The sequence below is a fragment of the Schistocerca serialis genome, chromosome 12 (genome assembly GCF_023864345.2).
Source record: "Schistocerca serialis cubense isolate TAMUIC-IGC-003099 chromosome 12, iqSchSeri2.2, whole genome shotgun sequence".
Classification (NCBI taxonomy): Eukaryota; Metazoa; Arthropoda; class Insecta; order Orthoptera; family Acrididae; genus Schistocerca; species Schistocerca serialis.
Genome location: NC_064649.1, coordinates 32882678 through 32954766, shown reverse-complemented (window position 1 = coordinate 32954766; position 72089 = coordinate 32882678). Strand labels below are relative to the sequence as shown.

The 72089-nt window shown below is 38.8% G+C and overlaps 1 protein-coding gene across 1 annotated transcript; it reads left to right on the top strand.

Annotated features, from left to right (window-relative positions):
• Positions 1-20960: 20960 nt before the first annotated feature.
• On the top strand, positions 20961-69736 carry LOC126428422 (uncharacterized). Its single transcript, XM_050090349.1, has 6 exons — positions 20961-21040; positions 21180-21266; positions 32789-32899; positions 41894-42019; positions 56620-56751; positions 69491-69736. Exons 2-6 carry the CDS (start codon positions 21180-21182, stop codon positions 69560-69562), a joined length of 528 nt encoding a protein of 175 aa, XP_049946306.1. The 5' UTR covers positions 20961-21040; the 3' UTR covers positions 69563-69736.
• Positions 69737-72089: the final 2353 nt, after the last annotated feature.

Sequence of the window (72089 nt, the reverse complement as noted above, 5' to 3'; positions counted from 1 at the left end):
TGGCAGATCCAGATTTGGGCTAGTGCCTAGCCATCATCAGTGCACTATTTTCTAGTCTCAATGCATATCAGTTCCCAGGGAACTCTTTTTAATATGTGGTGTATTTTGAGATTTTAAGTAAATCTAGAAACACTCGGCACTCTAAACATTTATTAAAACTGAAACTTTGGGGCTTATTTATTAGATGAACCATTCTTTTGACAACTTAATTAGACATCCAGTAGCAGCCCATACTTTTGGAATTAGATAATTATATATATTATATATATAATAAACAATTTTACACACCTCACCTGATGTAATTTTATCCCCATGAAACAAGAGCCCTTCAGACAGCAGAGAACCAAGCAGATCCCTTGCAGATGTGTCTGTGGCCTTAATTTCGTCTCCAGATTCTCTCACTGATGTGACAAAGTAGTCATTCAGTTCTCCTTGAACAAGCAAGTCTGACATACGAGGCTGGAAGAATTAGCTTCTCAAATAACTTCCCATGCCAGCTTACACTTGTTTGGATCACCATCAATATGGTTCTGTATGCCGCTTTTTTGGCTTGTAGGAACTAGCTGTGTAAAACGTTTTACATCTTAGTTAAGCATTGTAAATCATATATCTCCACTCATGCCCATCATTATCCTCACTTTTGTATCTATATGCTCCTGGTAGGTGAGTGCTCAGCACGACAGAATGTCAATCCTAAGGGCCTGGGTTCGATTCCCGGCTGGGTCGGAATTTTCTCTGTTCAGGGACTGGGTGTCGTGTTGTCCTAATCATCATCGTTTCATCCCCATTGACGCGAAAGTAGCTGAAATGGCGTCAAATCGGAAGACTTGCATCCGTCGAACGATCTACCCAACTGGAGGCCCGAGTCACACAACATTTACATTTTACTTTCATATATTCAATACAGTATGAGCACGTTTCTCTAATTTCTACCAATTTTCTTGTATACCAGTAATTTTTTTATTTTTCCATTTATCTGAAACGTTCACTGTTATTATTGGGCAACAAGATTATTGTAAGTCTATATTTAAAAAAAAATAGTCCAAATAATTTTCAAGTCCAGTTTTTTTCTGTTTGATACTCATATATAGAGACCAAATCTGCGTTCTTTAGCCGGCCACAATGGCCGAGCGGTTCTAGGCACTTCAGTCAGGAACCGCGCGACTGCTACGGTCGCAGGTTCGAATCCTGCCTCGGGCATGGATGTGTGTGATGTCCTTAGGTAAGTTAGGTTTAAGTAGTTCTAAGTTGTAGGGGACTGATGACCTAAGATGTTAAGTCCCATACTGCTCAGAGCCATTTGAACCATTTTGCGTTCTTTAACTTGTCAATAAATAACATAGCGCTCCTCTCTCTGAGCTCTTACCCATGCCACTTTAAATTCGATGCAGTAAGTTGGTTACTTATGACAAACTGTTACAAACATTTGACATTATCTGCAAAAAACTCCACCAGCAAGATTAGGCACAAAATAATCTGCATGCAAATTAGAAATAATATTATAGATGTGCACCATTATGAGGAGGGCACTTGTTTATCCAAAGCAAGTTTAAGGATCTTAAAATATTAGAAAACGTTCTCGAGTCTTGTTGCTCTGAATATCCTATTTCAGACAACAACCTTTGTTTTAAACTTAAAAACTTTCTCACCCAGTAATTGAAACTAATCAAAAGATACATTTATAACTCCATTTGCAGGCTAATACAGGCTAACATTATTATTTTTTCTTCAATCATACACAGCTAAACTCAACGTTTATTTCTGGACAATATCGTGTCACGTCTAATGTTGAAAATTACAGACCGTGTGTGAGGTAAATTCCAACCCCACCATTTCTTCTGTTTTTCCTACACTTTATGTCAACTACAACAAATCCTTGAGGAATAAAAATGTCTACATGATTTTCTGTTAGCCAGTATCAGACCTACATCCTCAATGCTACATAAATGTTCCCATCCCAACAGTCTCTTTCTTATACAGAAAATATTGCCCTGCAGCAACGAAAATATTTCACCCTGTTTTTTTTTTCTAAAGCAAGCACTCACCTGCATGTGGCATATCCAAATTACACGCACTGTGGTTGTCTAAGCTGATACTGACAAAATGTTTACTTACCCTAAAAAAACATTTTCGTCATTGCTCTTGGTCTTGGTAGCATTTCATCACATTGCTAAATTCTGAAAACACATCACTTTAGTCATTCAGCTTGCTTAGTACCTCCATGCATGCTTGATTGCGTGCAAACTATATCTGAATATTAAGGGTAACAAATGCTTTTCCGAATCTGTTGAAATGAAAACCGCATGCTGTAAGAAATTGTTTCTCTAGTGTGCTTATAAATCTACATCTACATTATATGTACTCTGCAAACCACCGTATGGCGCATGGTGCAGGGTACCTTGTACTGACGGTAGTCACTTCCTTTCCTCTTCCACTAACATGACAGAGAGAGCATAGAACAACTGTCTGTATGTCTCCATATAAGCCCTAATGTCTTTTATCTTATCTTCACGGTCTTTACACAAAATATACATTAGCAGCAGTAGAATCGTTCTACAGTCTGCTGCAGATGGCAGTTCTCTACATTTTCTCAGCCGTGTTCCTCAGAGAGAATGTCGCCTTCCCTCCAGGAATTTTCATTTGATTTCCAAAAGCATCTCTGTAATACTTGTGTGATGATCGAATCTACCAGTAACAGATCTAGGAGCTCTCCTCTGGACTGCTTCGATGTCTTCCCTTAATCCGACCTGGTGGGGATCACAAACACGCAAGCAGTACTCAAGAATAGTTTGCACAAGTTTTGTGTATTTGGTGTCATTTACACATGACCCATACTTCCCTAAAATTCTTCCAATAAACCAGAGTTGATTATTCGCCTTCCCTACTACTGTCCTTACACGCTTGGTCCATTTCGTGCAATTTACAGCATTACAGCTAGGTATTTAATCGACATGACTATGTCAAGTAGCATGTTACTAATAATGAATTCGAACATTATGGGATTTTGTTTTCCTATTCATCTGCATTAACTCAGATTTTTCTACATTTAGAGCTAGTTGTCATTTACCACACCAACTAGAAATTTTGTGTAACAGTAAGTCATCTTGTATTGTACTACAGTCAATCAATGACGATACCTTCCTGTACACTACAGCATCATGGGCTAACAGCCACAGATTGCTGCTCACCCTATACGCCCGATCGTTTAAGTATATAGAAAATAATAGCAGTCCTATCGTAATGCACTGTGGCGCTTTTGACTATGTCCTTGTCTCTGATGAACACTCGTCATTGAGGATAACATACTGCACTCTATTACTCAAATGTTACTAACATATCTGGGAAACTATTCGGTATGCTCATATCTTTGTTAACACTCTGCAATATGGCACCATGTCAAATGTGTTGTAACCGTGACCACATGATCTCCGGTTGCGGGCTTGCCATGAAGGATAGCACGGCGGGACCCACGGAGAAGCCCGCACACAACACAAATGGGAGAGGACGGATACAAACAATGAAGGACAACCAAGCGAGACCTTACGAACCACAACAACCAAGAAACAACAGTCACAAGAAAACCTCGCAAATCAACCACGTCCACTCGTACACGAAACAAAGTAAGGTAATTCGGCTGTCTGAGGCAAGACGTGAATAGACTGATTGACTGAGCGAGAGACAAGCACTTAAATACATAATCGAGGACGCCGCTATTGGCCGCTGGAACCATGTGTTCCACTGTGGTGCCCTCACATTAAACGTGGGCCTGGAGGCACACGCCGCCACGGCTTACAGTGCGATGGTGCAGAGACCTCTAGGGTTCTTCGACGTCCATGCCGTCTGGCGTGGATTCAAAATCCGCGGGGCGCGGTACCAGATCCCTCCCCCCTGAAACTTGCATGTAGGGGTGGAAATGCCCCAGACGGTGCCGAGGTGGGTGGCAGTGGAAGAAGAGCCGGGCTCATCACCTGCCATTGGCAGGGAGGAAGGGATGCCTGAGGTATCCATGATGGCTGACCCAGAGTCCAGCGCAGTGGAGGGAGCTGCCGATCCCCCCAGGGGCAGGGAGGGCCGGCGGCAGGCCCGCGGGGTGACGGAAACCGGGAGCAGTGGTGGTGACTCGGGGATCACGTCCATACCCGAAGCAGGACTCGGTGGCGCAAGACCTGCGGGGCACATGGGTAGAGCTGATTATGATGGCGCTGCTCCAACCCTTTCGATGTCTGCACTGATGGCATATGTCACCCATGGGCCGCGACGACATTGGTGGGCATCCACCCACCTTGTGCCTGTACTCGCAGGCGCACATGGCCACGCCGGGGGTGTAACACCGAGAGGGCTGCGAGTGGGGGCGGGAAGGGGATGGCATCAACAAATGGAGCAGGGACCATGGCTGTCGCCCATGAAGGAGCTCCGCCAGACTATGTCCGTCAGTTGGCGTAGTGTGACAGGTGCTCAAAACAGGGTGAGGGTCAACATGGTTGGAGATGTGTTGACCACCTTTGTCAACGTTGTTTAAAAGTGCGGACAAGCCTCTCTGCCGTACCATTGGATGAAGGGTGGAAAGGTGGGCTACATATATGTTTGATCCCATTGACCTGACAGAAGTTGTAGAAGGAGGATGCCATGAATTGGGTGCCATTATTGGAGACCAATTTGTGTGGCAGGTCCTCAATGGCGAGAACCTGGGCCAGGGCCGTGAGTGTAGCCTCCGTGGTGGTGGACGCCATGTGGACGACATATGGGTACTTGGAGTGGGCATCAACGGTAAGTAACCACATGGACCCCAAAACGTCCCTGCAAATCGATATGGATGCCATCCCAGGGCCGGCAAGGCACAGACCAGGATGCAAACGACTGAGGGGGGCTTGCCTGGTGATGTGTACACAGAGTCTGCCCACAGATCAGGTGGTCAATATTGCCATTGATGTTGGGCTAATACATGTGCCGGCAAGACAAAAGTTTCATATGGGACATACCCCAATGCCCATGGTGTAACAAACTGAGGACCAGAAGCCGCAATTCTGGAGGGATAACCACCTGATGGGCATCCGGCTCTGTGGCCAATAGAAGGACATCATAGACCACAGATAGCCTGTGGGACAGGTGGCGCCAGGGGGTGAAATCAGACTGCATCCAACGAGCAACATAGGAGGGCCACCCATGGACCACATAGTGGAGAACCTGCCGCCAGATAGGGTCGTGGCGGGTAGCTGTGGCAATGTGAGCAGCCATAAGAGGCAGACTATCAAGTGCAACCCAGTGGATGGAATCAATGTGAAAGCAGTGGTCCTCCTGTTGATCAAAGATAGGATCAGGTCCTGCTGGGAGACGTGACAAAGCATCCTTGTTAGCATGGTGGGCAGTAGGCTTATACCAGATGGTCTAAGCATAATTTCGTAAAAATAAAGCCCAGTGTTGGAGACGTTGAGCTGTCAGCTCTGGAAGGTGAGAGTGGGGTCTGAAAAGCGTAACCAAGGGCTTATGGTCCATCAGGAGGGTGAACTTTGACCCAAAGAGATAGGTGTGAAGTTTTTGAACCGCGAACACAATCGCCAGGGCCTTCTATTCAACCTGAGAGTAGTTCCGTTGTGCTGGGGTCAATGTCTTAGAGGCATAAGCGATGGGCTGTTTGGAGCCATCAGCATCCTGGTGTGCGAGGATGGCCCCAGTGCTGTATGTTGATGCATCAGCTACCACAACCAAAGGGCGGTCCAGAGAGAAGGGAGTAAGGCAAGGGGCAGACTTCAGCATCGCCTTAAAATGGAGAAAAGCTTGGCCACAGGCAGGAGTCCAATCAAAAGGTACCCCTTTGCGACGCAAGTGAGTGATGGGTTGAGCAACGGAGGCAGCCTGGGGCAAGAACTTTAAGTAATAAGTAACCTTGCCCAAAAACACCTGGAGTTCAGATAAGTCCTTGGGATGAGGAAGGGCCTCAATGGCCGCGACATTGCCACCGAAAGTGCGAATGCCATCCTTGCTAAGCCAGTGGCCTAAGTATTCCACTTCTGGCTGAAAGAAACAACACTTGTCCAGCTGACAGGACAAAGCTGCATAGTGTGAAATAAGGCACTGAGGTTTTGCAAATGTTCCTGGCGTGAACGCCCAGTGACCAAGATGTCATCCAGATAATTCACGCAGGCAGAGATAGGCTGTGTAGGCTGCTCCAGGAACTGCTGGAAAATGGCCAGCGCCGAAGAGACACCAAAGGGAAGGCACTTGTATAACCCGAAAGGCATGTTGATAACCATGATGTTCTGGGACTCGGCATCCAAGGGTAACTGGTGGTATGCTTTAGCCAGGTCAATCTTGGAAAAGTACTCGCCCCCGGCAAGCTTAGCGAGATCTTCCTATCGAGGAATGGGGTAAGTGTCGATGAGGGTCTGACCATTGACAGTAGCGCTGAAGTCCCCACACAGCTGAAGGGACCCATTGGGTTTCCGTATGACCACCAATGGTGTTGCCCAGGCACCGTATGTCACAACTCCAGAACGCCAGTGGTCTGGAGCCGATCAAGTTCCTGCTTGACTGTCGGCCGCAAGGCCACCATGTAAAACGTGTATATTTCTATTGTCTATTGTCAAATCACAATTTATGAAAGATGTTTATATTTTATTAATAGGATTAAGTAGGAATAATTAATATTTGTCATGTTGGAAATAATTGTGGTAGCAGGGAATGTCTACACCAAAGTATTGTTGACAAGAGAGACCGCAAATTGATGTCATTTTAAAAAGGGCGGGAGACACCGCGTATGGATACATTTAAAGAAAAGGGCGGGAAAGACTGCGCATTGATACATTTTGTAATGGTAGCAGGGATTGTCTGCACCAGAAAGCATTGTTGGCAGGAGAGACCGCATGCAGGCAGAGATAGGCTGTGTAGGAGCGAGTAGTAAGCGAGATGTGAAGCGAGTCGGTAGCAGGTCTGAAGCGAGAAGTTGAGAGGAGCTGTGTGCCTGCCAGCCACCAGCTATGATTTACAAGAGACATCAACTAACTATTATCATAAGAGGAACTAATATTATTGAATTATTTTCTTTGCGAAACTCAAGACTACTGAAGGTATGTTTGCACAATGCTAGTTGTAAGATTATTGTAAAAAGTAAGTCCCATTTGAACGTTTGTAAAATCATTTCATTCAGAATATAATTAACTTTTGCTAGCAAAATTATAATCCACCCCAAAAACCATCAACGTAAAACTTTGCAAAATTTTATTGTTGTCAAGAAAACGTTTAACTATGAATTACGTAACTTTAGTCAAATTAATTAAAGAATAACGTCAGCTTTGCTATTAAAGAATAACGCCAGCTTTGGTAATAAATACAGCCACTTATTATGAAAGCCCACCAGCAGCTAATAGAGTATAATAAAACAGAGTAAGTATATTCATATTGCAGTTCGATGTAGCAGTCAGATGGCGATCCAGTAACAGTGAAAAAGGTAAGGAACAGTTTTTGGTTATTGCGGATAACGACTGAGGGGCACACGACGACGACACATTCTATGTTTCGTCGAAATAATCCGAAAATCACTTTTAAAAAGCAGCAATTAAATTTGTATGCGAAGATTGAGAAAGAGAATAAATTTCAAAGGGAAGATTTCATTTATTATTACTAAGCGAGAGATAGAAATCCTAAGGGGAGGTTACATAGGTTATTGTAAAAGGGAAGGTTATCATTAACAAAAGAGGTATAGAGGAGACGGGAAGGTTTCAACCGAAAGGGGCCAGGTCCCAGAAAAGCGAGGCTGCGCACCTGGCCGAAGTGTGATGTGTGCCGGAAAACCGGAAGCACAGCAGAGATCTGCAGCAAACAACTACGCAAAAGCGGAGCACAGATCGTCCAAGTCCTGAAAAGGAACAGCTGTGGAAACGACCTTAACTTCATCGGAAATTCAAAAGCCAAATAGTTGAAACGCATCCCAGCCAAAAATATTCGAAACCGACGGATGATCAACAACAAATAAGGTAAGAAGCTGGGGTACACATTTGTACGTCGTCTGGATGACGAACTGCCCAAGAAGGGGAATGGAACCATCTCCATAGGCCACCAAACACCGAGAGGGAGGTGACAACTCAGGAGAGACCAGGCTGGGATATATCGCCATATTAATCAGGGAGACGGTGGCCCCAGTGTCGACCTGAAAGCTGACATCCTCAGTGAAAAGGCGGAGAGAGAGGAAAAGCTTCCGCACTGATGGGTCATCCTGTGGGACTACCGATTGCAGAGCATGGATGGAATCTAGAGGCCCAGGATGGGCAGGACTAGAGTGAGTCGAGCGACTACAAGAAACCAATTGGATGTGACCCTCCTTGTTACACAGCGTGCACGTTCTCCAGCGGTGGGGACTATCAGCTCGAGAATGTGCGGTAAAGTGCTGTGGGCAAGTTGGAAGTGGACCGGGCGACTGGCAACGAGGGCCATAGAGACGTCGGACAAAGAGGAATCCCGACGGCGCTGGCCTCTGTCGGCAGGACCACGTCGACGTCGCGAGGACGGAACCCGCCGAGATGGAGCGATCGCCACCACTTGGGCCGCGCCATAAGACGCTCATTAGCCGCCTGAGCGATTTCAAAGGAGTGTGCAATGAGGAGAATCTCTTCCAAGGAGGGGTTATCGAGTTTCAATGACGCAGTGCGGACCTCAGGATCGGGAGCCTGATGAACCACCACATCCCAGATCAGAAAGTGCGCATACGAAGCCTTACACTGCTGATTGGTGCACCAAAATCGCATCGACGGCTGAGACCCTGCAAGTCTGTGACCTGGGAACGATATAATTGACCAGGCTGTTTATGGTACTGGTGGAACTCCAGCCGAGAGGAGACCACATGGTAGCGTTCGGAATAATAGTTCGTCAGCAAAAGGCAAATCTGCTGGAAAGAGAGAGCCACAGGTTCGGACAACGGTGCCAACTTGCGGAGAAGAAAGAACATGTCTGGGGAGGCGCAAGACAAAAACAGCGACCGCTGCAAGGAGTCATTGGTGACTTGAAAAGCTGTGATATGCTGTTTCAGCTGATGTAAGTATGTGTCCCAGTCTTTTTCAGCGTCATTAAATGGTGGGAATGACGGCAGACGTGAGCAAGCAACGGACACCCGAGGACTTGGAAGCTATTGTGGTAATGCATCACGGGCATCGACTTTGTCCGTTAGCAACCGCAGCGACTGTTGTAAGATGTCTAACTGGAGGTGCTGCTGGTACATGAGCTGCCGCTGTTGCAGACAGACCAACTTCGCCTCCATGCCAACAACGACTACCATTTACCTCGTCGGCAAAAATGTTGCCGAGAAGGAAAGTGCGGAGCGACCCACGGAGCAGCCCGCAAACAACACAAACAGGAGAGGACGGACACAAACAATGAAGGACAACCAAGCAAGACCTTACGAACCACAACAAGCAAGAAACAACAGAGTCACAAGGAAACCCCACGAATCAACCACATCCACTCGTACATGGAACAAAGTAACGTAAATACGTTGTCTGAGGCTAGATGTCAATAGAAGCACACAAAGATTAGACTGACTGAGCAAGAGGCAGGCGCTTAAATACATTATCGGGGACGCCACTATTGGCCGCTGGGACCACGTGTTCCACTGCGGTGCCCTCACATTAAACGTGAGCCAGGAGGCGCGCCACTGTGGCTTACGGTGCGATAGTGCAGAAACCTCTAGGGGTCTTCCACGTCCATGCCGTCTGGCGCAGATTCAAAATCCTCAGGGTGCGTTACCAGAAAATACTTTTTGGAAATCTAGGAATATGGAATATGCCTATTGCCTTTCACCTATGGTTCACAGCATATCATGTGAGAAAAGGGCAAGCTGAGTTTTCCACAGGCAATGGTTTCTAAATCTGTGCTGATCTGTGAACAAAAGCCTTCCCATCTCAATTTAATTTTTTTATATCTGCACTAAGAATATATTCAAGAATTCTGCGGCAAACCGATGTTGATGATACTGGTCTATAATTCTGCAGGTCTGTTCTTTTGCCCTTCTTATGTACAGGAATCACCTGTGCCCTTTTCCATTTGCTCTGGATGTGGTGGTGGGTGAGAGTTTTGTGATAAATGTAATTTAAGTAAGGAACCAATGCTGTAGAAAACTCTTTGTAAAACTGAATTGGGCTTCCATCTGACTTAGGTGGCTTATTTTTTTTCAGCTCTTTCAGTTGCGTCTCTACACCAAGTGCACCTATTTCTATGTCCTCCACACAGGTGTCAGTGCAATGGTCAAATGACAGTGTGTTTATATCGACTTATGTTGCATTTTTAAATTACCTGCATACACCTTGCATAGCTTTGTTCATCTTTTCTACTTTGTTATTCATACGGGACTGGTTATGAACATCTTGATGATGTGATACAGAAAAAACAAAAGTTGAGCTCTGAGGGACTTCCAATTAGCTGCACATCTGCAGTCATGCATCCACTGAACAAGATGGGACACAGGTCAGTCTTTAACAACTACAGAGAAATCTTTATCCTTTAAATAACCTACATGATCTTGTCCAAAGAATTACACATAAGAGTGGAGGATAAAGTAGATTCCTGCTGAGTTTACCAAGCTGGATTCAGAAAGTAAAGATCATATGCAGATAGGTGGCCTCTACTGCACCTCAAAACCATCATGGTACAGAGGAACATAACAACTTTACCTTAAAGCTAATTCGCACTGGCATCATATCATGTCCCATGAAGCCATTCTGCAATGCTTTTCAAATGGCAGCACCTGCATTGGCCATCCTGTACTGTCACACCATGCATGACACTGTCGAAGTGTCTTGGAAAAAAGTTCTGACGGTTGATGTAATCTGTTCATTGTTGATCATGTGAATGCCAAGCTCGTTTCTTCCTGAGACCCAGACATGCACCTATCTCTATATTTCGTTTCATCATGGTTTCCATGGTTGATATTGGTTATTTATTGCTCATTGTTCTTTTCGTTTTGTTATTCCTTTTTTAAAAGTTTATAATTAATGAGACAGCAGTCTGAATTGTACAACACGAGTGAACTAAATTATTTGCCCTCTACTATATTTATAAAGTAGATTTTTATACATACTGGTACCCCATTTAATATTTTACAATGAAATAGATTGCAATATGGCTGCAACCTGAAGCGAAAAAAGTTCTGTGGGCAGAATCAGATTGATTAGTAGGTGGAATTTAGTTTAATGTGATCATGCATTTGTAGTGTTTCATAAAGAAATGGACTGAGACCTTCAGACACTGCAAGTTGTTTGTTTAAATATGTGTTTATGGCAGGCTTACTTATAGTTAAATATTTCTCTGAATTGTGTGTGAAAGTTTTGCAGGCATCAGTGGTCAGTATTTATGTGGTTTCACTAGCTAACCCCAGTACAAATAATGTAATTGAACTATTAAAAGCCAAAAACAAGATGTAAAGATAACGTAAAATTTGAAGGGAAAGGTACTGAGGGAAAAGCGAATATCGCAAAAAAAAAAAAAAAAAAAAAAAAAAAAATGCGCTATGCCATCAACTAAACTTGGCCTTAAACAACCAGGTTTACACAGGATGTGACGACAGCTCATAACATCATATTCCTTCTAGTAATTCTAGGTGCAGTTTGATGTAACAAATGAAAAAACCGATGTTTCAACTTTCTAAAATATAAAATACAGATTCCTCTTCCCTGAGCTCTTTATATGGAGTGTGAAATTCTCCTTCTGTACTACTTAATGGCAATGGAAATACACCTTGTCATGATGGTGCCATGACGTGACAGTGCCGTGATGGTTGAGTGTGAGTTTGCCTTTACATAGGAATGTATGTGAACCAGTAAATTCCTAAAATGTGGTAAATTAAAACTTCAATTAAAACTTACTCATCCAGACACTAATCTGTGTGGGCCCAGACAAGAAGACCGTTAACCTTGTGATAGTCACATTTGCCACCAAGCTGCCTGAAGTAAAATCATGGAAGAACTATAAGGAACTTCGAATTCACTACTGGTGAAGGACAAGAACGTGATCTATTTTCAATCCTCTTCTACTGCCTGTAATAGAAATATGAGTCATGCCTGCAAAATAAGTGCAGTTTTGGAATAAAATTCATAAAAATCTCTTTTTTCAATCAAACATTTATTTTTAAAAGAAAGAGCATTCTTAAACTATCTTTCTACAGAGCTGACTAGTTGCTATAATTGTTCAGACAATTGTCGTAGCGGGAAACCAACTTTTGTATGCCTTTTTCATAGAATGACGCCGCCAGTGAAGACATCCACTACTGAATACCATTTTTGAGTCATTGTCGCTGTCGATGTGCCTTCCTCCAAGATCACACTTTAAGTTCAAGGACAAGCTGTAGTCAGATAGTCTGAGATTGGGACTGTACGCTAAGTGATTGAACAGCCCCCAGTCCAACGGCTGACTAAGGTTCTGACAGGCACTAGCAGAATAGGGACATGCATTGTCATGGAGCATTATCTTTCCTTTGTGTCAAATATAGAGTTTATCACGAGCACGTTTAAATTTAACGATATTTTTGTTCCAAGCACTTGGATTGTTCTTCCTTTTCTTACTCTTCTGCTTGACACATCTTCGTGAATCACATATCCACTTCAAGAATTCCCGAAATTAGTAAATTCATCACTATTTCATGCTATCCTTCTATCGAGCATCACATCAACAGATATGTGTAGCCTTCTTGCTGGTGTTCATGAAGCTATGTTCGGTACAAAATAGGAACATCTCCAGTATTTGTCCCTTTCTTGCAGCAAAATGATAAAAGGGGATAGATTCTAAAGTTTATAGAGATTGTTATATGTGTATGAGGTATCTCCTTCTACCACTGAAAGAAGCATAAGTTTTTTTTCCCTTTGCACAGAATTTAAAAAGTGATTTTTGTAAAAACATGGAGTTATTCCCTTCTTGTACCAAGGTCTTCAATTAGTAATTGACCACAATATCATTCTCAATGAAGGTCAATGTAGAACGTGTATCAGAACATCATATTCTCTTCAGTCACTAATACTAGTAAAGTGCTGGGAGAAATAGTTGAACATAATTTTAATGAATGACTTATTTTTGCAAAAAATGGCAGCTTCATCTCTAATAAAACTACGATCTTACAAAGTATACAAGCGAAATTTATATCAGGATTAACGATTTCTTGGCAAGGAGTACACATCAAATTATCTTGGATGGATGTAGAAGTAAATTAATTTGTAGTGCTGGGACATTTACTGCTCATTTTAATAGTAATCTTAGCCTTTTTGCAGATGACACTGTAATCTATAAAGAAGTACTAGTGGAGAAAAAACTACAGGAATATTCAGAGTTTAAGAAGATTTCAAAATGCTGAATGGGTTAGTAATTTGACTTAAATGTTTGGTCACCATATGTAAATTGTACACTTCAAAAAGCACACACAGAAGAAATAGTTTTCCATGCCCACATTATCAATGAATTATAATTGGAATCAGGCAACTAATTCAAACTTCTGGGTGTAACAATTTGTATTAATAAGAAGAAATGATGTGATCACATAGGCTCAGCCACTGGTAAATCAGATGGCTAGTTTCATTTCATTAAAAGGACACTGGTACTAATATTAGGAAAATGCAATTACTCAATTAAGAAAACACTTGTGTGACTCAGCCCAAAATGTTGCTCAAATATGTGGGCCAATACAAGTCTCATTAGGGATGTTGAAAGTATGATGAGAAGACAGGATGAATTGTGACAGGTTTGTTTGACCCAACAGAGAAGGTCGCTGAAAAATCTAGACTGGTTACTATACACATACTGCAAAGAGGGTCCCACAGGGTACAATTTTGAGTCTACTCGTATCCCTTATATATGTGAATGACCTTCGACTTAACATTTAATAATCAGAATTGGTGTTTTTTCAGATGATACTAGCATTATAATATATCCCATTAGTGAGAAAGCAGCAGAAAAGGTGCTAAATCATATTTTCCGAAGAACTATGAAGTGGTTCTTAGAAAATGGACTCTCCCTAAAGTTTAAGAAAGTACTATGTTCAGTTGTGTACAACAAACAGTGTCTTGCCAACAACTGATGTAGCTCATGAGTAGGAGTCAGTAAATAGGAAAGAGTGCTCCAAATTTTTGTGTGTACTTATTGACGAAAACTTGAACTGGAAGAGGCATATTACTGAGCTTCTCAAACAGTTAAGTTCTGCTGCTTTTGTTCTTTGTGTAATCGCTTATCTTGGAAACAACTATCTCAGCCATCTGACATATTTTGCATATTTCCACTCAATAACGACTAATGGAATAATTTTTTGGGGTAACTCATCACTTAGAAAGAAAATATTGATTACACAAAAGGGACAGGAAAGAATAATATGTGGTGTTTACCTATGGATGCCATGTAGGCATCTCTTCAAGAAGTAAGGCATTTTAATTGGACCATCACATTACATACACTGATGGAAGAAAGAATTGCATCACCAAAAAATAGCTAATCTAGAGTAATGGAATTTCGGTAATATATTTGCCCAGGTAACATACTTCAGTGCTAAACATTAAAGGTCAGAGGTTAATGTAAGTGCGAGATAGGCCATTGGAAATATGAAATGCCAGTACGTTAATAACCACTGTAACCGCCAGAATGTTGAATGCAAGTATGCAAATGTGCATGCATTGTGTTGTACAGGTGCTGAATGTCAGTTTGTGGGGTGACTGCCTGTTGCACTTAAGTCAGTCAATACAGGAACAGCTAATGCAGTTTGTGGATGACACTGGAGTTGTCATAAGATGATGTCCCATACATGCTTGATTGGAGACAGCAGGCCAAGACAACATGTCGACATTCTGTAAAGCATTTTTGGTTACAACATCGGTATATGGGCGAGCATTATCCTGTTGGTAAACATACCCTGGAATGCTGTTCAAGGATGGCAGTGCAACAGGTCGAATCACCATATTGACATACAAATTTGAGATTAGCTTAAATAAGATTCAGTTTTCATTTCATAATCCCAAAAATGGAATGATTCCATGGGAGTGGAACATGCCAGAGAGTATAACATAAAAAACTTAGAACATTTGAATATGATACTCACTTCCCTGACTATTTGTCAGGGTATGTAATACATTACAGTAAAATGGAACTGCTAATATTTACAGAATTAATACACTGTCAGAATGAAACAAAGTTATGCATTTTTAGTAAATTTATTGGGCACTTGTGACCAAGTTCTGCCAAAACTGAAATATAAAACACATTTTTACTTAAGCTGTTCTAAAAGTCCCTGTTTAGATAATCATCTATAAAGCAGAAGGCGCTGCCTACCAAAAGCAGAAGGCACTGCCTACCAAAAAGTCTTTCAGATTCTGTTTATACTGTGCTTTATCTGAAACCAAGTTTCTAATGGTTGCTGCCAATTTGTTAAAAATGTTTGTTCCTGAATATTGGGCACCTTCTTGGACCAGGGTAAGTGATTTCAATTCTTTATGTAGATTGTTCTTATTTCTATTATTCACACTATATATTGAGATATTAGTTGAAAATAGAGACATATTATTTGCAACAAATTTCATTAAGGATTAAACATATTGAGAAGTAGTGGTTAGAATATACAGTTCCTTGAACAGATTTCTGCATAATGTTCCTGAATTTGCACCACAAATGAGTCTTATTACACGTTTTTGAACTCGAAACATTTTTGCTCAGTTTGTTGAGTTACCCCAGAATATGATTCCATATGACATAATAGAATGAAAGTAAGCAATTTATGCAAGTTTTTTATATTTGTATCTCCTACATCTGACATCATTGGCATTCCAAATATAGATTTGTTTAGGCACTTCATCAGTTCTGTGGCACACCCTGCTGAACTGAATTTATTACAGAGTTGTATTCCGAGAAATTTAACATTGTCAACCTCTTCTATCTGCATGTCATACATATGATGGAAAGAAATCTCTTACATGTTCTGAACTGCATATAGTGGGTCTTTTCAAAGTTTAATGACAGTGAATTAGCTTTGAAATATTTATTAATGTCAGTGATAATTTGATTGGCAGTCATTTTTAAATCTGTACTTGACTTGCTATTTGTTACAATGTTTGTGTCATCTGCAAACAAGACACACTTAGCATCTGGCAATGTAAGAGACGAGAGGTTATTAATATACACAAGAAAAAGCAATGGACGCAAGACAGAACCTTGAGGAACACACAGGCAATTATTTCCCAATCAAATGAAGACTGACTGCTTACTCCACATGTATTTTACAACGGCTCTCTTTGTTTCCTGTCAGTTAGGTATGACTTGAACTATTTCGTAGTGCTGCCAGTGACACCATAATATTCTAATTTACTTAAGAGAATGCTGTGACTCAGACAGACAAAGGTTTTTGACAGGTCACAGAAAATTTCAGCAGCCTCTGATTCGTTATCTAATGAATTAAGTGCATTCCATTGTTTATGTAAATAGTCTTCTCTGCATCAGAAGCTTTAGGGAATGCAAACTGAGACTGGGAAAATATATTATTTTCAGTCAGATGCTTAAGAAGATGCTTGAATGCAACCTTTTCAAATGAAACTTTCCTGGCAGATTAAAACTGTGTGCTGGCCCGAGACTCGAACTCAGGACCTTTGCCTTTCGCAGGCAAGTGCTCTACCAACTGAGCTACCCAAGCATGACTCACACCCCATCCTCACAGCCGCCACGTCCTCACAGCTTTACGTCCACCAGTACCTCCAAACTTGGAAGGGAGGAGACGAGCTACTGGCGGAAGTAAAGCTGTGAGGACGGGGCGTGAGTCGTGCTTGGGTAGCTCAGTTGGTAGAGCACTTGCCTGCGAAAGGCAAAGGTCCTGAGGTCGAGTCTCGGTTCGGCAAACAGTTTTAATCTGCCAGGAAAGTTTCAAATCAGAGCACACTCTGCTGCTGAGTGAAAATCTCATTCTGGAACCTTTTCAAATATTTATGAAGAAGCAGGTAAATGTGAAACTGGTCGATAGTTGACAGTATCTTTTTATCCCCCTTCAGCATATTTTAGTCAGTTTGGAAGTGTACTGCTGATAAGAGATTCATTACACAAAGAGCTTAAGATAGCACTCAGCTCACATTAACATGCTGTGATTAACTTAGTGGATATGTTATCATAACAGTCAGGCTGGGTGGGATAACCACGAGACTGCTCCTGCTGTCATACGAAATCACACTCCAGACTATATCTCCAAGCATAGATCCAGTGTCTAGCACGCAGATAGGTCAGTTTGGAAGTGTACTGCTGATAAGAGATTCATTACACAAAGAGCTTAAGATAGCACTCAGCTCACATTAACATGCTGTGATTAACTTAGTTGATATGTTATCATAACAGTCAGGCTGGGTGGGATAACCACGAGATTGCTCCTGCTGTCATACGAAATCACACTCCAGACTATATCTCCAAGCATAGATCCAGTGTCTAGCACGCAGATAGGTTGGTTGCAGGTCCTCAACTGGCCTCCTCCTAACCAAAAGGGACTGATGACCATAGCTGTTAAGTCCCATAGTGCTCAGAGCCAGCCTAACCAAAACACAGGCATCACTGGTCCTGAGGCAGAACCAGCTTTCACCAGAAAACACAACAGACCTTCACCCTGTCCTCCAATGGGCTCTCACTTGACATGCTGAAGTCGCAAATGGCAGTGGTTTGGAGTCAATCTACTGCATGCTATGAGATGTCTGGCTAAGAGTTGTCCTTGAAGTAACTGTTTTGTAACAGTTCATTGTGTCACTGTGATGTAAATTGCTGCTCAAATTGCTACTGCAGATGCAGTTTGATGGACCAAGTCTTTGTGCAATTTTGCAGAAGGAACATTCAGATTTTAGTAGCACTATTACACGACCTCCTTCAAATTCAGTGAGGTATTCATAATGGCGTATTTGCTGCCTTAAACGCTTTCTTGACTAACATCAACTCACCACATCTAATCTTAAAGGTAACCAAGGCTCAAGACCATTACAGCTTGAATTTAAAGCAAACCTGATTAGCGTCCTCATTGTCATGCTACTAGCTCCACTCTTATGAGACTGGTGCGAAATTTAAGTAGACATCATGTTTCAGATGTAGAAACAAGCCTACCAACTTTCGTGTATGTCGCACAGCTCCTTGTTAGTTTTGCAATTCTGTGTATATTCGCTAATGAAATTAGTCGTAGATAATCCATCACAATTTGAAAAAAAAGCGATGTTCATACCTACAACGCTAGGGGGGAAAATGTCTTTTATTACTCATTATTAAAGCTGTCAGTGGGTCAGAAAGGAGTCTCATGCCTAGCAACAAAAATATTAGGTCATTTTCCCATTAACACAAAATATCTGACAGGTAGCAAAAGCAAGTTTTAAATGTAATTTAAAATCACTTTACCTGGACAACTCCCTCTATTCGATTGACGAATTGCTGTTTAAAAACTGTGTTCATTAATGTTGAGAGAAATCATGTATACATATATCATAAACTGACTGGGTCCACGACATTTCAATAGAAGAATCGTTCAAATGATGTACAGAACATGTAACTAATTAACTAAGGTTCTTTTCATTTCAATTCAGGAACCAGTATCAAGTGAATAATCTAGTTGTATTCTACAGTCTCTCACATATCATCCTCATATGAGCTCTGAAGGAAAGAGTAAACTAATTACAGCATAAATAGAGCTGTTGGACAGCATTCCATGCACCAATTGAAAGGGAAAAAACCATGTTATGTTCCATAAAATGCGGTAACGTTGGGACACTTTTACAATTGTTTTCGTGTCTATACTTGTAAAACAAATTCATTAAGACCTTGTTTGTATATAAAGCAGGTCTTTCTTTTTAGGAATATGGACATAATTCATCTTTACAAGCAATGAAATTGTAATACATGTCCCAAGTCGAATTTTCCAATATCACGCCATTGTGTGGGGAAACATTGAGACAGCACCATTTGCGCTTTGGAATTCTAGGAGAAATCAATTTTTCCTGTGCCCACACATCAGTCGTTTATTTATGAAGATCTAAGGCAACAGTAAATTTATTACAGTTGTTTTTCCTTGGTTGATATGAGAACTAAAGGGGTCACCGATAAGGCCTTTGGTCCTTAATTGTGCTTCGAAATAGGCAAAACTAACGATGTGATTCTGTCCTCAAAAGTGTATCCATCAAACGGTCCTAACTTGATTCGATTGTAGCGATCTTTGGAGAACCATTTTCGGTCCATGTTCTCAAAATTTTCTCCGCCTTATTGTAACATAAGGTGGTCGCATATAGCCCACTGCATTTCCACACAATGTTATTGATGTGCATGCCTTAGACGAATTTTGTGACCTCTCTGGCTCCTTGGTTCTCTTTTTGTGATAATTTTTGCAGCACAAGGATCGTCAATAACATTAGTTTCACCATAGTTCCAGATGTGGGTAGGTGTGATTCCACTTGCAAGGCTTCATTCCAGCTCGCCTCTGTGTAATTCTTGTTGGCTCTGCTTCAAGAATATGTTATGGATTTCTGGGCATCATTGGTCAGTTATGATACTGAAAACGTTAACAAATATTTTTAAGAAGACTTGGGGTTAACTATGGCACAGTCGCAAAGTTATACCAGCCGTGGCTGACTTTTTACAATTTTAAGGTGTAAAGTAATTCAAGGTGTCGCAGAAATGCTGTCACAAACGTTGAGGGGTTGCAGAGCGTGTCTTGAGGAACAAATTGAGGACAGGAGTCTGTGTTGAGAAACGTCATCCAATGATACTACAGAACATCACAGCTATAGGTGCCAGCATTGTGTCGCTAGGTCAGACCTTCAGTGGCAAATGTGACTTTGTAAGCTGACACAGTTTTCTTTTTGAATACCGAGAGAAATTCGAGATTTTAGAGGCTTCAAGGAGAAAAATAAACTGTATATCTGAAACATTCATCTACCTAGGCCATAAGAGCACCACATTCAAAGGAGACATTGCCTGTCTGAGCAGCAGCTAGCTCTATCTCCACTGGTGATCGTGGCAACCAGTCGCGATCGCTGAATAACAAACAACATTGCGAGACATTCCACTTACAGATGGTCAGCGTACGAAGTCACATTTGCTGCACAAGAGGTGGCTTAGCGACAGGCGCTGGAGCTTACTTTATCGACACTCCGTTTCGTCGCTGAATGACATTTCCGGACACCGGTTCCTATCCTGATTTTTTTCTCAAGACACCCTCTGCAATACCACAAAATTTGTCGCAACATTTCTGGGACACTTTGTATATGCACATAAAAAAAACACTGTTATGAAAGAAGAGAAGTTTCCGAGTATGTAATTATCAAAATAAATACATGTTAGTAACGTAATATGCAGAGTTTTTTTATTGGAGTATGACGTTTTCGGAAAACACATAACCCCGAAAATTTGGCCAAATGTATTCAAACGACAGTGGCGTGATAGCTTCCAAATGTTGGCAGCACATGTTGCCGTAGCAGCGACTGGGTGTAATTCCAAACGAATAGCGTTGGCGCTTAATTCAAATGCTGAAAATTATGTGCTGTCCCGCAGTTACAACCCGTGTCCCAACGTTACTCTATTTCACGGTTGTAAAATGATAGGTGGATTACAGAGGGTGGATGTAGATATCAATGTTGATGTAGCTTTTGGGAACGTGCTGCCGCAGTTTCCAGGTTTAATACCAAATTGTATTTTAAATTTGCTTTCGTAAACTTTAAAGTAATTAGAACCTGATTCTCGATCTCTATCTTTGTTCTTAAATTTATTTATGAAAAATTTGATATTATTAGCACTTGTTTATGTACATTATTGAAGTATTTATCATTCGCCATGCAATTTTGTAAACTATATTAGATGATGTTTTGGATTTGGCTGCGTTCTGATCAACGTTACAACATAGGTTATGATTAGCTACATCAGTAAATATAATCTGAGTACCAGGACGTGCATAGTTATTGCACTTCGATAGTCTTTGATGCTGAAAGTCTATTGTTACTTTTTTGAAACAATAAGTCCTATTGTACTGTTCGTGAGATTACAACTATATAGTTAAAGGTAGAATTTCGTTGCTTGTTATCTGCCTCTTATAACGGTGAGTAAATAATAATTCCCCACATATTTATCGTGTTAGTTAATGTCAGTTGGTCAGCAGGCACTTGCTAATTTATTTATCGTTTTTCTAATATAATTGTCTTCGTTTGGCACGACTTATTCGTACTGCTTTGTTTCAGATGAAGCAAGTACAGAAGCAGCCTGATGGTGAAAACACAGTGAGCGAACATAATTCAGACAACTGCACGGAAAAAGAAAAAGAATTCGTAAGTATTGCGAGAGAACTTTCTTATTTTAGCGTGTGGTTAAAAGACGCTGTTTTAGTTAGCGCTGTTTAGTTGTTACGAGAGCGCTGAAGGTGTGCACTGAAAGATAAGAATATTCTCTGAATAGCTCTGTAAACCGTTAGAAACCAATGAGACATAGTTATTCAGGTCGCCTTTGAGCCACTAACTTTTCATCCCTCAATGTTGAATGGAATGTGTTGGTAGTTGTAAGGAACCGGAAAACAATTGTGCGGGAATTGTTGCCTAGTCCCACGATTTGTTTAGGCTAATTGTCATCTGTAAAAATAAGTGAACATTTCTCTTTCCCGGACGATGCATTTCTTGCGTTCATGCATGCGTCTAGGGATTAGTACCTTGACCTGAAATATCCTGTTAGATAACTGTAACTTGATTTTTAGTATGCGTACGAGACGTAAATGGCTGTTGCTTGAGGGATACTTTTTTAAATGGAAAAAAGGTTCGATGTAGCACTTTCCAAACAACTGTCATTTTCATTTGGAATTATTTTCTTGGATAATGTAGCTGAAGGAAATAATATGTTTGTGTAGCTGAAGGAAACGGTAAAAATATGGTTTCTACTAAATGGGATCTCAGAATAGTTGAAGGCTTACACTGGAATTTCATTCGGAGGCGCTGTGATTCAAATTGATGCTAGGCCGTCTATGTTTACATTTTTCAAGGTTTTTTTAAAAAATTATTAAGACAAACGGTGAGATGTCAGGCCTATAACCTATTTCCTAACCCATCCTCCCTTAATCGAAGTTTGTGCTCAGTATGTAATAATCTCATTATGGACGGGACGTTAATCTTGCATGCTCTGAGTCTTGAGTTCGCCAATATGACATTTTTTTTAATCCTTGCGGAAGAACGATGTGTCCAACGTGAAGTATGAAGTACGTCATCTCTCTCTCTCTCTCTCTCTCTCTCTCTCTCTCTCTCTCTCTCTCACACACACACACACACACACACACACACACACACACACACACACACATTTTCGGTAAAATACACTTAACGTATTCAAGGCTGTTTTGTCTGTGCCGATGTTTGTACCAACTCTCGTGATGGGACGATGAATCTTAATCGTGAGTCGGATGTCGGTAGCCAATAAGACTGCTCGTCGGTAATTTCCTATGATTCTAAAATAAATTTAGGCTGTATTTTTGGTGATGTAACCACATCGGAATTTTCAGTAAAAACGGTAATAAGACATGGTAGTAGGTTATTACGTTTATCTCGAGCTACACTGCATATCATTGTAGTACAACAGTCTTATTTCCGTGTTGAGATACGTTGGCTTCCTAGCATAGGCAAATTGCCCCAATCCAACATAATCCAGTCTTCGGCCTAAGCTACAGATTACTCTGTTAGCACATCTAGTTTTCTTCCATGGTAGGCTCGATGGCTTCGGCAACAAGCGACCAGACTGTCACATTTCAATGTAACCTAGGCCTTGGGCTTAGTTAAGGTCAATCTGACGCCACACCTAGTTGTTTTCCATTCATATGTAATATAATTAGGGTGACCAAACGCCCCAGAAAACAGGGATTGTCCAGGTATTTAATCGTAACAAACACTGTCCATAAAAATCGTTTCACGATGATTAAAAGCCCTGGAATTAATTTTTTAAATATATTTTATGAAATACTATCAGTTTTTAGATATTTCACTAACAAAACTAATTACAGCATGGTAAAGTGGTCTGGTTCAACTCCATAGTCCCACAGTAATCACATTATGAAGACTGATACAGTGAAACAATAACTTGGTGTGAGCTGTACTGTGGCTGGAATGAAGTTGTGTTGATGAAACAGTTCCGGGGGGAGCAACTTGAGATGAATTATGAAAATTGTCAAGTTACTTAACCACTGTCAGTCAGACTAGTGTAGTTGTTGATGTTGTGTCAGACAAGCTGTGGCAGTGTCTTCTCCTATCGGTCATATTGTTGCCACTGAGTTGCAAATCGCATTTCCAAAATATGACTGCAGATTCAATGACAGTTACTGTGAGGGCAGAAGGTTTATCAATAACGGTAACTTGATTACGAAACAGAGTGTTTCGATATGTAACTATTTTATTATTATCAGTCATGGTCAGTGTTTGACATAATTGATCAAATCAAGTTGTACTTTAGCAGATTCAGTGCATCAAGTTGTAGTAAAACTCTACAAAATTATTTTGTAAACCTTATTCAGTTTGAGAGAGACAAGTTAAAGCAGCCGAGCTTACACTAGCCTACTACACAGTAAAACATCACCAAACCTTTAGGTCTAGTGTTTGTACTAATAAGCTTATTAGCATAATGTTTGATGATTCTTCCATTGCAAAAATGTTTAGTTCAGCAAGAACTACAGTATCAGCCTTAGGAAAAGGAGGAATATCTGAGCAACTGGAGCACCTCATATTCACCGTTACTGTTGGTGTTTGATTAGATGTAACTGAAGAGAGTGCCAGAATTAGAAAGTGTTAATGAGAAAGTGTGTTACTTGAAGGGGAAAAACTGAAATTGATGACTCAGTTTCCTTTGATCAATCTGAGATATTGATGTATTTTGGTGAAGAAAATCTTCACAAGTGGAATGATGAAAATGAAGCACTATTGCAGTATCATGTCATGAGAAGTGCTTGAGCTTTTATAAAATATGTGACCATCTTCAACATGACTCTGAGATGGTAATAATTTCAAGGTATTTGTATGCAGTATCAGCTCATAACACTGAAGTACAAAGAATATTTTCATTCTTGAATAATAAGTGGATTAATGAAAGGAACGGATTGGAAGTGGACACTCTTGAAGCAATAGTACAGGTCTTATAAAGCTGCATAGTTGACTGTGTTCGATTTTACCATTACATCTCATAGAACAAAGATATGGTTAAGAAGACTGGGAGCTGTGAAAAATACGCTTTTCTCCAACGACATTCTACTCCATCTGCAAGCACTTAGTAATATTTAAAGCTAATATTAATTTTGTTTTATTAACAACACCATAGCTGTAATACTTCGAAAAATTGTAATATATTTGTTTTTTTATTATTTACGTTATGAAACAGTAAATTTGTATTTGTCTTTTTTAGTATTAGCATACAGGCTGTCATCAGGTTAACAATAGGTCTTCTTCTTCTTGGGTTTTGTTAGGACCCTTGGCATGTTTTGCACATCTTCTTTTGTCCCAATACCTCTTCATACTCTCGCTTCTTCTGTTTTTTTCTTCTTCTGTTGAGACAACTTTGATTTTGGTGTCTGGCCACCTCTGACCATCCACCAACCTTTTATACTTCTCCCTGTCCTGTACTACTGCCTGCAGATTCCTTTCTTTTATTCCTATAGCCTTCCAATCATCTCTGACTTCCTTCATCCAGTTGTTTCCCACATGACATGTTGCATTCCATATCTTCTTAACCAACCTCTCCACATCCAACCTCAAAATGTGCCCAACACACCGAGCGAGGTGGTGCAGTGGTTAGCACACTGGACTCGCATTTGGGAGGACGACGGTTCAATCCCGTCTCCGGCCATCCTGATTTAGGTTTTCCGTGATTTCCCTAAATCGCTTCAGGCAAATACCGGGATGGTTCCTTCGAAAGGGCACGGCCGACTTCCTTCCCCATCCTTCCCTCATCTGAGCTTGCGCTCCGTCTCTAATGACCTCGTTGTCGACGGGACGTTAAACACTAATCTCCTGCTCCTCCTGTGCCCAACAAATCCTTATCATTCTCAATCAAAATTGTAGTCTGAAAAGGTCAACAGCTGGAGGGGTGGAAGAAGATGGGCAGTCATTTCAAAAGGAAGATTTGGCGAATCCCAAGGTCATCACAACAGAGTGGCATCTGTACTCCAGTGGAGCAGCCACAAAAAGCATCTGATTCCAGTGGAGTGGCCTGATTACATCCTCTGGCACTAACCACCTCAGTTGTAACCAGGCTAGTGCAAATGCTGTAGCCAAAGTCGAAACTTTGGTTTGTGAAGCAGTCATGAACCATGCGATAATTACAAATATACCCCAGGGGGCTAAACCCTCGTTGACCCGGATTCTGAGGAGCCTGCATCATGTGCGAAACAAAACTGTGAACCTACAAGTACCTTAAAATCCAGTCTAAATCGCGGACACAAAATCAGACAGAATGAATAGGTGTTAACATAACATTAACGTCAAAAAATTAAAAACACTTAGGTACATTTTGGGGATCCATTGGAGTATGGCTGGTTGTATTCCGGTTTTCTGCAAAAATGACTTGGTCACCCTAGAGATAATTGTAATCAGTTTGTACATTCCACCAAAAGAAATAATTAGATCCAGTGATTCTCATCAGCTATCATCTATTATCACCCAGCTGCCTATGACCAGTGACAACGAATTGCTAGCATCAGCCCACAATCCAAAAGACACAGACACTGTTAAGGGCACTTCAACCCAGTCAAGCTGCCAGCACATACACTATTTTATATTCTAAGCTGGCTTGCACGAGTGTTTTGAAAGCATTTCCCTTTGTACAGGGTGGAGTGCAATAAATTGCTGATTTGGGAATGAAATAAGAAAATAATGACCACATAGAAACTTACATTTTTATTTTTCTCATAGTGGACAATAATGGAATTTTCTAATTACACGGTTTAAACAGTATATGTGCCAAATGTCTACCTTCACAATCCACACACTGCTGCAGTCGTTTTCTGAAATTTTCATGCACCATTTCAAGCATGTCTAGTATTCTTGCAATTTCAGCCTGAATATTCTTCTGTAGGTCTTCCAGGGTGTTGGGGCAGTTGGAACACACCTTTGACTTCAGGTAACCCCTAAAAAAAATCTTATGGGGCTAATTCCGGTGATTGTGCGGGCCAATTGAGATCCCCCATCCAAGAGATAAGCCTTCCAGGAAATGTTTGCCTCAAGAAATTGATGATAATGCCTGTTGTGTTTGCAGTGGCACCATCTTGTTGAAAGCAGGTATCCTGTAATTGCATTGCCTTGCCTTGAAAGCTGGCTGAAAAAACTCTTGCAGCATATTTAAGTAACGATCCGAACTCACAATTACAGTACGATGATTTTCCTGGGAAAAATAAGGCCCACTGATGCCTACTCGTGATACAGTGTGCCACACAGTGACATGGTCTGAGTGCAGGGGTCTCTGGTGCATTTGCCTGGGGTTCATGTTGCTCCAGTGTTGCATATTCTGTTTGTTTACACACACACTGAGGTGAAAATGTGCCTCATAAAAAAAAGAGCACATTTGCATCACCGGGTATGGTTGCAAGCATGTCTTTACAAGATATTCTTCATTTTACATAATCCCGACCTGGCAGTTGCCACACACCCTTTATACGGGTGAAAATTCAGTTCATTATGAAGAATCCGGCAGAGAGAACATCTTGAAGTGCTGAGAGCAAGTGGGTGTTTCCGAGCTGAGCATTTTGGAGATTGCAGTACTTTGCTCCAACTCGTTTGACATCTTGTGGCACTTCTCTCAGGTCCTCTTCATACAGATGACACATCCCCTGTTGTTCTGAATGCATTTATCCAATTTAAAATTGATTGTCGTCCAAGATCATGTCTGTGTAGGGGTTCTGCAAATTGCAAATGAAAAGCACTTTGCACTTCTATGATCAAGTGGGAATTCAAGAAATACACTTCAACACAAAGTGAGTCCTCCTCACGTGTCCACTGCATTATCACAGCTGAACAACAACTGAATGCAAACCTCCATTGGTCACTAAAAACTACATCCTCTCTCCCCTCTATTCAACCAACAGTACCACCACAACGTGAATTCTAAAAAAGCAATTTACTGCACTCTACAGTGTACACTGATTGCAGTCTCCCAGTGGTGTTTTATTTTCTGCTTTTGCTTTGCTACCCTCAGTTATAGTTTCTGTGTCATTTCTACAGCTATATCTACACTCAGCAAAACCAGTGTGAAGTACATGGGAGGGGTACGCCCCATTACACCAATTATTAGTATTTCTTCCCATTCCAGTCACGTATGGAGCACGGGAAGAATGATTTTTTGAACGCCTCTGTGAGTGCAGTATTTATTCTAATCTTACTCTCATGATCCATACGTGAGCAATACAAGGGTATTGTAGTATATTCCTAGAATCATCATTTAAGCCAGTTCTTGAACCTCTGGTAATAGACTTTATTGGGATACATTTAGAAAGTCTCTCAGAAAGACTCTTTAAGAGTCTGCCAGTTCACTTTCTTCAGCATATCTATAACACTTTCCCATGAATCAACAAACCTGTGACCATTCGTGCTGCCCATCTCTGTAAATGTTCAATACTCCCTGTTGGTTCAATATGGTATGGATCCCACACACTTGTGCAGTATTCTAGAATGGATCACATGAATAATTTGTAAGCAATCTCCTCAGTAGACTGATTGCATTTCCCCAGTTTTCTACCAATAAACTGAAGTCTGCCACCTGCTTCACTCTCCATCGAGTCTGTCCCTACAAAGTGTTACACCCAGGAACTCATATGAATTGGTGTATTCCAGCTTTGACTGATTGTCATTATAGTCAATGGATACTATGTTCTTCTGTTTTGTGATGTGCACAATTTTACGTTTCAGAACATTTAAAGTAATTTGACAATCTTTGCGCCACTTTGAAATCTTACCAAGATCTGACTGAATAGTTATGGAACTTCTCTGAGACAGTACTTCATTATAGGTAACTGCATCATCTGCAAAAAGTCTCATGTTACTATTAATATTGTCTGCAAGGTCATTAATATACAAGTGTCTGGGCACTTACCTTGACAATCGTAACATATGACGAGAATTTCCTTGGATTTTGTTAAAGGGCTCTTGATGAGATGCTGCTATAGTAGCTGTTGGTCTGCCCTTGTTGCTGAGTAGTCAGTGTTTCTGACTGCCATGTGGAAGAGCAGGGTTCAGTTACCAGTACAACCAAGGTGGACTGAAATGAAGTTTTCTCAGCCCCATGACAAGGCAGCCTGTTGGCATCAAACAGTCCTCCAGTGGTGAAGGTAACTGTTTAATTTTGGGTAGGCTTACCTTATATCTTTTTATAAAGGAGATCCATGCATCAGTTCTTCTTGGTAGAAAAGTTGTCTTTAAATTTCTGATCACTTATAAGTTGTTTAACCAGGTTCTGTTTCTATGGAGGCATTCCATTTAATGGGCATTACATGTGCAAGCATAAAAAACTCAAAGTTAATTACATTAGGAGAAGGAAATTTTGCTAGTCACCATATAGCGAAGATACTGAGTCGCAGGGCACAACAAAAAGACTCACAATTATAGCTTTTGACTATTAAGGCCTTCGTCAACAATAGACACACATACGCACATACACACACTTTCACGCAAACGAACTCACACACACTACTGCCATTTCGGTAACTGAAACCACAGACTTTCCTTCTCATAATATTGTTGCATTCATTCCATCCTGGATTTTCAAAATTAATCATTGCATTTAAAATAAGATGATTGATAGGAATTGCATGAGTAAATGAACCTGGGTTCTGTAATTGACTTTTGATGAGAAGAAGTGTATAATTTTGTGAAAATAATATTTTTTTGTGGAGAAAGTATTGTAATGGTCGTTAACTTAAAATTGACTTCTAAAAGCCTATAAGTGTAAAAAAGTTAGAAATTCTGTGAAATTTGAACTTCAATCTTGATCACAAAATTCTGAGGTAGAAGTGAAGAACAAACTGATTTTCTTTTTATTGCAGAGCAAATAATTTTAATATTTAACAAAATAAAAAAAAATAATAGTGATGTACCAGGTGTTTTATGCAGATTGTAACAGGTGTTACATATTACATCATCCTTATGAATTCTAGACTTGTTTACATTCTAAATATTAATGAGGATCCTATGTTCTAGAAGAAGCAAAGTTAGGCTTTTGAAGGTTCTGAGAGCGAAACAGTTGTATTCAAACTTTTTTTGTGAAACATCAATATTTTTGCCACATTCATTAAAAAATTCTTCCTTCTTTCATTTTAATGCTTGGGAAACGTAATTTAGCCATTATATTGCTTAATTTTACATAAGAAACATAATTTTCTTTTGATTTTAATAATGTTCTACCAGTTTCACAATATTGCAAAAACATTATTTTCACTTCATTTTCTTCAACCACAGCACTTCGGCGTACACCAACATATTTATATTGTTTTAGATTCTTTAAATTATCTTGGCTACTTTCAAAGCAAATTGAACTAAAAGAAACAATCCTGCATTCACTTCCCCAGTCTCTATTTTGCCTAACTCTTCTTCACAATCAGAGTAGGCTTGTTTGTACTGAAGCATTGTACTAGCATTTAGTTGCTCAACTTCTGGAGCACAAATAGTAACTTTCTTCACTTCTGGCCAACATACTGTAGACAGCAACACATGCTTATGGCCATACAGCTTGAAATGATTGAATCCCTGTATTTGTTGTATGGAGCCCATATGATCCCATCTTTCCTTAAATGTTAACTCTTTATCAGTGTATGTCTTTTGGATACCTTTCACATGCTTCTGAATGTAAGGATGAAAAACTTCTGGTTATGAAACAATAATTCTTCTAGATTTCACAACCATCCAAACACTGCACTTAACGTTGTCACCAAACCCATCCATAGCACGTTTGCCATGACAGCTGGGAAAAAAAATACCACTCCACTTCTACACCATAATCACATTTCATGTGACAGATTTTCAACAGAACAAATTTATTTTTGAACTGCCTTGCACACTTGACACTAAAAATTATAAAATTATTGGCCAGTGGGGTGCATTTAACCTTTATGAGGCCAGGTGAGGAGCTTGATGATTGAGAAGTTGTACCTCTGGTCATGAAAATTGACAATGGCTGGGAGAGCAGTATGCTGACCACATGTGTCTCCATATCCACATCCAGTGGTGGCTATCGGTTGAGGACGACACAGCAGGTTTTTGGGGCTTCCAAGGCCTGTTCAGGTGCAAAGAGAGAAAAAGAGAGAGAGAGAGAAAGAGAGAGAAGCTTCCAACAAATGCTATGTTTCTGGTGTGATTGTAAACTTTCACACTCCCTTAAAGCTAACTGGTAAATGACTGGAAAACAGAACACGTTCGGCTGAAGAATCTCTTATTGTGCTGACGTGAAGTGTAATGCCCCATTTTACACTCTATTGCCTTATGGAGTTATCTTATAACTAATACAACTAAAGGAAACGAAGAATTTATTAAGCACAAACGAGCAACAAGATTATTTTGTAAAGTAGATAACAGCACATATTGCAGAGGCTTCTTGAAGGGCCATGGGATTCTTATATTCACTTCTCAAAACATATATCCATAAATAGTTTTTGTAATTGACAATAAACTTCAGTTTCAGCTTAACTGTAATTTACAAAGTCATAGGACAAGACAAAAATGATTTGCATATACAGGGTACCGGTACATCAAAAAATGTATACACATTTTGAACAGCCATAGAAAATCCATTTTTTGTTCTACAAAGTGAAGTTTCTAGAAATGGAAAGATTAAAGTCCAGTTTGTAAAGTAAATCTACAGTTTATACCGTTTAAGGCAACATCACTTTTAACAACATATTGGTTATAACACAGAAATATAATGGTCTCATCTAAGTCGTATGTAACTCTATAGTTAAGAAATTGATTAGCATGACATATTGCTTATTACATTTTTTGGAGAAATAAATTGGCTATAACGTCTGATGTTCACTTTTGTTTCTGACATATTTGGGGATTGCCAACAGCAGTGTAATGCTTATTTTCAAACTCTTGCTTTCTGCAGATTGTTTCGTATCAGGAATTAAAATGAAAGCATCATCAAATGCAAAATGTGGAAAGCAAACAGAGATAACTTATTACTTTAAGTAGGGACCACATACTGCAATATATATGCATTATTGTATTACATTTTGAAGTTAAAGGAACTGGTTAAAAAGAAATACAGTATTGCCATTGCTGTGATTGTAGAAAAATAGAAAATTAAATTCCAATATGTGGTATTTTTTCAAAGTACAGAAGTGGAATAATGGTGTGTTTCTTATTGATGTTTTGTGGTTATGTGCGTTAGTTATTTTCAATGTGTTAGGTATAGTACGTCACATTTGTATAACATTTTAAAGAGAAACATAGGAGAAAGTGTGGGCCTTCATGTAAGTATGCATAGAAAACTATCTTTTCTTTTTTGGTACTGTTGATTAATTTTTGTCATACAGTAATTGAAATGAAGCTGTGTCATTTAATTACTCATTACAGCACTTACAGAAAGTTTTAAACATGCTCATAATTTTATTTCATACATTATCCAAGACTATGTTCCATATTGTTGGACAGTTATTGCTACTTCTTTCTTCACTTATTAAAGGTTTTTACATTTTACTGGCATTTTATTGCTGTACGTTCCGCATAAACATAAGAAAAATTCCTCTTCAGTCCCTTTCCACAAATACTGTATTGTAAACACTGTAGGTGTGCCGTACCGCAAAGCATCACCTGCAGCACCTCTCCTGGGCCAACTACATTGGATGGATCATAGATAACTGAAAAACTGCAGCCTGGTCAGACAAGTCCTGATTTCAGTTGGTAAGAGCTGACAGTGGTGCTCAAAAGTGGCACAGAGCTCACAAAGCCGTGGACCCAAGTTGTCACAAGACGCTGTGCAAGCTGGTGGTGGCCCTGTAATTGTGTTGGCTGTATTTACATGGAATGGACTGGGTGGACTGGTCCAGCTGAACCTCTTAGAGATCATTTGCAACCATTTGTGGACTTCATGATCCCAAACAATGATGATGGAACTTTTATGGGTGACAACGTGCCGTGTCACCGGGCCACAGTTGCTTGCCAATAGTTTAAAGAACATTCTGGACAATTTGACTGAATGATTAGGCTACCCAGGTCACCTGACATGATCCATGTCAAACATTTATGGGACATAATAGAGAGGTCAGTTTGTGCACAAAATCCTCCACTGGCAAAGCTTTCGCAATTATGGGCAGTTATAGAGGCAGCATGGCTCAGTATTTCTGCAGAGTACTTCCAGTGACTGGTTGAGTCCATGCCGTGTCAAGTTGCTGCAGTACGCTGGGCAAAAGGATGTCTGACACAATATTAGAAGGCATCACCTCAGTGTAACTATTTAATATAGGAGAAGGTGTAATAGATTTTTTCAAGGTAGTAATTTTTCTGCTAAGTCAATGGATTACATTTAGTTGGGATGAGCACAAAGGTTATTAATCAGTACAGTGATGATTTATTGCTAATGCAAAGAAGAAACTTTAAAGAAATGAATATGGAGTGTGATAAATTTCTAATTGCTGCTGGCATAAGTGCATAAGTTATTAAAGAAAATGGTGTTGTTTTATTGATAATACACTTTATGGATTTCAAATAGTTGCTTGTCTTTCTTTAATTTATATCTCAGTTCAAGAATGTGGTGTTTAACATCCTCGAATATTTTCTTCTTAGTGGTCTTTAGAGTATGCGATAATGGAGGAATGTCATAACTCATATTTGAACATATTCTTTTGTAGGAAGACTCAACACCAGAAGCAGAAACGCATTCAGAACTCCCTCCTGCTGGCTTCATGTACAACAGCACGAGCTGTGAGCCCTACTACCTTGACATAAGTCAGAATGAGAGAGTAAGCTCTTATAGTATATTATTCATTTTACACTAGTTCTTCTGATTATTAAAGAAATTAGTGTTGACTTAACTGATAATACACTTTATGGATATGAAGCAGTTGTTTATCTTTTGTTAATTTATGCATCAGTTTGAGTATGTGGAACTCCACATACTCACTGTTGCATATTATTTATTTATTTATTTTTGGTGCAAAGATACCTATCCCAAATATGACGGCAAGCTGAAAAGTAATGACTCCAAATTTTTTTCTGTGAAAACTCTCATAGTTTTTCAAACAAAAAAAACTTTATCAGGGTTGCTACAGGTTCTGGAAATCAGGGAATATCAGAGAAATTCAAACACATCAGCAAAACATCAGGGAAATTTGAAAAAAAAAACTGGAAAAATCTCATTTTTGTCTCAGTAGATGAAATGGTTTGTTTACTGAGACGTCATGCATCGCAGCTGGCTGGGTTCAGCTGAGTACGTGTGCCACTTCGCTACTCCCTCATCATTACTACTTCTCCCCTTCCTATCACTCCACTCAGCTTGTAGTCAGTGTTGCCACCAGCCTAGCAGCTGCCAATGAAAGGCAGGGAAGTACGAGGAATGGTTTGTTTGAATCTGAATCTCAAAGACTGTATATGCAGTGTCTGAAGACAATGGTCATGTGCGCGTCAGTTCCTCATCACTACTGCTTCTCCCCTTCCTATCACTCCACTAAGCTTGTAGTCAGTGTTGCCACTAGCCTAGCAGCTGCCAATGAGAGGCAGGGAAGTACGAGGAATGGTTTGTTTGAATCTGATTCTCAAACATTGTATATGCAGTGTCCGAAGACAATGGTCATGTGTGCGTCAATTGTATCTCAGTGATTGTGTGAAAGTGTGTGTGCTCTCATTTTCTGACAAAAGGTATGACTGAAAATTTAGTTGTGAAAGTATGGTTGTCTTTTCTACATGCCTGTCTGTGGCTCAGCAATCATCTTTATGATGAGAACTTTACATGAGAACTTTCTCCATATTGATTTTATACTTACTTCACCTGATTACTCTCTACCGCTGTATTTTAACTTATCTTTTTTAACTTATTTTTTACTTCTTGCTCTTGTTTATAATGCGTATAACAACACCACATACACACAATTCTCACCCCTGTGCATTCTGCTTCTGCTTATCGATACATATTTTCTTACCTTTCACTCTCTTACATCATTCTGCATCTGCTTATTGATATACATTTTCTGATCTTTCACTCTCTTACATTTATGAGATTTAGACAACACTTGACTATATGAGTACTTTCAATCTACTTATTTTTATTAGACTAGGAGAACGTTAGTATCTTGTCTCCTGTTCTATAAAATCCTTCATTGTGAACATACATTAACCTGTATACTGTAGATAAGTTAGCACAAGTTCTCATTAACTTGTTAACTCTTCAGTAGACAATCTCTTGTTCTGTTATGCATGTTAGCATGCCATCAATTTTCCTAGACTTCTATGTCCTTCACAGACTCTTCACCCCTACGGTATGTGGCATGACTGATGTGTCAAGTAATTGATGCTCCAAAAAATTCTGTCAGTCTGTTGTCACTATTGTATGTGAAGTACTCTCCAGTGCAGTCCTGCTGTTACAGGTTGTAAGTTCAATTATGTGGACTGTAAAGAGAAAGGATCCTGCAATAGTAACTTTACATATGGACAGAGGGAGGATAGATATGGTACTCCGGCAGAGGGGTAAGGAAAAAAAGACAAAGAAGCAGGTATGTTAGGACTGAAGAAGAAAAGAAGACAGTACCCTATAGATAGATTATCATCATCTACCTCAAGGACCCTATCTGCTAAGGTTCTTCAACATGGAGCTAGAGGAAGAAGGTGTTTGGCATTTTCTACAGAATGGCTTTGCCACAGTTTTACCATTACAGAAAACCCGAAAATTGTTAAACAGTCACTATAATTGTCAAAGTTGGTCTACTCATCTGTCAATACTATATAGAAGTGATACCTCTCTATTCATGTCTCACCCCCCGCCCCCCTAAAAAAATGAGGAAAGAAGAAGAATCACACATAGACCCACCATAGTATTCTACATTAATCAGTTTTATAAAATGTATAAAACCGATAGCATTTTACTCATAATTCTTAAATATCTTTTTACTACATTCATAATTTATCGAAAGGATGCTACCATTGCTATTTCATTTTTCTATTCGTTTTATAGTATAATATATACCGCCAACTCCTAATACTATCATATGAGGATAAAACTAAAGTTGCTCTTATTTGTAGATTTTCATGTACCACATGTACATGGTAACATGCAATTAAATAAATGACATGGAAATATTAACTGCCGTATATACATGACAAATTTAATCTATGGTACAGTTAAGTTTATGAAGTAATTAATCATCTATTATTTTAATGTAGCAGCTTAGTGGTCCAAAACAAGGATTGGATGCTATGCGTCCAACTGTTGTGTACGTAATGGCCTATATTTTTTGTTTTCATGTCGAGCTCAGTCCCCTTTTGCCATCTTCCAGTTATTTTTACAGAATAAGCGATAGTAGAAGGTATTACTGTATTAAAAGATAACAGGCTAGTCGAAGAAGAAAGAAATTGCTCTGCGAAAACTAAAAAGAGAAATACAAAAATAATTTAACTGGGACAACCAGTGCTCATCAATCCACCAAATTCACAAAGGACATGAACTCTCCAGGGACCTTGAATCTTCCGTATGCATCTGTATTGTACAATCCTTTATTTTGTCCCGTGTCAGGGTCTAGTATGTATACTACTTTCGGATGTGGTACGTCTTGCACTTTGAATGGTCCCCTGTAGTGAAGGAAAGTTTTATTTGTCTCCTTCAAGTTTGAGCTATTATGAAAATCACGTGCTAATACCAAATCATCTATTTGAAAAATAGATGTAACTGCTTTATTATTAAAAGGCTTGAGTCTTTTTTGTGCTTGTGTATGCAGATTCTCCTGCACCCTCTCTTGCAGTTTTTCTAAGCAGTCCCTGACAATAATGGTCAGGTAGACATTTTCAACGAGGGGTGTATTGTCTACCAGAGCTATTTCTGTTGAGGTATGCTGTTGTTCAGTTAGAAGTACCTGAAATTCATGGGACTAACTGTGCCTGTGTAATATGTTTCATTGAACCGTAAGTCCTACACTATCATCATGATTCCTTTTGTTGTTCTGCAAAATTTTCATTAAAATGAGTGCTATAGTCTGATCCATCGACAATGGTGGTTTGCACATGTTGAGGAATGGATGAGGATTGCATTGTTGATGATTCCAACTGACAGTTGCAGTACGCGTATGCGCATGCTTTCCGCTTAAGGAAAGCGTGTATCCTGCACATTATGTCTCTCCCTTGCTTATGCAGAATGTATCATTTACCACCATCGTCAGTGTCGACAACTCGCAAAAAAATGGAATAAAAATTCTCTAAACAATTTGCCACGATTACATCATTCAGAGCAGACTGCTTCAAACACTACTGAACACTTATTAGCGGTTGTGGAAATCGTGGTGTAGGTGTGCAGAACAAGCCTAAACTCGACTGTCATTGTTTGTAACTGCAACTTTAGTGTTAGTTAATTCTACTTTCTTTTGTACTGTGTGAGCTACAAATTTCTGTAATGTTCCTCCAAATTAGATAAAGCCTCAGGTGTTCTAATTATTCCCCCAAATTCTTGGCATTTTTATAATGCTGAAACATGCTCTTTTGTCTCTGAGATTTGATCCTTAAACTGTTTGAATTCTTTAGCAGCAAACTGACCTACATTGTTGATGTTGCCATCTAATTCTTGAAACTGGTCTTTGACTTCCTCTTGAACTAAATCACATTGGTTATCTATTTCATCCTTCAACTCCTTAGATAACTTTATCAGTGTTTCTAAATTTGTTAACTTAGTTTCTACTGTATTAGTTAATTCTTTCTTAGTTGACTCTAAGTTGTCGCTTAATGTTTCCACTGTATTAGTTGATTCTTCCTTTGTGGACTCTATCTTAGTGTTTAGAGTCTTAATTTGCTGCAACAAGGCTCATAGGTAGTCGGAAGCCTCTGTGGCCATGTCCTTTGTGAATAATGGCATATAATGCAAATATACTGCTTTCTTTTGTTCACCATTTACTCAGCTAGATAAACTGTTACCTTACACAGTTAGTACTAGCCTTATACCACAAAAACAATTCCTGGCAAAATTGATGTCTCAAAAGAAGTGATTCGAAGACTGCAGTTTGGCATACCGCGATACCCCTGCAGCATTGCTCACCTTCTACTGCATCACTGCCATTATCAGGATTCAAAATCTTCTTCACCAAACCCACCAAAAAGTCTTCTTCTCTGAACCCACTGAAAATTGTTTACATTTTAGTTGAAAAAAAAAATGCTTTTATACACACGTCAACATTATTTTCGGAACACATGAATTAGATTTCAATTGATGTATTTGTTAGTCAAAAACTGTAGAGCTGTGGATTGTTTTCAAATTTCTTTACTTATCCAGAACATATCAGTTCACTTTCTCCATACTATTTTGTAAATAGCTTTTGGCGATGCAGATACATTTGTCCACTTATATCTTCTTAGTTTGTTTCTTTTGTGTTGCTCTTGACAAGAGGCCCTAGAGTGCTTGGTATATGCAGAATGTTGTTAGACCTCTTTTTTTGCCATTCTTACAGCAGGAAGGTGATCTGTTGTTTCAGCATGCTTGGCCATGCACTGACTGTGAAAATCTTATGTGCTGTGCAAGACTTGCAGCAGCTCCCCTGACTAAGATGGTTTCCAGACTTGTCTCCAATGGAAAATGTTTGGGATATGATAGAATGAGAAGTGACTTGTGTGACTCACCAACACATACAGAACTACATGAACAGGTCAAGTAAACATGGAGTAATGCATCCCAGAACAGTATCTGTACCCTCGACTGGATGCATTGCCACCCATGAAGGGTGTTCCAGCATGGGTCAGTGCCTGGTACCTCAGAACTGCTCGTATTCTTGATCTGTAAATGTAATAATTTTATGTACTCCATACGCACTGTTGCAACAATAAAATTGAGTGATTTGAAAACCTCTAAAAGGATGTACTGATTTTTTTTTCTGTTAGTTTATTACAAGCATTCAGTGTTGCCAATAATATCATTTCACTTTTAGAGGCTAATTAAAACAGTCTGTTTCTGCCACACCCTGTGTTTTTGTAGCGCCGCTGTTGTCTTCATGTTTAAGCTGTTTATTAATACATTTTCATTCTATATAAGAGGGGCCTTGCGGAGATACCTCTGCATGAAGACAGGATAGATGCTGGGAACCTGTGAAGAGTCTTCAGTGCTAGTAAAACATTATTACCGTTCAGTTATTTATTCACAATAGTTTACAAGTTGCCTTTCTTCTGAATGAGTCTCAGCTGTTGTTCATTCAGCTGCATGTTAGCTGATGTCCATCCAGTCACCTTAGCAGTTGTATGTCTAAGAGAAGATGTCAGCGACCCTAGTGCCGTGGCAGGTTGGCAATGAGTGGGGGTGGCCATTGCCCAGCACAGAGTGATCTTGCACTTTCTGCTGGAGTGACCTCAGTCCCACTCCGAATTCTACAATGACCCTTCATGACCCATCCTCGATTACTGGTGTTGGCAGTCATGTGGTCGGTTGATCTCCTCCCTACAGCCTGGTAGGTTTCAGCACCTGAAGGTGCCTTGGGTGTTGAATGGGAATGTGGACTCCAAGAGGCACTGCTACCATCTTTGACACTAAACTTCAGTGCTGGCAGCACCGTGTGATGTGGTGTTTTAAGACAATCAGTTCCTCCATCAGTAGATTTGTAAGTGGTGAGTGGCATGGAGTTCACCAGGTAGATTCACTAAAATATCGTAATCACGTAATTGAGTGCTATTACTGTTAATGCCATTGATCCAAATTATCCACTCATGATGAGAGCTAGAATGGTAGAGTATTTAAAGAGAGCTAGCATGAGGCTATGAAGCGAGGCTCAGTTTTTAATGACCACTTGTATCTTCCTGATTCTCCTATATCACTTGACAGGCTGTTAACTGCTGTATCAGTTCCTCACTACAGTGCTCTTGTTTAAGAAAAAGAGTTTCTTGCACCATGTCTTAATGAGCCAATGAATATATTTGTCTCACTTCTTTTGGTTTTTTGTTGCAGTGTCCTTTCTGCTGAATGCGTGTCCTCACTCAGTAGACAGTGTTGTAATGTGTAGTCAATCTAACCCACTTGGCAACATACTATCTCACTTCCTGCTTCATCTCTGTCTCGGGTATGACTGGATTTCGCCAGTGGGAGTTTTGATAAAAATTTCTAATTTCCTACTCTTCACTATTCAGTGCCGTAACACACATAAGTCTATGCTCCTCACAGTTGCTTTCGGAAAATATTTCCTAAAACTTAAATTTGTTGTGCACATCAAAATATTCCTCTATTTCAGAAACATGTTTCTTCTTATTGCCAGTCTAGATTTTGTATGCTCTTTACTTCTGTCTTCATCAGTTATTCTGCTGCTTTTCTAATCTGATTCCATCTACATCATCTGACTTTATTTGACCTTATCCAATGCCCTTCTTTTACTCTCATTAATGCTCATCTTATAAAATTTTTTCAAGGCACTGTCCATTATGTTCAGATGATATTCCCAGTCTTGGTTTCAGTTGAAGGTGTTATCCCATCATTTGTAACATGAATATATACATTACAGTGACAAAAGATAATTGCGTTTGAGAATGACATAAATGATGAACTGCAGTACCTCTAGCTGATGAAAGATAGCTCAAAGTGTACCACAGTGTCCTTTATCCCTTGTTTGACACACTGGGGTGTAGTACGCTCCAAGCCCACTTTCCGTTAATTTCAAATATGTGAAGCTGACGAGAAAATTGAGTCTATAGGACAAATAGGTAGTATTCAATAGTATGACTACTCCCAAAGCCAGTGGAAGTGTCAGTCCATCTGTAACAACGACTGGGATTGCCTACATCCCATTGTGTCAAGTGAGGTTGAGTTTATGAAACGAGGTGCATTTCATTTAAAGTGTATTTTGGCATCAGAGTGAAAATCTGTGAGTATACTATGTGATGGGAGCACAATCATTATACCTTTTGCATGTTTATAGATTTCAACAAAGCATATGACAGCACGGGAAGAGAGGAAATGTGGAGGATAATGGCAGACTATGGGATATCTGAAAAGCTGATAAAACTAACTGAAGTGTATGTGATGGAATCAGAGGGTAGAGTGAAACTAGAGAGGTAGTTCCCTGAGGAGAGTAACAGGTGAATCACCATAGGAAAAAAAATAAATGTCCTGGCTTTTGCGGATGATATTGTGCTGATAGGAAAGGTCATGGAAGACCTGGAGGAAATGGGGACTATGCTAATGGAAGAAGCTAAGAAATTAGGTCTAAGTATAAATGAAAGTAAAACAAAGTTAATGGTAGTAGGAAGAAGAGATTATTTAGGACCACACCATATGACAATCAGAAGTCTAGCAATACAGAAGATGGACACATTCATGTACCTCGGTGTCAACATCAACCAACAAAACCTTATAGAACAAGAGATAGTAACGAGAATTCAAGCCGGGGGGGGGGGGGGGGGGGGGGGGGGGGGGCGGGGGGGTTGGGGGGGAGGGGGGGGGATGTCTAGGAGCTGTGCACATCATCATAAGATTGAAGTTACTATCTAGGCAGGCAAAAATAAGAATATACGAGACCATCACCAAGCCAGTAGTGTGCTATGCAAGTGAGACATGGACCCTGACAAAGAAAACAGTGAAAGAAAATGAACAGTGGAGAATAAGGAAAAATTAGAATGCCAACAATTATACACACTGCCTGATGTCGTGGTGAGTGTGAAAATTAAGACACTAAGATGTTATGGACATGTGAGGAAGAGAGGGGAGAACACGATAGTAAAGGCTGTAATGGATAGAGAAACTGAAGGAAAGAGACCAATGGGATGGCCGAGAATGAGATGTTGTATCGTGTCTGCTTTTTGTACAATAAATAATATTAAAATAATTCGATGGTGTATAATCTGCAAAGTTGATGACGTACATTCGAGGATTACTTGAAGTGGACAAAAATAGGTATATGTGATAAGTGTGTACATTAAAAATATATCAATTTGATTGAAAATTCTTTGATTCCATTATTCTGAACATGTTTTTCTGTGTTTTCTAACCACCCTCTCTTCCAATTGTTTGCAAAATTTTTATTTTGATAATGAAATTAAAACTTTTTCATTGTATTCCTTCCTTTTTTTCCAAAATAAATATCTTTCTGAGGTAGTTCAGTAATGAACTATTTTTTTATTGTAGTACTCTGTCTTAAGCAAACTCTGTTAAAGCTTCAACCATTTGTACGCAGACATAAAGAGATTGTGATGTTTTAAAAAATAAAGTAATGTTTTTCAATTTTTTTGATATCTGAATTTTTTATTCTTATTTACTGGTTGTATGGCCCATATAATTTCAAAAAGTAAGCTTTTGAGAAGATGTGAAAAAATTTCAAATAAACATATTCAATAGCTTCTTTGTTGTAACAATTGTTGATGGGATGCAATCAACCCCAGCGTGTCAAGCACATCACTCCATAGAAGTGTGGCAAGTAAGGATTAAACAATAATAGAAGCTGTTCACCCTTTTGTCAAGGATTGATTGGAGATATCGTATCTGTACTTTACACATTGCAATACTAGCTGTGATAATACTTTCTAAGAACCTAGAGATTGAGGTAAGTTACTGGGGAATTTAAATGGTTTTATTTTACTTAAGATTATTTATGTTTAAGTAATTTCTTTCTTATGTTTTTGAGAACATCCTGAAACTTTTAAATTCAGGATACAGAATTCTATACTAAAGTTCAAGTAATGATGCAGCTTGTATGTTACTTTTTATTACCTTGTGTTATTGCTGTTATATTGGAGTCTATTCGAGTTGTAGTTTTTATACATTGTTTTAATCCTTCAACCACTCTTTCTCATTTCAGAACGAGTTTGTTGCAGTGCTTAGAAGAATGCCTGTAGGGACGCTCTATTTCCCTAGAGAGTCACTGATGTTATGTGAGAACGAAGAATGCATATATAAAGGCACACTGCATTCAGAAGCAGATTGTGTAAGTAAGCATACTTTATGGATTCATGACCTGCAGAAATTTGGTGTTAGACAAATGATATTTTTATGAAAGTGGCAAATGAACTGAAAATATTTGTAACATGCTTAGTGAAAAATGACTTGCCAAGTGCCTGGAGATGGAGTAATGTTCTTCTCCATTAATTCTGAAGTAGAACTTTATTGGTGGTTCTGTAGTTGATGAAGTATTTCTTTGAGACATAAACATTGATTACAACACAAAAAACTAAATATGTGTTACATGTCTTCTTCTTGCTTAAAATTTTCCACGCTGTAGTAAAATTTTCTTTTTCAGTAATTTTCAGTGTTTGCTTCTTTAGTTTATGAATATTAGTACAGGTAAAAAGAACTCATGTATGCATTTAAAGAGAACATGCATAATCAGAGAGATTATGTTGTAAAAAGTTTTAGTATTTACTACTTGTTTTCATCATTTATAAAATCTTCCACAATGTAAAAATATTTGCTTTTTAAGTATTTTTGTGTTTACTTCCATAGTGTCTAGTCTGTAGTCTTTGAGCTAGGACTCTATGTGTTATTGTTAAGCTTCAAAGCCATGTAATATTTGGCATTTTCAAACAAGGCAATACGTAGTTTGTTCTTTTGTCTTGTTTTATAGGCCTGTGTAAGAGAATTTTCTTTGAAAAGTTGTGTGTCTTCTGTGATCGTGATTTTTTATTGGTCTCATAAATTACCTTTTGTACAGGTATGTAGATCTATGTATACCATACATAATGTAATTATGCTTACAATGTAGACAATACACAAATACAGTAACTTATACTGCAATTACATATAACAGCTTACACAATATACACATACTGGTAAATAATGCATAAGTATTTACAATTCTATAATCTTTTAAAATACAGAATTTTACCCAGTACATAAATATTTACAATACCAGAGTTCAAGAAACACAAATTTGTTACATCTTTGATTACATGAGTGGTTCCAATTCAAATTGGACAGGTAACACACAGTTGTCACCTTGGTGCCTGTTTCACCATACATGCAATCCAGATGCTTCACCCCCCCCCCCCCTGTCCCCCCCTCTAGTTTCTTTGAACTCTGCAGGCGGGAACTGGCATTACAACATTTCTTTTCTCACCGCTTGGCCTTAATTTACTTCAGTCTCTTCAGACTCAGCATTTCTTCTCAGTAGCTATTCCTTTTTTCACTCTTTTAGTTTTCTGTACCTTTTATTTTCTTGCTTGTCTATTTTTCCCTGCCCCACTACCTCTATCATGTATAACATACTTAGCTTTCCAACAAGGAAACCTCCAGGTTGGAATACCAAAAAAGTAATGAAAGTAAGGCACAATTAAAAGACACTTACACATTAGCTTTTGGCCACAGCCTTCATCAGAAAAAGAGAGAGAAACACACGGTTCGTAGGTATAAGCAAGCAAATCTCATGTAAACGTGATGGTCAACTCCGGTACCTCGTACCACAATGCAATTGTCATGTGGAATCAATCCGGAGGGGGTGGGGAGGGGGATGGGATAGCAGTGCATGTGTGATGGAAGGGAAGAGCACTGTCTGGCACAGTGTGTGGGGACTAGGCTGCCAACAGGTGCAGCGTTAGGTGGTTGTGGGGCAGGGAGATGGAGAAAAAAAGGACCAAAAAGGAGAGGGGGGAGAAAGATTGGTGGGTGCATGGGCAGAGGGTGGCAAACAAAGAGGATGGGAGATGAGAATGGGGAGGAGATGATAAGACAGAGAGCATAGAAACAGTTGGGTGGAGGGTGTGGGGAGAGTCCTGGAAATAAGGGACATCCTACCCGAGATCCTTCCCCCTCTTCCTAAAATGGTGTTCTGTTACCCACTCAATCTCCATAACATCCTGGTCCATCCCTATGCTGCTGCCAATCCCAACCCCTTGCCAAGAACCATATGCCTGTGGAAGGTCCAAGTGCAAGACCTACCCAATCTGTCCACCCTGCACTTCCTATTCCAGTCCTGTCACAGGCTTATCCTACTCCATCAGAGATCAGACCACCTGTGAAAGCAGCCACATCATATACCTGCTCTGCTGCAGTCATTGCACAGCTTTTTATATTGTTATGGCTAACCATCAGCTGTACACCAGGATGAACGGCCACCGTCAAACTGTGCTAGAGAGCAAAGTGGACCACCCTGTGGTATAACATGCAGATGAACATGATATGCTCGATTTCAGTGGCTGCTTCACCACCTGAGCCATTTGGATCCTCCACTGCTCCATCAGCTTTTCTGAACTGCACAGATGGGAGTTATACTTACAACATGTTATCCACTCCTGAAATTATCCTGGCTTCAGCCTACAGTAATTCCAACCCCACAGTCTTACATCACCTCCTCTCTATTCTCATCTCGCACCCTCTTCATGTGCAGCCGTCTGCCTCTCTTTCCCCACTCTTTCCTTTTTTTGCTGCATTTGCCTCACCTCCCTGCCTCACACACTCACAACACTGCGCCTGTTGGCAGTCTAGTCCTAGTCCCTGCACACACTGCCAGGCAACATACTTCTCTCCCCCTACCTGTACACTACTATGCCTTTCCCCTCCCCACCTCCTCCAGATTGCTGCCTCCATTTCCTAATGAAAGCTGTGGCTGAAAGCTGATCTTTAAGTGTCTTTTAATTCTGCCTGTCTGCAACTTAGCAAGTCATCTTTACAGTAAGTAGCAATCTATCTTTTCCTTACATTGTTGGTACTTAGCTTTTACTCTTGCAAACTCCTGCACAATGTTTTGTCAGTAATTTCTGTCTTACATATTACACTATCTTCAGTGTATAAGCTCTCAGGTTTTCAGATCTCATCTGGTGCAGTCCCCAACAGACAAGACAGTTTTGCCTTATCATCCCACCTGCCAAGTCTACCATGACGCATGGTTCTGGCTGACTTCTCTGTGGTTCTCCATATTTCCTAAACTTTGTAAGCCCTTTTTCTTCACCCATGTACATTTTATCGACAAAAGTCGTAAGGGATCTTCTGCTTTGAAAACAGCTTATGCTCTCTTAGTTTTCAAGTAGACATAGTCATTGCCTGATGACAAGAATAATTGTACAAGAATGGGGCTGCTACACCGAAAACATTCACAATGAATGAAAGGTACATGGGTAAAGTAAAAAGTGAGTGTACTTGTGGAAGAAAGCAGGAATAAAATACAATGTGTGAAAGGTAATTCACAAGTTGTACCGAAACCAAGAGTCAAATGATGTGAAATGGCTGCGTTATTTGAGAAGGGAGTGAGACGTTGGCCAATCAGTAAAGAAAACTGAGGAGAAATAAGGAAAGGGAGGTAAAGCTCATGAAGAAGAAATAAAAGATTTGAAGTTTGCCAGTGACACTGTAATTCTGTCAGATGGCAAAGGACTTGGAAGAGCAGTTGAATGGGACGGATAGCGTCTGGAAAAGAAGTTATAAGACGGACATCAATAACGGTAACACAAGGGTAATAAAATGTAAAACTAAATCAGGCAATCCTAAAAGAATAAGATTAGAAAATGAGATACTGCAAGTAGTAAGTTTTGCTATGTGGGTAGTGGCGGCACGTGCAAAGTTTTATCATTTTGTTACAATGGTCGCCTATAGGCATTTCACTTACAAGGATAATAATCTCTCTATATAAAAGGCAATATCCCAAGTGACTGCCTCACTGACTGACTCATCGTCATCCAGCCAAAACCACTAAGGACAGAAACTTTCAATTTGCGGAGGGTGTGATCTTATACTGCAGGCATTGTTTAAGAAGTGATTTGATATTCCATTCCTTAGAGGGTGTAATAGCAGATGATTTTTTAAAAAATATGTCACTATTTAGGCAATTTTGAAGCTAGACTTACGAAAATTGGTATTTGGTTTCTTGGTCAGAAATAAAGAAATATGTGTTTCAGCATTTTTTTGGAAATTTAACCCTTATGATGATGGAATATTGGGTGAAAGTTTTTTTTGAAAATAGACCATTATTAAAGAACTGTTAAAGTATTTTTAAGGCTTCATCCATGAACATTGGTATTTGACTTCTCAGTTACAAATAAAAATACATATTTCAGCGTTTTTGGAAATTTAGCACCTAAGAGGGTAAATAGGAAAGTTTTTAGGGAAATACTTCATTATGCACATATTCATTATGAAGCTGAAGCTATGAACATTTGTATTCAACTTATCTGTTAGAAATAAAAAAAATTATGCATGTCATTGTTTTTTGTAATTCAGTCTCTAAGGGGGTGAAATAGGGGTGAAACATTTTATGAACATATTTCATTGCAAAAGCATTTTAAAGCTAAACCTTTGAATGTTGCTCTTTGGTTTCTCAGTTAGAAATGAAAACATATGTGTTTCACTGTTTTTGGATATTCAACCCCTAAGGGGGTGAAATAGGGCGTGACTGGTTCACTGACTCATCGCCACCCCACTGAAACCACTGAGGAGAAAAACTTGAAATTTGGAGAGTAATGTGGATCTCACATTCAAGGCATTGTTCAAGAAGGATATATTCCAAATTTCACTCCTAAGGAGGTGTATTAAGGTATGAAAGGCTTTTTGAAAGTATGTCACTATTAAGGCAAGTTTAAAGCTAGAACTATGAATACCGATTTTGCTTTCTTAGTCACAAATTAGAAGAACACATGCTCAGCATGTTTGGAAATTCAACCATGAAGGGGTAAAATAGTGGGTAATAGTTTTTTTGAAAATATATCATTGTTAAAGAACTACTAAAGCATTTTTAAAGCTACGTCTGTGAAAATTGGTATTTGACTTCTCTCGTAGGGGAAAAAAATAAATTACATATCTCAGTGTGTTTGGAAATTTACCTGCTCAGGGGATAAAATAGGGGATGAAAATCTTTAATAAAATAATAATAAGAATTTTTAAAGTTAAATACATGAAAACTGGTATTTCAGTTCATGGTTCGATATAAGATAATATTTGTGGGGGAGGGGGGTGAAAGTTTCAGTGGAAATATTTCCATAAGAACATGGGAAGCCTAATTAATAAAAACCTTCGACTCCAACTACCAGAATCACTTTTTGGTCAGAAGTAAATTTGAGAAAGACCATGCTTCTATAGCCTTCATTAGTGTGAAAAGCTTAGAAGGTGTTGCAATTTGTGAACAACAAAAAATTTGATTAAAGGAAAAAAAAAAATTCTATGCAGGCTATACAGTCAATGCGAGTGAATCAGCAGACGCTCAGCTTGTTGTAACTAAATTGAATATATGATTTTACTTATGCAAGATGTGCAAAAATTAACATTTTTTTCACCTAATGTTTTCTTAAAATAAGATGATAAGTATTTTTTTGCAACTGGAAAACCATCTCAACACAGGTAGCAGCATTGGGCGAGCAGTATAACGGCAACAATGTCACTCTCAGTATGGAATATAGATATAATTAATAGTTTAACATAGATAGCAAAGGGGTGGGGATACTGGTACCAGTATGGTTTAAACCTCAGCTGACGAATTAACAGTCTGTGGTCTAGGTGACTTGGCCACAGTACCATTGTGAAAATTGCTCCTCTAAAATCGCTTGCACAATACTTTACATGCACTGGTCAACGAAAAATACTGATCTGATGCTGTGAGCAATGTCAGTGCCAGTAGGGATGACATCACACTGATTCCCTTCTCTGGGTTGATCGTGATGTGGTTGACTGTCCTTTTAACACTTGACATCTGTTTCTAATTATTGCAGGGACAGCGGTATAAAACATGTTTTCATGCATTTTATTCGGATACCAGCATGCATTTGAAGAGAAGTGGAATATCATAGTGTGGGACAGTGTGCTGTAGGACATTGGCACGTGATCACTAGCCACCACTGCATTTGAACAGTTCAGACGAGAACAGAATAGAAGTTTTTGAAATGTGAAGCTACAGAAAAGTACTGAAGATTAGATGGATGGATCAAATAATGAATTGGAGGTACTGCAATTGAATAAGGGAAGAAAGAAGTAAATAGTTCAATCTGACCTAAAGAAGGAGCCGGTTGATAGGACACATCCCGACACATTAGAGAATTGTGAATTTGGTAATGGAGGGAAGTGTGGAGGCAAGAATTCTTGAGGGAGGCCAAAGCTCAAACACCATAAGAAGGTTCAAATGGATGTAGGTGGCAACAGTTGTGCAGGGATGAAGAGGCTTACACGGGATAGACTATAGTCCGTTGTAACTGATTTCGTCTAATCAGAGCATTCAGTGTCATGCCCAAACTGTTCATTGTTGCTAAATTGCCACAACTAGTAGCTCACTCACAATTTCTTGTCCGGCTTTGTTTTGGATCCCAAATCTTGGATTTGGCCCTTTCATTTCATACACAGCACTAACCAAATGCTACAGGATCTTTCCTCACAAGACACAACTCAGCATCACATATGCACACATTATAACCACAGATATCAGCTTGCATTAGAACAGCTTTGTAGAACATAAAATGACACCAAATTTTTGAAGGCTGCAACTAATCACTGTGACTGGGCCCTACATGGAACAATTTATTGGTTAGCATATAAACCTTACATGTCCAAGGTCAGAAGTTCAAATCTTGTAAAGTGCAGCAAAATATTTTATTTTTAAAAATACAGTCAAAAGACTTTGATTATTATGTTTATTCAATTAATTAATTTAAATGTAATTTCTTATTTATGGTACTTTATTGCATCATTTTCATCATCGAATTGACTTTTTTATTTGCTCTTATTTTTCTCTGTATCATCTGGAATCTGCTTGTGTCGCCTATCATCTGTAACCAAGTGCCAACCGGGACTGCTCACCGGTTGATAATGTGGCACCCTATGTATCCACAGTGAGGGTAGTTTCAGGTAACCAATGACAGCGAGAAATTACAGTTTGCTTTTACTGGTGAAACTGGAGTTTATGTGTCTTGAGTTTGCTCATAGTGGCCTTAAACATCATGAACAAAATGCTCATGAGTTCAGTTTTGCTGCAGTTTGTTGATCGTCATTTTCTTGGATATATTGTGCATCACAAGGTTGTGGTTAGGTTAGGACACAAGTTTAAATTGAGGGCTACAAAACATGTTGTTCTTCTCAGTTCAGGCATTGGTCACTTCAAACCAATCAGCTGTCGACAGGTCCAAGTTCTTTCATACCTCGAGGCAGTTGTTGCCAGCATTGCCCCATGTTACTCTTAACAGTATTTGTGAACTGATTTGCAATGTTTGTATGTTGTCTATAACTGAGTGACAGCTGGCAGCAGATGTGGCAACACTGTGTCAGCAAGACTTCAGCTGTCAAGTAATTTTAATTGGTCTGTAGCATGGAGAGCTTAACCAAACCAGTCCTTGGCTGAGGGCCACAGCAAGCAAAAGTAACTAATGTGGAATGGCTTTATCCAAAAGAAATGCAAGCCATTATGACTGATTCATTCATTTTCAAAGCTCTTTGTTTTCCAAATGCAAATGCAAATATGACTAATGCATGAATAGACTGTTAACTCACTGGGATTGCATTGTGCCCACCAGTTGGTGTTATGTGTACAGTGCCTCACAAAATGGTGACAAAGCGATAATAGATTTTTTGTGTTGGAATATGTGAAATGTGTTATCTGTTGTGACAGTGCAGCGTGGATTCAGAAGGAATTATGGAAAAGAACCGCCACATAAACAGAATGTTGTGCATTGACATTGGCGATATAGGGACTCCAATTGTCCCTGTAAACAGAAAAGTACCAGTCGACGAAGTTGCCTGCTGCAACTGTAGAGAGGATGAGGGAAAGTTTTATATGCAGCCCAAAAAAATGAACAGCTCACAGGAGCTACAACTGCAGATGGAAGATTTTGCTACATTTTAAATCATACTGTCTGTAACTCATGCAACAAACGAAAGTGGAAAATTGTGACCAATGTCTCCAATTTTGCATCACAATGCAAGAAACATTCGTAGATTTGTAGAAACGTTTGGCCTCCAACCTGATACATGGTGAAGAAGTAACATTCCATTTATTTGGAAAACTTAATTGCCACAACGTGAGAAGGAGAAGCACTGAAAATCCTCATGAAAGTGTGGTGCATGAACGAGATTTGCCAAATGTTAAGGTTTCCCGTGCAATGGACAGAAAAAGATGTATGGCCTGTTGTTCTTCTACGAGAAGACTGTGATGGGTACCTCTTACCTTGACATGTTGTAGTTGTGATTTGGTATTATTTCCACAACTGAGTGTTGATTCTGAGAGTTTCATTCTTCAACAAGGTAAGGCACCCCCTCATTGGAACATTGATGTTCATTGCTACGTAAATGACGAACTTCCGCATTGCTGGATTGGGCATAGTGGAATGCTCACAGTTCATCACATTTACCAGTTCTTGAGTACACTTAACATACATAATTGTGGGTTAAAGCATTTTAACTATCTTCATCAAATCCTGAAGGTCTACCTAAATGTGGAAAGTCGCTAATGTCAAACCAATTGTTTTTAAAGGAGAAAACAGTTTTCTTTCCATGCTCTGTCCAGTGGCATTATCGTCATACATGGCACAATGTTTTGGGGCTACCTCTGCTGGCTGTCACCTCTCTGTTGAACTCAAACAAGAGAATGTTTAAAATGTCCCAGTATCTCCCCTTGGCACTTCATTTTCTAGTGTCCACCACTCCACTCACTCTCTAAATAACACAATAACAATATTTAAACTGAAAGAGCAACAGTGAACTACAAATAAAAGATGACAGTCAATACATAAACTCATAGCAACTGGAATACCAACACAAGACAGAAACGCTACAGATTTATGGACCAACCTGATACTATGCCTTTTTTGAAACTATACCATCCAGGTAACACATAAAGACTTTCTTTTCCTTCTGGCACCTTTTAAAACGAAATCTCATAGGTATAAGTACTCCTCCCTCTGCATCTCCTTAAAGGTCAGTTGTGTGCAATAAGAGCTGAACGTTTTCACAGAAGTTTCATATTTCTTTGTATAATTCACAATGTAGAAGAAATTACATTGTAATAGGCCATATCTCTATATCATCAATGATATTTTTGTTGTGTGCACTTCATTTTCTCTTCTTTTGGGTAGATTAACAAATCCACCTGTGTTCGACATCATGTCTCTCCTTCCCTAATTTGCACTCCGTCAATTAGCTCAACTCTAACATTTTGCTTGCACATTCCATCAGCACTGTCATATCTTTCTCTTTCTCATTAAAAAAAATTAATGACACTAACAGCTAGCTATTGCAACTACCTGTAAAGACATTTTCTGTGGTAACTTTCTGTGCTTACTCTATCATGTAACGATGTGCACACTTTGAACTGTAATGTGAGATTGTAGAGTGCATGCAGGATAATGGGGCCGGGCCAGTGGATGTGCAATCAGCAGGGCAAGCATGGGGAGAGTGGTAGTGGTGGGAGATGCGGGCAGACCGTCAGCATGCTGTAGGTGAAATGCCTAGTGCTGGAACCCATAGTTCTACGGTAACCACACAAAAATATCTACTGTCCCCTCTGCTTTGGTTAGTATTTACAAAGAATTGCACTGAAAATGTAACAAACACAGTGATTTATTTTCACCTGACTTGTTAACCGTTTGTAACTTTCAGAGAAGCATCATGAGTGGCAAATTTAGAGTAAAACATACCATTGCTGTGATAAAATTTGCTTCTTTTGCCAAAACAGAACGGAGTTTACACAATGTCACCTCCCTAACATATTGCACAAACGCAGTTGCAAGAGAATTCTTAAAATAGTGGTTTATTAAGTGAGAAACAGAGGACGAATAAGGTCAGTATGTTACGAAAAAGCACATCCTTGGCACAAAATGGGTGAGTAGTGTCTCCACTTATGCTGTTCCAAACACCACAGCATATTTTGTTTTAGCAGCTATCTATAGTTGGTGTAATAACACAGTAGATAGTGAAGCTGGATAACCATATGACAAAATGATCTTCTCTTGGTTTACTATCGTTTGCAAAATCTCATTTCAGTATCTCAAACCGCTTACAGAATATGAGGAATGTAATGAATATTTCATTCCGCTTTATCACTGGTGCCCTCAGTTACAAACGAGTGAGCTCCAATTTACTCAAGATTGGTGATATAGACTTACACCCAAGTTTAAAGCAAAATTCAATATGTTAGCTAAATTTCGTACACAGCAACATTTTATGTACGTGGAAGAGACAAAAAATCACAACACCAAAGTATAATTAATGTAGAGTAATGAAATTTCAGGAATACATTTGTCGTGGAAATATATTTAACTGATTAACATTACAAGATAACAGGTTAATGTAAGTGTGAGATAAGCCATTGCAAATGTGAAATGCTGGTACATTAACAATTGGTGCTACTGCCAGAATGTTGAATGCAAGCATGGAAATGTGCATGCATTGTACTTGTACAGGTGCCAGGTGTTGGTTTGTAGGATAGAATTCCATGCCTATTGCACTTGGTCAGTCAATACAGGCACGGTTAATCCTGGTTGTGGATGACAATAGAGTTGTCGTCCGATGATGATCCATTTGTGCTTAACTGGAAATCGAGGCCAAAGCGACATGTTGACACTCAGTAGAGCATGTTGAGTTACAACAGTGGTCTGTGGGCATGTGTTATCCTATTGGAAAACACCCCCAGATGATGATGATGATGATGATTATTATTATTATTATTTCTATTTTTCTCAGACCTTAGGTCTGATTAAAAATGGAAAGTGACGCGGACCTTCATCAAGCGTGACTTCCTTTTAACTGTATAGTATACGTTACATTGTATTTAGGAACTTTCGGGTTATTGAACACGTATCAATAATTACGGATTTCTGTAGTTGTATATATACGTTTGGATGTAGCTGCATTGCATTGATGTACTGGTGGATATTGTGTGGTATGACTCCTGTAGTTGATAGTATAATCGGTATAACGTCAACTTTATCCTGATGCCACATGTCCTTGACTTCCTCAGCCAGTTGGACGTATTTTTCAATTTTTTCTCCTGTTTTCTTCTGTATATTTGTTGTATTGGGTATGGATATTTCGATTAGTTGTGTTAATTTCTTCTTTTTATTGGTGAGTATGATGTCAGGTTTGTTATGTGGTGTTGTTTTATCTGTTATAATGGTTCTGTTCCAGTATAATTTTTATTCATCATTCTCCAGTACATTTTGTGGTGCATACTTGTATGTGGGAACGTGTTGTTTTATTAGTTTATGTTTTATGGCAAGTTGTTGATGTATTATTTTTGCTACATTGTCATGTCTTTTGGGGTATTCTGTATTTGCTAGTATTGTACATCCACTTGTGATGTGATCTACTGTTTCTATTTGTTGTTTGCAAAGTCTGCATTTATCTGTTGTGGTATTGGGATCTTTAATAATATGCTTGCTGTAATATCTGGTGTTTATTGTTTGATCCTGTATTGCAATCATGAATCCTTCCATCTCACTGTATATATTGCCTTTTCTTAGCCATGTGTTGGATGCATCTTGATCGATGTGTGGCTGTGTTAGATGATACGGGTGCTTGCCATGTAGTGTTTTCTTTTTCCAATTTACTTTCTTTATATCTGTTGATGTTATGTGATCTAAAGGGTTGTAGAAGTGGTTATGAAATTGCAGTGGTGTAGCCGATGTATTTATATGAGTGATTGCTTTGTGTATTTTGCTAGTTTCTGCTCGTTCTAGAAAGAATTTTCTTAAATTGTCTACCTGTCCATAATGTAGGTTTTTTATGTCGATGAATCCCCTTCCTCCTTCCTTTCTGCTTAATGTGAATCTTTCTGTTGCTGAATGTATGTGATGTATTCTATATTTGTGGCATTGTGAGCGTGTAAGTGTATTGAGTGCTTCTAGGTCTGTGTTACTCCATTTCACTACTCCAAATGAGTAGGTCAATATTGGTATAGCATAAGTATTTATAGCTTTTGTCTTGTTTCTTGCTGTCAATTCTGTTTTCAGTATTTTTGTTGGTCTTTGTCTATATTTTTCTTTCAGTTCTTCTTTAATATTTGTATTATCTATTCCTATTTTTTGTCTGTATCCTAGATATTTATAGGCATCTGTTTTTTCCATCGCTTCTATGGAGTCACTGTGGTTATTCAATATGTAATCTTCTTGTTTTGTGTGTTTTCCCTTGACTATGCTATTTTTCTTACATTTGTCTGTTCCAAAAGCCATATTTATATCATTGCTGAATACTTCTGTTAACTTTAGTAATTGGTTGAGTTGTTGATTGGTTGCTGCCAGTACTTTTAGATCATCCATGTATAGCAAATGTGTGATTTTGTGTGGGTATGTTCCAGTAATATTATATCCATAATTTGTATTATTTAGCATGTTGGATAGTGGGTTCAGAGCAAGGCAGAACCAGAAAGGACTTAATGAGTCTCCTTGGTATATTCCACACTTAATCTGTATTGGCTGTGATGTGATATTATCTGAATTTGTTTGGATATCATTATTATTATTATTATTATTATTATTATTATTATTATTATTTTACGTACAGATTTGCAGTCAGGGTGCATGGGATAACTACAAGAGTGCTCCTATTTTCATACAAAATCACTCCTGAGAATATAACTCCAGAAATAGATCCAGTGTGTCGAGCTTGCAGGCAGGTTAGTTGCAGGCCCTCAACTGGCCTCCTCCTAACCAACACACGACCATCACTGATACTGAGGCAGAATCAGCTTTCATCAGAAAAGATAACAGACTTCCACCCTGCCCTCTAATGAGCTCTCACTGAAATCACAAGTGGCAGTGGTATGGGGCCAATGGAATGCTCACTACAGGGCGACTGGTTCAAAGCTGTCCTTGAAGTAACTGATTTGTAATAATTTGTTGTGTTGCTGAGTTCAGCTCAAATTGCTGCTACTGATGCAATACAATGTGCCAGAGCCACAGTGGTCTTCTCTCTAAGTAGTGCCAGGTTGGCATTCCACAGTCCAGTCTTCTCGTGGCTGTACATTCTAGTGACCACTGCTGCCAGCAATTGTGTACAGTGGCTGCAGTCCTGCCAACTCTTTCTGCAGTATTGCAGAAGGAACATTCAGCTTCTCGTAGTCTTGTTACATGTCCTCATTCAAATTCAGTGAGGTGTTGATAATGTCATCTTTTGTCACCGTAAAGGCATTCTTGTCTAACGCCAGCAACATCCAGTCTCGATGCTCACTACTGTTGCTGTGTGTATTTAAAGCAAGCCTGATTTATATTCTCATTGTAGTGCTACTAGCGCCACTCTATGTGACTGGTACAAAATTTGTATAAAAATCATTATTCAGATGTAGAAACATGCCTACCAACTTTCGTTTATGTCACACAGTTTGTTCTTGGTGTTACAAATTTTTTTTCCCAAATATGCACCAAATGCAAAATCATAGTGACTGCTACTTTTCATTGCAAACTTTTTCGAATTTTGTGCAGTATCTTACTTAAATGCAAACATTACAATAACTATGATCATTAATGAAATTATCGGCACGTCATCATAAAGCTGACATATTAAGCTATAAGTAATGCAAAAATGAAAATTTCTTACCAAATAATTTTTTTGTAAAATTGTTTGAGAAAGGCATGTGCCTCAATTCTGTTAGCGCTGCACACTGTTAACCTTTGGAAAGGAGGCATACAATGTCAGCCTTCCCTTCCAAACAAACAAATGAACTCACCCAGCATTTTGAATGAATATTGGTCGTTGCACACTGGCCACTCTATCCTGACCAAGTTAGTTTCCATTCAAGCTGGGTTTACATTTTATCAAATAATAATGTAGGACTCTGACTGTCAGTTCTGACAGCAGTTTATAACTTAAAATACTGTTTGGTTGGATATGTGTGTGTGTGTGTGTGTGTGTGTGTGTGTGTGTGTGCGCGCGAGTGTATACCTGTCCTTTTTTCCCCCTAAGGTAAGTCTTTCCACTCCTGTGATTGGAATGACTCCTTACCCTCTCCCTTAAAACCCATATCCTTTCGTCTTTCCCTCTCCTTCCCTCTTTCCTGATGAAGCAACCTTGGGCTGTGAAAGCTTGAAATTTGTGTGTGTGTGTGTGTTTATTGTCTCTATCAACATACGAACGCTTTCGTTTGGCAAGTTATAGCATATTTGTCTTTAGATATGTTTGTTTAATTGGATAGATAAAAAATCTACACACACACACACACACACACACCTTTAAAAGACTATTGTGATTGGTAAGCTTTTGGAGCCACTGGCTCCTCCTTCAGGCAGAAAGGTTGAAAGCGAAGGAAGAAGGGTGAAGGAAAAGGACTGGAGAGGTCTAGGAAAAGGGGTAGATTTTGGAAAGTCACCCAGAACCACGGATCAGGGGAGACTTGCCTTTTCTTAGACTTTTCCAGTCCTTTTCTTTCAGCCTTCTTCCTTCCCCTTCAACCCTTCTGCCTGGAGAAGGAGCCACTGGCTCTGTAAGCTTGCCTGTCACAACAGTCTTTTATGCGTGTGTTCTACCACTGCTATCCAATTAAATAATTTTATCAATAATTGATTGTTTTCATGGTTAAAATACTGTTTGTTAGATAAATTGCATGTTAATAGTTTGTTTTCTGGTACTTTACACATTTTATATTCATTTTTAAACAGTTAACTGGTTTTTAAAGCAACAAAACGCTTTCTCTTTCAGATGAAGTACATGATAAGAACAGAAACCCAAAGAACTGTGCTTGTACATGTAATAGAACCAAATGTGCCGCTGAGCTTATGTCACAATAATCAGTGTTTCTTGAAGGGAAAATACCATTTTGCTGGGCAGTGTGTGAGTATGGAGCATATTAATATGCTTGTTGCAGCTAGAGTCCAGATCTTTGATGCTTTACTTATTTAACAAAAAACAGAACCAAAATTATAGTGATGTCCTATGCAGGAAAGAGCTGTTGACATTTTCCACTGTGATGTACCCCTTGCCTGTATTATGAAGTTGCACTCAGTTTTTTCATATCTTGAAGCCTCATATCTTGCTGTACTGAAAGGATTTAATGGAAGTTGATGCTATGCAATATAAAGAACACACCCTTAAATGTTCCACAATAATTCTTTGAATTATTTCTTCATAATAGAATCACCACATAGTGCTCATTTCGTAGCAATTGTTTCCTAAGTTAAAGGTAGGTTTCATTTCATTTCAGTAAGGTTTGGTACTTATCTTTTCAAGGTGGATTAGGGTCTTGGTTTCTTCTCCTATTCTAAAAAAACTTAACTCCGTCCAAACAGCCCTTGTAAGACTTAATGGTACTGCACACCTGCTGTGTCATATCAGCCAACAGGTAGGTGTCATTGGATGTGGATATGGAGGGGCATGTGGTTAGCACACCGTTGTCTCTGCCATTGTCAGTTTTCATGACTTCTGCCACCACTTCTCAGTCAAATAGCTGTTCAATTGGCCTCATAAGAGCTGAGTGCATCCTGCTTTCAACAGCACTCGGCAGACCTAGACGATCATCTATCCAAGTGCTAGCGAAGCCTGACAGTGCTTAAGTTTGGCGATATGATGGGAACTGGTGCTACCACTACATCACGACTGTTGGTTCTCTTCTCCTGCTGTGTGTTATTGTATAAAAGGAGATCCTGGGTGTTGCATATTAACTGTATCCGAAGAATTAGTAATTTCAGTTCAGGTCAGCTGTTTATTCTAATCTTACAATTCAGCACACGTATTTTCCCAAATACTGCATATCTTTTTCAAATGTAAAATATAAAAAAATGTATCTTTTTCAAGTGGTTCAAAGACTTTCATTGAAAAACTGGTCAATTGTGGGGTCAACATGAACCAAATGCTAAATATGCTAATACAGTTCTGAAGCGTTTGGTACTAAAGAATTAATATACAGGGTGTTTCAAAACAGACTTTACAAATTTAAAAATTCATATAAATTTATTGAAAGAAGATATAGAGCTGGGTTTAGTGTTATTTTGCAGGGAAACACATCAAGTTTTTTTACCTTAAACTAAACATGTTGTACGTGGCTTCCGTTGGTTATCCTGGAAGTCAGTTTCTTCCCAAACTTGTTGTAGCATCACAGATGTAACTTGCTCAGTGGTGATGTAAATTCTTGCTTTAAGTTCAGGTAGAGAAGCCAACACAGGAGATACAAACACAATATCGTTGATGAACCCCCATAAAAAAATAATAACAATAATAAAAATAAATAAAAAAATTGAGTGGTGTCAGGTCTGGGGAACGTGGGAGCCATGCAGTTGGTACATCATGGCCAATCAATTGACCTGGAAAGTGGTCACTGAGAAAATTTCAGTCATCAGCCAGGTAGTGGGGTGGTGCACAATCTTGCATGAAGTAAACATTTTGTTTGTGGTCATCCTCGTAGATCTATGGTATCAAAAATTTTTGTAACCTGTCCAGGTACACTATATTCTTGATGGTTCTCTCACAGAAAAAAAGTAGCCGTACATTTTATTCTTGCTCAATGCAAAAAATCAGTTTAGGGCTATAATGAACATATTGCAATGTTTGATGTGGATTTTCACTGCCCCAAATCTTACAGTTATGTGTGTTAACCTCGCCACTTAAGTGAAAAGTTGACTCATCAGAAAAGATGATTTTGTCCAAGAAATGTTCATTTTCATGTAATCGACTTACCATATCTGCACAGGAGTTCTTGCTAGCTGTTTTATCAGTGCCTTTTATTGCTTGTATGATTGTCAATCTGAACACTTTCAAATGCAAACGGTTTCTCAACACAAGCCAAACAGTCATATGTGGGATTTGCTGTCCGGGAGATGCATGCCGAGTCAATTTCAGAGGGCTGTTGACAAAATGTTGTCTCACTCACTCGACAATGTCGTCAGATGTGCTTGGATGACCTGATGATTTCCCATGTTTTACCAAGCACCCTGTTTCTACAAAACATTTATGCCACTCATAAACTGAATGCCTACTAGGAGGATCTGTAGCATACTTGGTATGGAAATTACGCTGAACTGTTGTCGCTGACTTTGATTCTTCAAATCAAAACACACAGCTAACATGCTCGGGTCCAGTGAAAGCAGCCATCTTTAATGCAACTGTTGCTAGCCCTCCTTACAGTGTGATTCGTCACCAGCGAACTATGCAAGGCAAAACTTGACATATTTCCCTACAAATTGACACTACAATTACCTCTGAAGGTACTACGAATTAATTTATATGGATTTTCAATGTTGTAGAGTCCTTTTTAAAACACCCAGAACCTTTCAGAACAGTAAATAGTCCACATTAGTATTAACGAAGCTTTTGTTACTGAAATTATTGGCCAGTTTCAATTTCTATTTTGTTTAAGTGGAGAAAGATACTTTGCTTGCAGGCAACATTCAAGAATGAAAATTATTGTATCTAATGTAGAGTTCATTTCTGATCATATAATTTAAAATTATGACTACTAATTTTCATGGTGTAAGATCGATATTTGATAAGATATTGAAAAACAAATAGAAAAATATATTTACAGAAAAATTGTATGTGACAGTCAGAAATCTCTACCTTCATAACTACTTATAAGTGAACTGAAACCGCAGTACGAAATAGCTAAGTATAACAAAGTTACTATCAGAGCAGATGAGTTTTATATTCTGCATGTAAGCTTTCACTTAAATGGTGATGTAAAGGAGATTATGAACGTCCACATATACAAACTAAATTTACATTAGAAAATCAGTTGAAGTCTGGCAAAACTGAAAGTGGCAGTGAACAGTTCATTACTTGAGCTTAAGTTCTGAAGGGGCTAGAGAAGAAATGAATTTTAAAAGTGGCTTATAACACTTTATTTGCACATTAATGTTGCTGATGGCCAGTTGCGGTTTGACAAATTACAGTTACAGGTGAAAGATGTGCATCTCTTCCATCACAGACACATCCAGAAGAGAACTTGTCCAACCATTAGAGTAACAGTACTTGTTGAACTTCACTGAGGCATACTATAGAGTGACAAGAACAAAAAAGGAACAGCGCACACAAAATAGTTTGTATTAGTCACCAGAATTAATAAAGTTGTTCAGAAACTAGAGTCTTTAGGTCATTGCCACTGTTAGGTTGCATATTTACTAGCTCACCTGAGCTTCTAAGACACAAAAGGTATTATGTACATGGGCAGGGAGAGGGAAGAAGGTTGCTAGATTCTGCTTACAACAACAATGTACAGTAGGTTGAGCAGTCAAGACTTGTGAGTGGGCATCCAGGGCTGCCATTAAATGACAGAACAGGAAATTAGGTAAAATAAAGAGAACATATTTCAGTGTATGGTATACAAAGGGCGTGCCTAGGGTTCGAAGTTACCAGGTTTAGGCCAGTCTAAGAGGCCGAACAACTAATTATAATGGACAACTGAAGGGGAGACGGTTGATGTTAACTTATGTTAGTGGCCGGTCATGGAGTGCAGAGCCAGAAAGACATCTGTTCTGCTCGAGGTCTGGAAGTTTTGCACTGCAGAATCCTCCAGAGTCCATACACGTGACTTGTATCCCACACTCGCTATTGGCTAAAACCGATGGCGTGAATTTGCTAGCAGTTTCAGCAGAGGGCTGAAGGCGTCTTGTCAGCAGCTCCAGCTGGACAGAATTGCCTCAGTTCTGAATGGAAGGCAACTTGTGTCACATAGGCACAGCAGAAGTTGCTCTGAGAGAAAATATGCAAAAATTTGACTGGGCCCTTGGAATAATTTTTTTAAATCAATTCCCTAAAATATTTCTTGACTGGCTGCCTCCCTGTACATTTCTTCCCCATTCCATAGGGATGGTGACTCACATTGTTTACAAAAGGAGGTCAGTCACTTCCTGGAAAGACAGTTTGCCATAGTAGGGGCCTTAAAGTAATGGGAGGGACCTGTTATAATTTTTTTCATTTAGTGTAAGTGGGAGTGGACTTACATTTAATTGAGTTTGTGAGATTCCATCAGATAAGTATAGTAAAATATTAAGTATTCAAGTTTTGTGCAGAAAAACAATAGCTCCTGTAATAATTGAAATCACCATTAATCAAGATAATCAGATCTTAAAATAAATGAAGTTAAAATTATGCCAGAAAGCTTCACAAAACAGGAATTTACTAATATGGTTTCTGTTAGTTTGAGGGAAAAATCTATTATTACTTTACTGTAGCAGTCATAGGAAGTAGACAATGGCTGAACTGAATCAGCATTGATGTTTTAACGGTTTACAGGCATTGTTTGTAGTGTTTGGCAAATATTAATCTCACTGCTATTTAGTGGAACTAATACCAAAATATAAAATGAATTACAACATGACAGAACACTTAATTCTATGATAATCAAAGTATTTGGGTAAAACCATAATAAGTCAACCCATTGCAATCATTTACACCTGACTTGGGTGAGAACTGAATCAAGTAAATTTGAAAAAGATTAATAACATAAGTAAAATCTTGCTAGATCGTCTGACTGTTTTTGCGGGTAGTTGTTGCACAAAGTTGCACAGGCTACAAAATATTAACACATTTCAGTAAAATGGATAATGCAGTTAGCAAGCTGAATAGATGAGTAACCATAAAACACATATAACCCAAACCTTATCTATACTCCCTGTGTTAAAATAGAGAAGTAAAAACCTTTGCTTGTACCAACAAAATACTGGGAGTACGAATGAAATCAGGGGACAGCAAAGGCTACACATCAAAACCAATTAATTTCTAACACCAAAATGCTATCTCCTCGCGTTAAAATATCTTGAATTGCTTCATAGAGCAATAGTCCTTTGAAACATGGCACACTGGAGTACTTACAAAAACACAGCAAGAGAGAAAGACAGTGAAATATCACACCCAGGTCAAAATTACTCAGTAGTTTCAACTGGAAAAATTGTAGTATAAAGAAGCCAGAGCATCTGATGAGCTATCCCTACCTCAACTTGGACACATCATTGGAAATGGCCAATGCAGACAAATAGTAGTGAAAATTTCAGAAAAGCAAAAGAAATGATATATTTATTCATTTAAAAACCATTTTAAATTACCTCATGGGATAATAGTGCTTACATTTATCACTGAGTTTTATCTGTAAATTAGTTAGTTAAAACTGAGGCAAATAAAAATTATCAAGGTTGAAATGTGACCATGTTGTGGTTTGAATGGTTACTGATTTGTCCAACAGATAATATAGATCTCAAAATGGGTAGCTATAATCAATATTTCTCATCACACAATATTGTCTAGTTGCAAAATGGAGGTCTGGTACGATCTTAAATATTTGTAGGTTGAATGCAACTAGTGTAAGGGCTTATAGTCACAATACATTTTCGACTTACACTCATTAATTGTAGAAAACATGTACTCCTTTAAATTCTTATCTAATTACCAGAACCACAAAATAAAATCATCGACATGTGTCACCTTATTACATCACAATTATACAAAAATAACATAAGGCAAAAGTACTTGAGAGTTGTGGTAAATCATTAATATCCATTATATTACATAAGAATATTGCTCATTATCTCATCATAATCATGGTACCATTCTTGATCCAATTTGCAGGAAACTAGATGCAAAATTACTAATTCAAATTATCTAATATGATAAAATATGAAAACACTCCGCGAAAGTACAAGAGCTACTGCTCAGGATACACACAGATTTAATGTTGTACCCAATAGGGTCACTCAACCACAATGTTGTGCAAACATGGTAGAATGATTATTAAAAAACTGTTCCCCGTAACTAAAATTACAACTAGAAATTAGAGGACAAGACTATAACATGTCAGTTGAAATTGAGGATCAGTTACAACCTTATTTTTTCCTCTAAAATGCCAAAGTTCAAGAAAAATATGTGTCCTGTCAGCTGTTCTAAGAGTTTATGGTTGTCACATTATCTGGGGAGCTTCATTGGCATAACATAAGCTTTTAAAACAAAGTTAGAGGCATGGGGAAACACAGAGGCAATACTCTAGAAAAAATAATTAAAATGTGTGTTATGTTCATAAGACTTCACATAAAAGAAGGGAAGAAATGCAGTGAGTTTATAATCAGTTCATAAAATACGAAAAGATTCAAAGCTAGAATGTGGTTCTGCGTGACAGAAGTGCATGCACTGTTTGTTTACAAACTACCTTCCAACTGATGGGAGAAGAGCACGTGGCTTGTCTGGCAGAAAGGAGAGATACGCGTGTGTGACATCAACAAACTTTAATGGCACTTCTCTCTAGGAGGTCAAGGGAGGAGGAAGGGCGAGAGGGGTGAGGGGGAGGTGGCACTTTCAGCACTCGGCACAGCACACGTATGCTTGCTAAAGCAAAACATTTTTTGAAGCACAGCTGGTGGCGTGTACCAGTGGTATAACACTAAGTATGTGCAGAAACAGAGTAAGATAATGCTGTCTTACCGCAAGGTAAACACCAAGCACATAGCAACACCAAATTTGTATATGAAAGGATCTGAACTTTTATATGACAAAAAACAAGGGTTAGTTCGGACTGTTAGTACAGTACTCGTTTTAAATTTAAAACAGAAATAGGGTTGCAGAGTGCATCTCTGTGATGAATTTCAGCAATCGCAAAATTCAGAAAACACTGGCCAGTAGTTTTAGGAAGTTGTTGTCTGCATAAGAACTACAACAGAGTCACCTCAAGACAATGGAAATTTTGAAACAGAAGGATCAAGGTGTGATAAGGAGTATTGCAGTTTCGGATGAAAATTATGGTGGTGAAGGTGAGGGAAGGGAAAGAGTGCTTGTTGATATACTGGACACAGGTCAGAAACGTTTTATGAAGGGAGACTGAAGGGAAACAGTCAGTTCAGTGGACATAAGAATTAAAAAGCACAGTTATTTGTATCTCATAGTGACACCTTGAAAGAAAACAGGGAATAAATGCTTGTAAACTGACAGTGGAATTAGCTTGTCTGCAGAACAGTGGAATATCATTTATGAAAATCAGATGAAGATTCAAAGTATAATCGTCCTTTGAACAATAAAAAAACAAGTAGAATAGACACTGCAAAGAGGACTGCACATTCTAGGTTTGACAACAAAACGAAACATTCAAGAATGTGGGCTTGTAAAAAGTAGCATTGTAGAAAACTTTAGTAAGGTAAACTTGATCACAATCTTTTGAAAGACAAAACAAAAATCTTGTCAATAAAAGTGATCTACAATTGAAATACAGTACAACACCAAAATTCTACAACAAAGCTTAATAATGCAAATAGCTTAAGTCATCACATGACAAAGACCTATACAGTAGGTGGGTAAATACCTCAGAGTCTTCACAAATATTTAAACTCTTTAAAGATACAAACAGGTTTGGACCTGGGCCATACTTCCCACAAAACTATTAACAATTACTTACAACCACTTAATATTTGTACTCTATATAATACTCTCAGTACATTGCCACTCAAAACATATGCAACAAATGACTTATAAATCTATGATACTATGTCACAGGACCACAAACAAATTGACTGCATGCTGTAGTGGTTAGTGTTTAAGGCTATTAATTCCAAGGTCTCAGGATTGATTCCTGGTGTGTACCTTAGCTTTTACCCTGGTGAATAGGTCTGGAAGGACGCCCCCGTACCTTGTAGCCCAAATGAAAAGCTACTCAAATGTAAAGGCAGCAAAATTGACTTATTTTACATCAAAAGATTTGCACTGGGCTATGAGACACACAATGTTTCTTTATTAGCAACAAAACCATCAGTCATTAGTTTTTCATGTCGGACAACAAAATTATTGATTGTTATGGCTATGGGTTGTATTCTTTGCAGGATTCCAGACCAGTTCTATAGGATTAGGGTCTAAATGGTAAGGCAGCAGTAGGAGGGGAGCAGGTTAGCACTCCTTAATTAATGCCAAAGTTGTCCCATGGCTGTACATATTTTAATGTTGTGTTGTGGTAAAATGTAAATACTTTTGGATTTCTATCCCTACACCACTCCCACTCCCAGCCCCTTGCCACAGGGATCATATCCATGAGTACGATAGACCAAGATGCAAGACCTGCCCAATTCATCCAGCCAGCCCCTCCTACTCTAGTCCTGTCACAGATTTATCGTACTCCACCAGACGCCAGGCCACCTGTGAAAACAGCCTTGTCATATACCAGCTGTGCTGCAAACACTGCATGGTTTCTTATGTCAGTATGACTACCAACGAGCAGGATGATTGGCCACCACCAAACTGTGGTTAAGAACAAAGTTGACCACCTCGTGAAACAACATGCAGCTGAGTACGACATGCTCAGTTTCAATTAATACTTCACATCCAGCGCCATCTGTTGTCTTCGCTCCAGCACTAGCTTCTCTGAACTATGTTGAGTTATCCAACAACACATCCCCTGCTCCCATAATCATACAGGTCCCTGCACGCACCCTCCATTCCCCTTCTACCATCGTTTTACCCCTCCCAATTAACATACCCATGTCACCTTCAGCATACTTCACTGATAACAAGCTTCAACAGCCTTGTCACATGCCTAGCTCATGTATCAGACTCCCTCCATTCCACATTTTTAGCCAGCAAACCAGCTGCCCCCATCCAAGCTGCTAGCCACACACCTCCAATTCCTCTCCATTTCTCCCACCTGTCTCTCCCTCTACCCATCCCACCCAACACAATCTTCACCACAACACAGTCCAATTGCCAAAATGCAGCGCTGGCCTTCTTCATCCACTGTGCATGATGTAGGGGTTTGCGTGTGTGTGTGTGTGTGTGTGTGTGTGTGTGTGTGTGTGTGTGTGTGTGTGTGTGTGTGTGTATGATTTGATAAGTCTGGTATAAAAGCCAGAAAAATGGTAGTTTTGTAGACAACACACCTTACTTCTCAACATAGTCTCCTTTGGAAGATATACATTTGGTTGAATGATCCTCCAGCTTTTTCATCCCATCAGAAACATAGCTTCTGTTAAACTCTGCAAAATTCTCATCGACTGCAACTATTACTTTCTCATTTGATGAAAAGTTCTTCCCAGGAAGCTAAAGTTTCAAGTTAGGGAATGGGAAGAAATCACTTGGGGCTAAGTTTGGTGAACAGGATGGTTCTTTTGCCATTGTTATTGCCGATATGTGGCACGTTGCATTATTCTGGTGAAAGGGCACTTTGTTGCATGCCAACCTTGGTCTTTTTTCAGCAAACACAAGTTTAAAATGATCCAACAATGAAGCGTAATAGTGTCCTGTTATGGTTTTACCTTTTTCCAAGTAATCTGTGATGATTATTCCTTGAGAATCCCAATGAAGCTGTGGCCATAAGCTTACCAGCTGACGAAATGGTCTTTACTGTCGGTGGTGCACTTTTACCAGCTCTTATAGCCCAAGCAGGATACATTGGCCAATGTGCAGTGACCAGTTTTCATCCAAAGCGCTGGGCAAGTTTAGTTGTTTGTTCGGGAGGGGAGGCCGACAGTGTCTGAAACCTTTGAGCCGGTCAGTGATGACAGAATCGAGACACATGCCCAGCAATCTTTCTCAAATGATTTTACAGTAACTGTTTGGTAAAAAGCTTATTTTTGCTTTACGTAGAGTTTTCTATGTCAGGTTCATGATGGCATACCCATAATTTTGTTAATGGTCATAGTTATTGTGATATTTACATGGAAGTAAGACATTGCGCAAAATTCAAAACAGTTTATAATGAACAATAGCGGTTGCTATGATTTTGCTTTTGGTACATATTACATAATATGGTGGAAGCATATGAAATTTAACCAACATATTGAATTTTTTAAACCTAGTTCAAGTCTGTAATGAGCACTTCTGTGCTTACAACACAGAGAGCATTTGTCTGCTATTCTGTGTGTAAACTACTTTTTTGTTGACACAAGTTGAATTCTATTTAGCTCTATGTAGTAACCTCAAGTTGCGGGAAGGATGGAGTCATCTAGAAAGAATATAATGTTGGTAATAGATGAATACAGATATCATAGATGCTTGTAGGTCCAAGAAATCAGCAGCGCAAATGCCAAAGGAAAAAAGAAACTGTAATTGGTAGAAAACTGGCGAAGCACTTGGATGTCCAACTGGGGACAGGTGAAAGATGGTAAACTAAATCAGATGTTTCCATCAGGAGGGGATGGAGTGAAAAATTGGAAGCTTTGTATTTCATTGTACCAAAAAAAATATAAGGATAGTTCATTTTGTGATGATGGAAAATGGTAACTGTATCAATTTGAGGTAAGATACCCTGGTCCAGACATGACCGAGCCTTTAAAGTCATGAGCGAAAATAGTTCTGTTACCTCTGACATTGGACCTCTTCTACTATGAGCTCTTTGCATGCCATATTTTCAGAGAAGATAGTTTGGACTAAGACACGAAGAAAAGATGTCCAGTAAACATGGGCTCTAAAGTGCATATAGGGTGTATATGCCCCAGGCATCCGGAAAAAAAAGCAGAGCTTTTTCATCTGGGAAAAATGCATGTATTTTTTAGAATTTTTGAAATTTTTCATTATTTTACTTTTCAGTTAAATTTTTGTAATGTTGACTGGTAAGAACTGATCCTCTAACAAAGAATTTCAGTTGATCCCACTGCTTCAGAATAATACTGCAGTAATAAAACATAAATGAGAGAATAACACTGAAATAAAGCTTCAGTTGCAAAGAAAATGTGCCATTTACAACAACAAAACACAGTGTACATGCAAGCGTCTGCTGACAGCAAAATATGTCAAAGACTATGCAGCACTTTATAGCAACAAACTGCTTCTGATGCCTCTTTCTTGTGAGCCTCATTTCGATGAACATGACTAAGACCGCTGTACAATAAACTGCTCTGGATGAGCATGATGTGAGAAGTGTTTCCTTTCTAACAGGTCATGGGAAAATATTGAAAATGGTGGCTTAAGGAACATTATCTAAAACTAAAATTTCGTTTTATGCAGATGAATTATGTTACATGTGAGAATGTACGAGGAATTTCTTAAACCACACAGTGTTAGACTCTTATTCAAAACTTAACACTGAGAATCAGCCACTCAGAAAAATTTCGGGTTCAAAAGACCAGCTGTTTAAACTGTTATATACAATTTTAGTGGGCTATTTGTGTTTGACGTACATACAGGGTAATACATGCAAAAAAGACCGAGTTTCAAGGTTAGCTCTTCATATTTATTTTAATTCTTTCACAGATTTGAACTTGTGCAATAACAAAGTATAATTATCCTTCAAAAAATGTGCAAAGTGAGTTCTTGAGCAATTTCACATGTGCGTGGCTTTTCTACAGAAAAGTAAATGCTTGTCAGAACGTGTATTCAGCTAGGTAATCCATGAAATGTTCAGTGGACATCAGTGAAATTTATCATTTTGCTCACCAGAAATATTTGCTGCAATGTATACATATTAATTTAAACCATTAACTTTTCTTATTAATGTGTTTGCGCTACTAAACAGTGATGTTGCTACCCAACTACATCATGTGTGCTGCGCCCTGAATATCTGCTGACATTGGCTGTACATGAGTGTAAATGTTGCTGTGCATCAAAGATATTTATAAAACGTGTTTTTATGTATATATAAAAGAAGTGATTAAGTGTTGGGAACTTTTATGCTGGTGTAATGAAACCTTCATTATTCAAAGGATTGATAAGTTTTGCAGGTCTGAGGGAAAGTGTATTGTCACTTAACAGGGAAAAGAATGTATTTTCACCCAGGAAAAAGTGAAATTTCACCAGGGGAAAAGCGTGTTTTCACCCGAGAAAAAGTGTATTTTTAACTGGAAAAAAACCCGGAATTTCTTTTGGTTTAAATTTCCTTCTAGTGTTAAAAATGGCCATATATTCGATGCTGTGGGAAACTATCTCTCTCTGGCAACATTGGATTCAACTGACAACAGCAGTGCACCAATGCAACAAACATGAGTTATGGGGGTTGACAAGCTTGCTAACACTGACTCCTTCCTGCTCCACTATCACAAAACCAGAACACTGTTTAGCTTATCATGCATCATTGCAGTTTACGGTGCCAGTGAGCTTGAATTGAAAGTGATTTGTGTTGTCAGTAACAGTACAATATTTTTGTCAGTAGCTAGATTTGCAATGGAAAAAATAAAAGGTATACTGAGAAGAACATGGAAACAGAGCAACTGAGTGTCATTTTGATCCTCCACCAACAGAAAAATCCATTCGCAGTTGTCGGGCTTCTTAAGAGGAATTGAAAAAAAAAATAGTAAGACTAAATGTGTAAATAGAAGACTGAATGCAAAATGACCAAAGCTAGGGTGTTTGAAGGTCAGTTCGGTTTTGTAAACTAATAACTGTTTTCAGGCTTTGCAATCTTATAGTAAAAATGGTAAACATGTTCTTGTTTTAAAAAAGCAGTTAAAAATTAAAGTGCATCTTATAGTCTGTAGCATCTTATAGCCCATAAAATATTATATGTATATTCATCATAATTACATGCCATTAACAATATCACTTAAGACACTTTGTGTGCAGTCTCTCCAATTTCAGCCAACAGAGGAAGGCTTACACAATGTCTTGAGTCAAACAAATAGATAAATTAATAGTGTAATTAAGCAGGACTTGTAAATAAATTATGTGTGTATTTTCTTTTGTACAGTTGCACATCCAGTTAATGCCAATGGAAAGTATTAAAAATAACCAGGGTCTTACCACAACTATTGGAGAGTGAACCATTTCTGAGGGTTCTGGAAGATAACACCAGCAAGAAGAGGAATGCAGCAGAGACACTATTCGAATGTACAATTCAGTCATGTTTCATTTCCTTGATATTTTCTATTATCGTCTGTATTTTGTTGTAAATAGTGGCTTCTTACCATGTTACTGGAATAATTGATAGTATGTAGTTGACGTACCTACTGGGTTGAAATTATTCTCTTACCATGCTGTACATTTATATTGGTACTGCATTTCAGTATTTCATGACAGGCAATTTTACAATTGCAATGAAAGGGCTTAAAGAGCAACATATGTTATTACTTCATGTTAAAGTGATGTAATTCAGTTTTCATTGTGGACATTAATAAAGAGTGGGTCTGTATCATAATTGCTTTCTTTGTTGTTATCATGTAGTCTTGTTAAATAGTGAAGAACCTAATTCAGAATGTTATTTCCATTGCAATGAATGGTTGAAAAAATTCATGTTAATTGCTCTGATTTAAAGAGCAATTTACTACCAAACAACGTGCCATTTATAAGGAATGTTGCTTTTTTAACATTCTAGTGTGTTTTTAAAATGGCCAAAAATGGAGAAAGAAAAGAGTTTAACTGTGATGAACAACACTTCTCCTTATTGATCATTAAGAATTTATTATTTGCTTAAGCTTCCTTTCACATTAGTATTTTTTCTAACCACATATCCAGTGTTAGACATAGATGTAGTTCTCATTGTTTTCATGCATGTACTGATCTGTCACATCTGTTTTGGATTCTGGTGATTGGTATCAGCCTTGAAATACAGAATAAATATTTGACATTTGTATAACAGTCACCAATACTCTCAGCTCATTTATTAATTAAAAGCTATAGGTTATACAACTAGGTAATAGACTCCAGAATACTATTAATTATTTAATAGGTTCCGTGTACACAGAAGTACACTGAAACTGGGAAAATACTTGACATTACTGTAGCACTTTGTCTGTCGGTTAATACAATCATTGTTGGATGTCTTTGCTCCAGATGTCTTTTTGAGGTGCTCAGTAATTTGGAAACATGTTTAATTATAAGTATCATGCTGTGCAATTTTGTTACTTTCATCTCTTGTAGAAAAATATCCCCACAAATAACTAGATTTCTGCATTTTATTCACTGGTGATAACCACTTGGTTCAAGAATCATAAAAGAAGGTTGTATACATGGAAGAAGCCTGGAGGTACTGGAAGGTCTCAGAAGATTATATAATGGTAAGACAGAGATTCAGGAACCAGGTTTTATATTGTAAGATATTTCCAGGGGCAGATGTGGACTCTGACTACAATCTATTGGTTATGAACTGTAGATTACAACTGAAGAAACTGCAAAAAGGTGGGAATTTGAGGAGATGGGACCTGGATAAACTGAAAGAACCAGAGGTTGTAGAGAGCTTCAGGGAGCGCATTAGGGAACGATTGACAAGAATGGGGGAAAGAAATACAGTAGAAGAAGACTGGGTAGCTTTGAGAGATGAAAAACTGAAGGTAGCAGAGGATCAAGTAGGTAAAAAGATGAGGGCTAATAGAAATCCTTGGGTAACAGAAGTGATACTGAATTTAATTGATGAAAGGAGAAAATATAAAAATACTGTAAATGAAGCAGGCAAAAAGGAATACAAAAGTCTCAAAAATGAGATCGACAGGAAGTGCAAAATGGCCAAGCAGGGATGGCTAGTGGACAAATGTAAGGATGTAGAGGCACATATCACTAGGAGTAAGATAGATACTGCTTACAGGAAAATTAGAGACCTTTGGAGTAAAGAGAACCACTTGCATGAATATCAGGAGCTCAGATGGAAGCCCAGTTCTAAGCAAAGAAGGGAAAGCAGAAAGGTGGAAGGAGTATATAGAGGGTCTATACAAGGGCGATGTTCTTGAGGACAATGTTATAGAAATGGAAGAGAATGTAGACGAAGATTAAATAGGAGATATGATACTGCGTGAAGAGTTTGACAGAGCACTGAAAGACCTAAGTCGAAACAAGGCCCCGGGAGTAGACAACATTCCATTAGAACTACTGACAGCTTTGGGAGAGCCAGGCCTAACAAAACTCTACCATCTAGTGAGCAAGATGTATGAGACAGGCAAAATACCCTCAGACTTCAAGAAGAATATAATAATCCCAATCCCAAAGAAAGCAGGTGTTGACAGATGTGAAAATTACTGAACTATCAGTTTAATAAGCCACGACTGCAAAATACTAACACAAATTCTTTACAGACGAATGGAAAAACTGGTAGAAACTGACCACAGGGATGATCAGTTTGGATTCCATCAGTCACTGTTCTTTGAATATTCTTGTTACGTGTACCCATAGCTAGCATATGGACAAAGATTCCGTAGAAATGTAGAAACACACGAGGCAATACTGACCCTATGACTTCTCTTAGCAGACAGGTTAAGGAAAGGCAAATCTATTTTATAGCATTTATAGACTTAGAGAAAGCTTTTGATAATGTTGACTGGAATACTCTCTTTCAAATTCTGAAGGTGGCAGGGGTAAAA

What these genes read in the sequence shown, in the direction of transcription:
- LOC126428422 (XM_050090349.1), top strand. Translation starts at nt 21,180, where the DNA reads ATGAAGCAAGTACAGAAGCAGCCTGATGGTGAAAACACAGTGAGCGAA. An exon ending in ACATAAGTCAGAATGAGAGA is followed by an intron (nt 32,900 to 41,893) that starts GTAAGCTCTTAT and finishes TTCTCATTTCAG; the next exon opens with AACGAGTTTGTTGCAGTGCT. An exon ending in ACCATTTTGCTGGGCAGTGT is followed by an intron (nt 56,752 to 69,490) that starts GTGAGTATGGAG and finishes TCTTTTGTACAG; the next exon opens with TTGCACATCCAGTTAATGCC.